General features: G+C 48.5%; 3 protein-coding genes and 1 non-coding gene across 20 annotated transcripts in view; 2 read left to right on the top strand and 2 right to left on the bottom strand.

Moving 5' to 3' along the window:
* The window catches only part of LOC100279589 (uncharacterized), a 3,848-nt gene extending 2,048 nt beyond the window's left edge, over nt 1-1,800 (top strand). For 3 of the 6 annotated variants that reach the window (XM_035963016.1, XM_035963015.1, XM_020545010.1), the window contains 2 exons: nt 1-5; nt 1,205-1,800. The exon at nt 1-5 is cut by the window's left edge and continues 236 nt beyond it. In XM_035963016.1, coding sequence (XP_035818909.1) covers nt 1-5; nt 1,205-1,615 — 416 coding nt within the window. In that variant the 3' untranslated portion in view covers nt 1,616-1,800. Of the gene's footprint in view, nt 6-1,201 lie in introns of all 6 variants that reach the window. The other 3 variants (XM_008663589.3, NM_001360987.1, XM_020545009.1) reach the window with 1 other exon arrangement.
* Nucleotides 1,801-34,020: 32,220 nt separating this feature from the next.
* On the top strand, nt 34,021-34,124 carry MIR171k (microRNA MIR171k). The gene has a single exon (NR_121101.1). It is a non-coding gene; the product is annotated as a microRNA MIR171k (primary transcript).
* Nucleotides 34,125-35,076: 952 nt separating this feature from the next.
* Nucleotides 35,077-65,136, bottom strand: LOC103641966 (uncharacterized). Of its 12 annotated transcripts, none has more exons than XM_020545675.2 (15): nt 64,638-65,048; nt 63,683-64,366; nt 61,968-62,171; nt 61,451-61,765; nt 61,165-61,283; nt 59,927-60,991; nt 59,257-59,398; nt 59,004-59,163; nt 58,739-58,902; nt 58,356-58,435; nt 56,986-57,085; nt 56,772-56,833; nt 36,358-36,517; nt 35,776-35,967; nt 35,077-35,587 (listed from the first exon to the last, which is right to left on the bottom strand). In XM_020545675.2, exons 1-14 carry the CDS (start codon nt 64,803-64,805, stop codon nt 35,797-35,799), a joined length of 3,594 nt encoding a protein of 1,197 aa, XP_020401264.1. In that variant the 5' UTR covers nt 64,806-65,048; the 3' UTR covers nt 35,077-35,587; nt 35,776-35,796. The 12 variants fall into 12 exon arrangements, 4 of the variants coding, with proteins under 4 accessions (XP_020401264.1, XP_020401265.1, XP_020401268.1 ...); XM_020545677.2 differs by having other exon boundaries at nt 35,336-35,587; nt 61,451-61,762; nt 64,638-65,097; XR_002265587.2 differs by having other exon boundaries at nt 35,077-35,967; nt 58,689-58,902; nt 61,451-61,762; nt 64,638-65,097.
* A 2,297-nt stretch (nt 65,137-67,433) lies between these two features.
* On the bottom strand, nt 67,434-70,092 carry LOC103641964 (aluminum-activated malate transporter 10). Its single transcript, XM_008665261.2, has 3 exons — nt 69,409-70,092; nt 69,096-69,236; nt 67,434-68,944 (listed from the first exon to the last, which is right to left on the bottom strand). Exons 1-3 carry the CDS (start codon nt 69,767-69,769, stop codon nt 67,926-67,928), a joined length of 1,521 nt encoding a protein of 506 aa, XP_008663483.1. The 5' UTR covers nt 69,770-70,092; the 3' UTR covers nt 67,434-67,925.
* Between the last annotated feature and the right edge of the window lie 942 nt (nt 70,093-71,034).

The raw sequence follows: 71,034 nt of genomic DNA, 5'->3' as shown, positions 1-71,034 counted from the left end.
TTAAGGTACATTATTAGCTAAAATAGTAAGAGTTTTTAAAAGTTTATGCTAGAAAAGGAGATATTGCCAAAAGGTTTATCAAAAGAAGATGAATCTTTCCATGCTTAGCTGCTTGTTGCTTGGCCTGTTTGGACCAGTTTCGGATTCATAAAAACTACTTTTTGCATCTAGTTTGGTAAAATCTGGATTCTGGGTAAAAATAGGCGTGTTTGGACCCCTAGTTTTTAAGAACCTAACTTCATTTATTATTGCTTATTGGGTCACAATAAACTGCCAAAAAATTACTCTATCCGTTCATAAATATGACACCGATAGTTTTTTTAAAACTTTAATCATTTATCTTATTAAAAAATAATAAGTTATCATTTATTTTGTTGTGATTTGTTTTCACTTAAAGTAGTATGTGATTGACTTAAAATTTTATATTTTTAAACAAATATTTTGAATATGATAAATGATCAAAGTTTTTGAAAAAGTCAACGGGAACATATATTTGTGAACGAAGGTAGTACTAGGTACCATCTTCTTTCCAAGAAGATACAACAATCTCCCAAAAACTTCCCAGGGGATCCAAACAGCCTTTAATGGTATCCGTACACATCTCAGATCCACCAAATGCATGCACACTTGCACATCCCAGATCCTCCTGCACTCCTGCAGGACTGCCGTATCTTTGGCGTATGTTTTGTTGAAGACACACACAACATTGATGTAGGATCGTCGGCACAGGTATCACCACGGGATACTGAGAATCCGGCGTGAGTAACCAAACGGAGCGTGTGTTTTTTTTTCTGGCAAAAATATGTTCTTGAAATCTGTCTGTTATATTGGAATAGAGATCATTCATAGCATTGGCTCGGGCATTTACTTCTCGCCTTACTGCAGCGGCATGTTTGCAGTGGCTTCTGCAGGGCTCAGATCCATGCATATGCCTAGCATTGCACCCAGTAGTTCTCGCGATGATGGTAGTAGCTCAGATGGAATTTAATTCGTTGTAGCTTCCCTGCTAGCTGCCTTGCTCTGACTGAAAATTTCTGAAAAACTGCACGTCCTGCTTCCATCTCGTTGCCCGGCCGGATCCTGGCGATCTTTGTGGGTACATGTCAGCAGGTTTACGGCTACAGCAGGAGTACTTGAGATAGCCTTTACGCAAATGCAATGTGTAGTATATAATCGCAATCTTCCATGGATTTTTTTTTAGCAGATGCGCCGACCAGAAGCACGCCGTCTTGGTTCAGCGCTGAGGAATCAGCAGGACGACTCCAGCGAAGAGGACGGAAACGGATGCCCCCTCCTCTCCAGCAGCAGCTTCAGCAATGCAGCGAACGACGACGAGCCGTCTGATGAGCAGTGCTCCCTCTCGCTGTCCCTTGGCCTGGACACAAAAGGCGCCCGTGCCATGGCAACCTCCTCGCCGAGCGGCGAGAGCAGCTGCATCCTCACGGCGGCCTCGCCTGCGAGGAGGAGCTCTAGCGACTGCTGCTGCTCCGGCCATTCAGGCTGCTTCGTCGGCCCGGGCGTTAGCCTGGAACTCTCCCTGTCCATCTCTGGATCCTACCTAGATCACTCCGATTCTGTACATCGACCCGGTCCGGCCGGCTGCTCGCGTTGGTGATCGCCGCGCTTGTTTTGGATGTTCCTGGCGTCATGGCCGTGTTAGAAAGTTACAAGTAGCCAATTCCAAGTTGGTAGTAGGATAATGACCGTAGAACATGTTACTTCTAGCTAAGCTGCTACGGTACTAGTCAGAAAACGTGTACAATGCGCACTGTTATATCTATCACATTTAATTTAGATAGCATACCGTGTAGAGGATCATATATCATTGCCATTAGACACCAAGCGCAATAATAAGAACATGTCAATATAGTGAAAGTAGTTGATCATCCTCGCATACCAGCAACATCACTACACACGATGACCCGTCCTTCTCAAGTTCGTTGTTGATCAACACCGCTCCATGATATTCACACGTTCCGAGTTAAAATGTCATGATCTGAGCTATCACCATATATACAGTGAGAAACAGTGGCGGCGTTTTGAGCATCTGCAACTCTAAGATGAGAGGCAACGACAACAACTAAGATGATCATCTTAAGCACATCAGACCCTTTGTATATATAGAGCCTTACTAATGAACTTTTACTGTCATGGTACATTAATATCCTCCTGGATTACCTTATGATCATATATTTAATAACATTTCGCTTGGCTTTGGCATGAATTTGTAACTCCAGAAAAGCCTTGGGTGGGGATTCCGGTACCTGTGATGAATCAGACATACTCCTCTTCGGGCATGCACAACAATCAAAATCGGAGAAGGACAAAACAAGCGCTTCTGGACTGCAGCATGGGCACATGGGCAACGACCAAATGAAATTGCACCACTGAAATACATGGGGTCTAAGAAGAAGACTCACTCAGTAGCGGAGGCGCTTCACAACAACAATTGGATCCGTAACATCAAACCGAGACAAGGGTTGAACATACACCATCTACAGGAAATTGTCGCCTTAGGGTGCATGGCACAAAATGTTGAACTACAATCATGCCAGGAGGACAAAGTCACGTGAAATCTAACGGCAAATGGAGAGTACACGACGACATCAACATACAAAGCTCAATTACTGGGAACTTGGAATGAATCAAATCTGACTTCTGTTTGGAGGCGTGGGCTCCACCGAAATGTATGTTTTTCGCGTGGCTCATCCTACAAAACAAAGTGTGGATGGCTGGCGAGAAGAGGGTGGCAGCACAACCCGATATGCCTTTGTGCCAAAGATACCCGGAAACAACGCTTCATCTGATGGCGGAGTGTGCATACACGAGGAGTGTTTGGGCTCAATTCGCAACATGGACAAAGCAGCAAGATCTGCAACCGGCAAGATAGCGGCGGACATCAACACCTAATGATCTCCGCCTAGGCAATTTGGAACGGAAGGAACGACCGAATCTTCAGAAACAAGGAAACACCAGTCATGAGCATAGCAACGAAACTCAGGCATGAGATGAGCTCCTGGATGAGCGCTAGAGCTAAGAGTTTAGAGCGCATATATTCGTACAATTAGTTGTAATTTCATCTTCTGCATTCTGGCTGGTTACACCGGTTCTAACATAACTTCTATTTCAATGAAATAGTCATGGCTGTCACGCTCTTGTGCCTTTTCTTTAAAAAAAACATTTATGCGATCGTTCCACCCAGAGGCGGATCTAGGTCCTAGGCCTTTTCTGAGCCATGGCCTAGAGCGTAGCCCACACAGTGTCATATTAGTAGGTTTGATGGTGATTCTAGCTGGTAGAAGCAAGTTGTGCGAGTAATTAGGACGGAAAGAGAACTGATCTTACGCGTCGTTTGTGGTTCTCGGTATGGTTTAGGTAGAGGCAAAAAAAAGTTGTATGGCTATACCAACAACTAATCCATCATAATACATGCTACAACTAAAACAAAAATCCAATGTACTATGAATATCGCCTATAAAGCAAAAGTACATTTAATCTACTATGTATATCGCCTCTATGCAAACCAACTAGATCAAAAACTGCACATGACCTAGTTCTAAACCTCTTCAGATTCAGAGCAGTACCACCGTCAAGCACGTCAACCTGTTCGTACGTATAAACCTCATATATCATAATTGACTATTGGGCATTACTTCTTGTTAAAACCCGCTGGGGTTTCAGCCTCTCCCGCACTTCACGGGCCGTCCTCCACAGCTCGAACGACGTGTGGCATGAGTACGGCGTCGGACAGGAACGAGCTCCTCGACCCGAGTTTTTTATGCAATCGAGTTGTGAGTGATTCCTCTCCCTTCCTACCTCTCTCCATCTCTGGCACACCTCGCCCTTGCCCTGCCCCGGATCTCGGCCTCCAGTCCTCGCTGCCGTCGTGATTTGCTCGCCCCGTCTCCCTCTCCCTCCGGCCTTGCCTCATCGCAGCCGTGGTGGCCAAGGAACCCAAGCTCATTGGACAGGAGTTTGACTTCGCCTGTCTCCGAACAAGCGGTCGACGAGGCGGAGGTCTCGCGTCCTGCGTGCGTCACCGTTGTCTGGCTCCGTCCTCACCGTTCCTCCGTCACAGCCACCGTCCTTTTGCCAAGAGTCGTCGAATGTAAATCTGTTTCATGTTCAGAGCTCGCCGTCCATAGATCTGTTTACCACCGTCCTGTTTCCTGTTCGGAGTTCGATTTCCCCTAGATCTGTTTGCCACCATGCCTGTCTGTGTGCTTTGCCCTCATCTCGTTGTGTCGGCCTTGGGAACAGCTACCCTGCGAGACGGTTTTTGCCACCAGAATCCGCCGTGGCGTGCGGGGTTTGTGAGATCTAGTGGCCTGCGTAGCCATCTTGCCGCGCGCTGGTTTAACTAATGGTTTTGCTTGTTTGATCGCAGTGATGGCGTGCGGGGCGGTGGCCAACATCGTCAAATCCTCGCTCGGCCCCGTTGGTCTCGACAAGGTATGTGTACCTTTCGCTCTGATCTATTTAGTGCTTAGATATCTTGCCGGCCGCCTTTGGTGATCAGAACTTTTTATTTGTTTATCAACCGCTGCATGGTCTCATGATCTGTATTAGTAGAAGGTAGAACACTATAGTGGTATTTATTGTCCTCTAAGTTTAACTTACATTGTGCTGAAGATGGTGTGGATTAGAAAACATTTAGCTGGGTTTTATCTCGCCACAACTATGTATTACTTTTACATTGCTTTTGAAAAAGAAGGCAATCAATTCTTTCGTTTCTGGACAAATGGCTTAGATCGTTTGCTTCCTGAGTTCAAAGCACATACTATGGCTAAATCTTATATGTACTCCATATTGATTTGATACTAATTGAATGTAATTTAAACAACAATTTGAAGATTTCCCTTGTCAATTAATGCAACCGCTGTTTTTTCTTGAATACTGAGTTCACAGTTATGGATGTTTTAATGAATCGTCCCTTTTTTACGGGGGACAACAAAAGCTCTCTGTGTTTTTTATTAGATGAAGAATGAATCAACCCTTGCAGAAGCTAAAGATAGAAGATAACACTACTCTATTTTTTTAAGATGTTGTAGTCAGGAAGAAGGTTATGTTGTCTTGTTCATTGGAAGCACTCTTCCACATTACTTGGTTCCTTGCTGATAACATTTGTCTGTTATAGATGTCATGTGCATTAATAAGCAGATATCATGCGCATTAACAAGCAGCCAAGAAGACACTAAGCTACGGGGAATTATGGCCTTAGTCCTGGTACTGATCACCTATGTCTTGGTAACAAGCAGATATCTTGGATATAGAAGCAGCCAAAATAGTGTCAGATTCTGGTTCCCACACCCGTGTCCTGGTACCACTATTCGTGCCTATGTTGGGCTCCTATATCCATGTGAGCGAGCATGAAGATTCTCACCAACATGGCAACTAGAGTATGCTTCCCACTGATGTTTCACCCAGTATAACTGCATTTACCTCACCAACATGGCAACTAGAGTATGCTTCCCACTGATGTTTCACCGAGTATAACTGCATTTACTTTATAATAGTAATCTGGCATATTTGATTTGGGTCTCTTGTTGTCATATTTGTTGATGCTATATTTGAGCCTATGTTCAGTGCAGAAAACCTATTCATATTGTGCATACCTACAGTGAGATTTATCCAGTAGCATCAAGTTTGATTTTGGGTGTCTGACACAGTCGTTGCAACTGTAGGGCGCACAATGCACGCTAACTCCGCGCTCATAGACTCGCTGCTGCCCGATAGAGTTTGGCCTGTGTTTCTCCGATTTCCTAAGATCTCCTCTTACCTGAGTAGCCACAGGCGCAGATGCAGCCATGGACGCCACTGGCATCGGAGGGGGAGGGAAGGCAAAAAACGGAGCGACCAGGCGCAAGGTTGGCGAGCCCAGCAAGAAGTCGGCGTGGAGGTCCGTGCATGCCGAACTCCAGTTCTTGCAATTCTGTTTTTTCAGTTCGCTCTATATAAGTGGTGTGTTGTTCTGAATTTGCTTGTCTTATTTCACAATATAGTTTAAGTTATCGCGACATCTTTTATAATAACTTGAATAAGTTTTCACTCTTTAATCCACAGGCCATAAAACAAAAGCAGCAATCGTTGTCCCTTGAAGCACATGATTATTGTGTGAATGCAATTCCTGATTTGAGCAATATGATCAAAGCAGTTCAGGGTCTAGGTAACATTTGAATGTCTGAAGTGTAATTCTGCAGCCTTGCAACTATAAAATAAACAATGTATGGTTTAATTATTGCAGTTGCACAGTGTGAAGATTTAAAATTGAAGTGCTATGAAGAGATGGATAAGAGGAAGAAACTTTATAATATTGTTCAAGAGACAAAAGGTATCTATTATCCTGTGTGCATCTAGTTCTTTGTGCTTGCTCTTAACATTCAATTATGGGCTATCTGCTTCTATTTCACCGTGCTTGCAGGTTTATAAAAGGTACTGTTACTATTGTTAAAATTAGTCATTTTAGCTATCTGCTTCTGAAAGGGAATTAGGCTTACACCTAGTCCCTAATTAATTTTGGTAGTTGAATTTCCCAACACAAATTTATTGGACTAACCAGTTTGCCCAAGTGTATAGATTATACAGGTGTTAAAGGTTCACACTCAGCCAATAAAAAGATCAAATTTTGGATTCAACAAAGGAGCAAAGGGCCAACCGAAGGCACCTTTGGTTTGGTGCACCGGACTGTCCGGTGCACCAGAGGACTCCAACGCAAACTCGCCACTTTCGGGAATTTCCAGAGGCACTCGCGCTATAAATCACCGGACTGTCCGGTGTACACCGGACAGTGTCCGGTGCGCCATGGAGAAGCGGCCTCAGGAACTCGCCAGCTTCGGGAAACTCCAACGGCTAGTCCGCTAAAATTCACCGGACTGTCCGGTGTACACCGGACTGTCCGGTGCGACTCCGGAGCAACGGCTATCTCCGCGCCAACGGCTCTCTGCCGCGCATTTAATGCGCGCTCTGCGCGCGCAGAAGTCAGGCGCGCCCATACTGGCACACCGGACAGCAAACAGTACCTGTCCGGTGTGCACCGGACACCCAGGCGGGCCCACAAGTCAGAAGCTCCAACGGTCAGAATCCAACGGCAGTGATGACGTGGCGGGGGGCACCGGACTGTCCGGTGTGCACCGGACTGTCCGGTGCGCCATCGAACAGACAGCCCAGCCAACGGTCAAGTTTGGTGGTTGGGGCTATAAATACCCCAACCACCCCACCATTCATTGCATCCAAGTTCTCTACTTCCCAACTACTACAAGAGCTCTAGCATTCAATTCTAGACACACCAAAGAGATCAAATCCTCTCCATATTCCACACAACACCCTAGTGACTAGAGAGAGAGATTTGCTTGTGTTCTTTCGAGCTCTTGCGCTTGGATTGCTTTCTTCTTTCTTGATTATTTCTTGTGATCAAACACTCACTTGTAATTGAGGCAAGAGACACCAATTGTGTGGTGGTCCTTGCGGGAAGTTTAATTCCCAAGTGATTTGAGAAGAGAAGCTCACTCGGTCCGAGGGACCGATTGAGAGAGGGAAGGGTTGAAAGAGACCCGGCCTTTGTGGCCTCCTCAACGGGGAGTAGGTTTGCAAGAACCGAACCTCGGTAAAACAAATCCGCGTGTCACACTCTTCATTTGCTTGCGATTTGTTTTGCTCCCTCTCTCGCAGACTCGTTTATATTTCTAACGCTAACCCGGCTTGTAGTTGTGATTATTTTTGAGAATTTCAGTTTCGCCCTATTCACCCCCCCTCTAGGCGACTTTCAATTGGTATCGGAGCTCGGTGCTTCATTAGAGCCTAACCGCTCGAAGTGATGACGGGAGATCACGCCAAGAATGAGATGGAGACCGGCGAAAAGCCCACTACAAGCCACGGGAGCACTTCATCGGAAGAGTCCCGCACCAAGAGGAAGGAGAAGAAGAAGAGCTCCTCCAACAAAGGAAAGGAGAAGAAATCTTCTTCCCACCACAAAGAGAAGAAGGAGAGATCTTCCTCCCACAAGCCACATCGGAGAGGGGACAAGCACAAAAGGATGAGGAAAGTGGTCTACTACGAGACCGACACTTCATCAACATCGACCTCCGACTCCGATGCGCCCTCCGTAACTTCTAAACGCCAAGAGCGTAAGAAGTTTAGTAAGATCCCCCTACATTACCCTCGCATTTCTAAAAATGCACCTTTACTTTCCGTCCCATTAGGCAAACCACCAACCTTCGATGGTGAAGATTATGCTAGGTGGAGTGATTTAATGCGATTTCATCTAACCTCACTCCACAAAAGTATATGGGATGTTGTTGAGTTTGGTGCACAGGTACCATCCGTAGGGGATAAAGACTATGATGAGGATGAGGTGGCCCAAATCGAGCACTTCAACTCTCAAGCGACAACAATACTCCTCGCCTCTTTAAGTAGAGAGGAGTATAACAAAGTTCAAGGGTTGAAGAGCGCCAAGGAGGTTTGGGATGTGCTCAAAACCGCGCACGAAGGAGATGAGCTCACCAAGATCACCAAGCGGGAAACGATCGAGGGGGAGCTCGGTCGGTTCCGGCTTCGCAAAGGGGAGGAGCCACAACACATGTACAACCGGCTCAAGACTTTGGTGAACCAAGTGCGCAACCTCGGGAGCGTCAAGTGGGACGACCACGAAATGGTTAAGGTTATTCTAAGATCTCTCATTTTCCTTAACCCCACTCAAGTTCAATTAATTCGTGGTAATCCTAGATATACTAAAATGACCCCCGAGGAAGTTATCGGGAATTTTGTAAGTTTTGAGTGCATGATCGAAGGCTCGAGGAAGATCAACGAGCTTGATGATTCCACCACATCCGAAGCTCAACCCGTCGCATTCAAGGCGACGGAGGAAAAGAAGGAGGAGGCTACACCAAGTCGACAACCAATCGACGCCTCCAAGCTTGACAATGAGGAGATGGCGCTCGTCATCAAGAGCTTCCGCCAAATCCTCAAACAAAGGAGGGGGAAAGACTACAAGCCCCGCTCCAAGAAGGTTTGCTACAAATGTGGTAAGCCCGGTCATTTTATTGCTAAATGTCCTATATCAAGTGACAGTGACCGAGGCGACGACAAGAAGGGGAGAAGAAAGGAGAAAAAGAAGTACTACAAGAAGAAGGGCGGCAATGCCCATGTTTGTCGGGAGTGGGATTCCGACGAAAGCTCAAGCGACTCCTCCGATGACGAGGACGCCGCCAACATCGCTGTCACCAAGGGACTTCTTTTCCCCAACGTCGGCCACAAGTGCCTCATGGCAAAGGACGGCAAACGGAAGAAGGTTAAATCTAACTCCTCCACTAAATATGAGTCTTCTAGTGATGATAATGGTAGTGATGAGGAGGATAATTTGCGTGTTCTCTTTGCCAATCTTAACATGGAGCAAAAAGAAAAATTAAATGAATTGATTAGTGCTATTCATGAAAAGGATGACCTTTTGGACTCCCAAGAGGATTGTCTAATTAAAGAAAACAAGAAACATGTTAAGGTTAAAAAGGCTTATGCTCTAGAAGTAGAAAAATGTGAAAAATTATCTAGTGAGCTAAGCACTTGTCGTGAGATGATTGACAACCTTAGGAATGAAAATGCTAGTTTAAATGCTAAGGTTGATTCTCATGTTTGCATTGTTTCAACTTCCAATCCTAAAGATAATAATGATGATTTGCTTGCTAGGATTGAAGAATTGAATATTTCTCTTGCTAGCCTTAGAGTAGAAAATAAAAATTTAATTGCTAAGGCTAAAGATTTTGATGTTTGCAATGTTACTATTTCCAACCTTAGAAGTGAGAATGATATATTACATGCTAAGGTTGTTGAATTAAAATCTTGCAAACCCTCTACATCTAATGTTGAGCATGTTTCTATTTGTACTAGATGTAGAGATGTTGATATCAATGCTATTCATGATCACATGGCTTTAATTAAACAACAAAATGATCATATAGCTAAACTAGATGCTAAACTTGCTGAGAACAACTTAGAAAATGAGAAATTTAAATTTGCTCGTAGCATGCTTTATAATGGGAGACGCCCTGGCATTAAGGATGGCATTGGCTTCCAAAGGGGAGACAATGTCAAAATTAGTACCCCTCCTAAAAGATTGTCAAACTTTGTTAAGGGCAAGGCTCCCATGCCTCAGGATAACGAGGGTTACATTTCATACCCTGCCGGTTATCCCGAGGACAAAATTAGGAAAATTCATTCTAGGAAGTCTCACTCTGGTTCTAACCATGCTTTTATGTATAAGAGTGAGACATCTAGCTCTAGGCAACCAACCCGTGCCAAATTGCCTAGAAAGAAAACTCCTAATGCATCAAATGATCATGCTATTTCATTTAAAACTTTTGATGCTTCTTATGTGCTTACTAGCAAATTCGGCAAGGTAGTTGCCAAATTTGTTGGGGGCAAACACAAGGGCTCCAAGACTTGTGTTTGGGTACCCAAAGTTCTTGTGTCTAATGCCAAAGGACCCAAAACCGTTTGGGTACCTAAAGTCAAGAACTAAAATTGTTTTGTAGGTTTATGCATCCGGGGGTTCAAGTTGGATACTCGACAGCGGGTGCACAAACCACATGACTGGGGAGAAAAAGATGTTCTCCTCATATGAGAAAAACCAAGATCCCCAAAGAGCGATCACATTCGGGGATGGAAATCAAGGTTTGGTCAAAGGTTTGGGTAAAATTGCTATTTCACCTGACCATTCCATTTCCAATGTTTTTCTTGTTGATTCATTAGATTACAATTTGCTTTCTGTATCTCAATTATGTCAAATGGGTTACAACTGTCTTTTCACTGATATAGGTGTCACTGTCTTTAGAAGAAGTGATGATTCAATAGCATTTAAGGGAGTGTTAGAGGGTCAGCTATACTTGGTAGACTTTGATAGAGCTGAACTTGACACTTGCTTAATTGCTAAGACTAACATGGGCTGGCTCTGGCATCGCCGACTAGCACATGTTGGGATGAAGAATCTTCACAAGCTTCTAAAGGGAGAACACATTTTAGGACTAACAAATGTTCATTTTGAGAAAGACAGGATTTGTAGCGCATGTCAAGCAGGAAAGCAAGTTGGCACCCATCATCCACATAAGAACATCATGACGACCGACAGGCCACTGGAGCTCCTACACATGGATTTATTCGGCCCGATTGCTTACATAAGCATCGGCGGGAGTAAGTACTGTCTAGTTATTGTGGATGATTATTCTCGCTTCACTTGGGTGTTCTTTTTACAGGAAAAATCTCAAACCCAAGAGACCTTAAAGGGATTCTTGAGACGGGCTCAAAATGAGTTTGGCTTAAGGATCAAGAAAATAAGAAGCGACAACGGGACGGAGTTCAAGAACTCTCAAATTGAAAGCTTCCTTGAGGAGGAGGGCATCAAGCATGAGTTCTCTTCTCCCTACACCCCACAACAAAATGGTGTAGTAGAGAGGAAGAATCGAACTCTATTGGACATGGCAAGAACCATGCTTGATGAGTACAAGACTTCGGATCGGTTTTGGGCCGAGGCGGTCAACACCGCTTGCTACGCCATCAACCGGTTGTATCTACACCGAATCCTCAAGAAGACATCCTATGAACTCCTAACCGGTAAAAAGCCAAATATTTCATATTTTAGAGTTTTTGGTAGCAAATGTTTTATACTTGTTAAAAGAAGTAGAAAATCCAAATTTGCTCCTAAAACTGTAGAAGGCTTTTTACTAGGATATGACTCAAACACAAGGGCATATAGAGTCTTTAACAAGTCCTCAGGACTTGTTGAAGTTTCTTGTGACGTTGTGTTTGATGAGACTAACGGCTCTCAAGTAGAGCAAGTTGATCTTGATGAGATAGGTGAAGAACAGGCTCCATGCATAGCGCTAAGGAGCATGTCCATTGGGGATGTGTGTCCTAAGGAATCCGAAGAGCCTCCACATGCACAAGATCAATCATCCTCCACGCAAGCATCTCCACCAACACAAGTTGAGGATGAGACTCAAGATGTTGAACAAGAAGTTGAGCCACCTCAAAATGACGGCAACGATCAAGGGGGAGATGCAAATGATGAAGATAAGGAGGATGAAGAACCAAGGCCACCACACCCAAGAGTCCACCAAGCAATACAACGAGATCACCCCGTCGACACTATCCTCGGCGACATTCATAAGGGGGTAACTACTAGATCTCGTGTTGCACATTTTTGTGAGCATTACTCGTTTGTTTCCTCTATTGAGCCACACAGGGTAGAGGAAGCACTACAAGATTCGGATTGGGTGGTGGCGATGCAAGAGGAGCTCAACAATTTCACAAGGAACGAGGTATGGCACTTAGTTCCACGTCCTAACCAAAATGTTGTAGGAACCAAATGGGTCTTCCGCAACAAGCAAGATGAGCATGGTGTGGTGACAAGGAACAAAGCTCGACTTGTGGCCAAAGGATACTCCCAAGTCGAAGGTTTGGATTTCGGTGAAACCTATGCACCCGTAGCTAGGCTTGAGTCAATTCGCATATTATTAGCCTATGCTACTTACCATGGCTTTAAGCTTTATCAAATGGACGTGAAAAGTGCCTTCCTCAACGGACCAATCAAGGAAGAGGTCTATGTTGAGCAACCTCCCGGCTTTGAAGACAGTGAGTATCCCAACCATGTTTACAAGCTCTCTAAGGCGCTTTATGGGCTCAAGCAAGCCCCAAGAGCATGGTATGAATGCCTTAGAGATTTCCTTATTGCTAATGGCTTCAAAGTCGGAAAGGCCGATCCTACACTCTTCACTAAAACTCTTGACAATGATTTGTTTGTATGCCAAATTTATGTTGATGATATCATATTTGGGTCTACTAACGAATCTACTTGTGAGGAATTTAGTAGGATCATGACACAGAAATTCGAGATGTCTATGATGGGGGAGTTGAAGTATTTCTTAGGATTCCAAGTAAAGCAACTCCAAGAGGGCACCTTCATTAGCCAAACAAAGTACACTCAAGACATTCTAAACAAGTTTGGGATGAAGGATGCCAAGCCCATCAAGACACCCATGGGAACCAATGGGCATCTCGACCTCGACACGGGAGGTAAGTCCGTGGATCAAAAGGTATACCGGTCGATGATTGGTTCATTGCTTTACTTATGTGCATCTCGACCAGACATTATGCTTTCCGTTTGCATGTGTGCAAGATTCCAAGCCGACCCTAAGGAATCACACCTTACGGCCGTAAAACGAATCTTGAGATATTTGGCTTATACTCCTAAGTTTGGACTTTGGTACCCTCGGGGATCCACATTTGATTTAATTGGTTATTCGGATGCCGATTGGGCGGGGTGTAAGATTAACCGAAAGAGCACATCAGGGACTTGCCAGTTCTTGGGGAGATCCTTGGTGTCTTGGGCTTCAAAGAAGCAAAATTCGGTCGCTCTTTCAACCGCCGAAGCCGAGTACATTGCCGCAGGTCATTGTTGCGCGCAATTACTTTGGATGAGGCAAACCCTGCGGGACTACGGTTACAAATTAACCAAAGTTCCTTTGCTATGTGATAATGAGAGTGCAATCAAAATGGCCGACAATCCCGTCGAGCATAGCCGCACTAAGCATATAGCCATTCGGTATCATTTTCTTAGGGATCACCAACAAAAGGGAGATATCGAGATTTCATACATTAACACTAAAGATCAATTAGCCGATATCTTTACCAAGCCACTTGATGAACAAACTTTTACCAAACTTAGGCATGAGCTCAATATTCTTGATTCTAGAAATTTCTTTTGCTAGTTTGCACACATAGCACACAAGTATACCTTTGATCATATCTCTTTTGTATATGCTATGACTAATGTGTTTTCAAGAGTATTTCAAACCAAGTCATAGGTATATTGAAAGGGAATTGGAGTCTTCGGCGAAGACAAAGGCTTCCACTCCGTAACTCATACTTCGCCATCACTCCAAGCAACTCTCTATTCTTTGGGGAGAAATGAGCATCAAAGAAAAGGACTTCGTCTTTGGGAGAAAGTAGAGCCCAAAGCTAAAGGACCGGACTTCGCCTTTGGTATAATCTTAACTCATCTATTTATGACCAAAGGGGGAGATAGCACTAAGAGGGCTCTAATGATTCCGTTTTTGGTGATTCATGCCAAAAAGGGGGAGAAATGAGCCCAAAGCAAAAGGACCGCACCACCACCAATTTCAAAAACTTAGTGTTGAATATTTATCAATTGATTTTCCTATTGTGTTCAAAAAGGGGGAGAAAGTAGTATTTCAAAATGATATATCAAAACCCTCTTGAACACTAAGAGGTGGATCTCTTCTAGGGGGAGTTTTGTTTAGTCAAAGGAGAAGCATTTGAAACAAGGCAAGAAGAATTTTAAATCTTGAAAATGCTTTGCATAATCTTATTCATTTACCTGTGACTATTTGCAAAAGAACTTTGAAAAGGATTTCCAAAAGAGTTTGCAAAAACAAAACATGTGGTGCAAGCGTGGTTCAAAATGTTATCTAAGAAAGAAACAATCCATGCATATCTTGTAAGTATTAATATTGGCTCAATTCCAAGCAACCTTTACACTTACATTATGCAAACTAGTTCAATTATGCACTTCTATATTTGCTTTGGTTTGTGTTGGCATCAATCACCAAAAAGGGGGAGATTGAAAGGGAATTAGGCTTACACCTAGTCCCTAATTAATTTTGGTGGTTGAATTGCCCAACACAAATTTATTGGACTAACCAGTTTGCCCAAGTGTATAGATTATACAGGTGTTAAAGGTTCACACTCAGCCAATAAAAAGATCAAATTTTGGATTCAACAAAGGAGCAAAGCGCCAACCGAAGGCACCTCTGGTTTGGTGCACCGGACAGTGTCCGGTGCACCACCGGACATGTCCGGTGCACCAGAGGACTCCAACGCAAACTCGCCACTTTCAGGAATTTCCAGAGGCACTCGCGCTATAAATCATCGGACTGTCCGGTGTACACCGGACAGTGTCCGGTGCGCCATGGAGAAGCGGCCTCAGGAACTCGCCAGCTTCGGGAAACTCCAACGGCTAGTCCGCTAAAATTCACCGGACTGTCCGGTGTACACCGGACTGTCCGGTGCGACTCCGGAGCAACGGCTCTCTCCGCGCCAACGGCTCTCTGCCGCGCATTTAATGCGCGCGCAGAAGTCAGGCGCGCCCATACTGGCACACCGGACAGCAAACAGTACCTGTCCGGTGTGCACCGGACACCCAGGCGGGCCCACAAGTCAGAAGCTCCAACGGTCAGAATCCAACGGCAGTGATGACGTGGCGGGGGGCACCGGACTGTCCGGTGTGCACCGGACTGTCCGGTGCGCCATCGAACAGACAGCCCAGCCAACGGTCAAGTTTGGTGGTTGGGGCTATAAATACCCCAACCACCCCACCATTCATTGCATCCAAGTTCTCTACTTCCCAACTACTACAAGAGCTCTAGCATTCAATTCTAGACACACCAAAGAGATCAAATCCTCTCCATATTCCACACAACACCCTAGTGACTAGAGAGAGAGATTTGCTTGTGTTCTTTCGAGCTCTTGCGCTTGGATTGCTTTCTTCTTTCTTGATTCTTTCTTGTGATCAAACACTCACTTGTAATTGAGGCAAGAGACACCAATTGTGTGGTGGTCCTTGCGGGAAGTTTAATTCCCAAGTGATTTGAGAAGAGAAGCTCACTCGGTCCGAGGGACCGATTGAGAGAGGGAAGGGTTGAAAGAGACCCGACCTTTGTGGCCTCCTCAACGGGGAGTAGGTTTGCAAGAACCGAACCTCGGTAAAACAAATCCGCGTGTCACACTCTTCATTTGCTTGCGATTTGTTTTGCTCCCTCTCTCGCGGACTCGTTTATATTTCTAACGCTAACCCGGCTTGTAGTTGTGATTATTTTTGAGAATTTCAGTTTCGCCCTATTCACCCCCCTCTAGGCGACTTTCAGCTTCTATTTCACCGTGCTTGCAGGTTTGCTATGAGGAAAAACAAATTTATGGGCTCAAACAAAGTGTGATAGTGAAAGCCATTTTGCTTCTAGCAGCTTAAGGTCAGTTAATCTTGTTTCAGTACTTTGTCCTGCTGATTTACTTGCCCCACACAATTGTTGAATCACATTGCTTATGCATTTGTGGACTGTGCTACATATATTTATGAGAGAATTCCGTGTGTGTTGTAAAAAATTGCTCTCACATTTATACCACAGAAAAAGTGTGTTACCCTATGGTATCACAATTCGAGTTTTAGTCTACCACTGTTGTCTGTTTTTTCTAACTTGGACATTACCCTATGGTATCATAATCCTATGTGCTACCTGTACCCACCGTAGTAAAATAAAATATTATGGCATGTTAGCCTCCTTGCTTTGTTAATTTGGAGAGTACTCTGTAATTTGCTTGGCTGCCTTGTAATACCAGGTTACTATAGTTGTCTGTATTGAGAATGTTTTGTGTCTTGAACTAAGAAAAAACACTCCATGGTTTGCAGAACCAAGCCAAGAAAAAAGATATCAACTGTGATGCCACACTCAAAAGCTTGTTTGGTGGGAGGGACAAGGTTGGGATGCTGGAGATCTCCAAGCTTTTGAGCCCTGACTTCCAGAAGATCTCCAAGCTTCCCTAGTCCATGGAGCCAGGGATGTCTCTTTGGTAAAAGACTTCGTTGTGGATGGCCTCTTTTATGGTCCATGTTAAGTCCCAAGTCCCACTAGAAAAATCGCGTGATGGCATTAAGACTTTCAGACTTTGTTTTTGGGTCTGATGCATGTAAAAAGGATTTCCAGTGTTTCTGTTGCTCTTGCGATCCTGTGAGGACACATATGAGAGAAATATTTAGTCTGCTGATGGCAAATCTTGTCCTATGTTTATGCCTATGCCTATCTGATCAAGCGTTATGATATGATCCCATGTGTGGTATTGTGTTCTTTAGAGATGTACTTAATTATGTTTCTCTTGCATTTCATGTTGCTTTGTCTAATTGTTACCGCAAATTAAGATTTTATTATAATTTCAATTTGATATGCCCCATCATAGCCATGGTTACTGTAGGGCGCACGAAGTGCGCCTCCTGATCTAGTTCAGTGAATGGTTGGAGAGTGTCTCAACTCGTATGTCTGAGTACAACAGCCAAGGAAGCACAGTGGTGAGCATCGAGATTTAAAAAAAACAGAGGTGAGCATCGAGATTTTTTTTAGAAAAAGACTAAGATCGTGTCCAGTAATTCATACATATGATCATCCAAAACACTGTTTTACACAGTTTTGCTTTATGACTGTACTGTTCGTAGAGTAGAGTTTAAATATGAGTATTGTTGGTCACATGCTTTTGATTTTTGTATAGAACCAAAAACAAGACAACACAATGTTAAAAGTTGGGATCTTCGTCCTTAAAGTGTTATCTTTTCAGGATAATAGTTTTAGGACAAAGATAGGGATGGACACTTCGTAATGCAAAGGCATAAATTAACACATTGCATGTTCTTTCCTTCATTTAATCTTGATCCAAAGGTTATATGGAAGAAGGAGATGACAAACAAAAGACTTGTGCATCTTTTAATCGTAATAGAAAGTGTGTATAATAAAAGATAAATATGACTTATTTGTGTATTCATCTTGAATATTATTCCTTATAATATGAAAAAATATTTATAAGTATATCTTCGGCTTTACACAGATGAGAGCTCGAAGGTAATTCTAGAAACAAAACAAAGGAGAGTTCTTTTCCTTCTTCCTCCGTCAAAAAGGGTGCCCCTATACATGATACTGTTCATCTATTTATAGAGAAAAGGTACACCTTCGTATGAAATTAGAAGTATGTCCACAAAGCTTGTACATATGATTTACAAATGACACGGGGTAATATTTGCTTCTATCTTGATCATCTTGACAACAGAATCTTGTGAACACCTTCCATCTTCGTTCGACTTCTGCCTTTGTCTTCTCGTATTGTTATGACGAAGCTAATGCCTTTATCCTTTTTCTTGATCTATTCTAAAGGTAACTAGCGTCGAAGCACCTGCAACACCTATAGATGTGTCGAGAAACAATAGTTAACAGTGTTTTTGAGGACATTTGAAAGACGAAGGCCCAACAATAGCCCATCGCAGTATTAGTTCATTTCCTTGTACAAACTCAGATTGCGAAACGAACAGAGGCCTTATGCCGAAGGTCCGAAAACACCTTCCCGTCGCTAAATAGCGAAATTTCTGAAATGCGAGGGCTATTTTGCAGTGGTAGTTTGTGTATAAATAGAACGACCATTGTAAAATATTTATCGTGCTATCAACTATTTTGTTGCTTTGAGCTAATGAGAGTTGTGCTTGTTTTTAGCTTCGGTTGTTTTTAGCTTGATCTAAGATGGTCGAGGGGAGGAAGAGTGAGGATCTTGCGCTAGTATATTTAACAGTTACCTTTAGCTCTAGCTAGTATGTGTAAAAAGTGGCAAAGTCACAAGGCAGGCTCCTTTCAGATTCAGAGCAGTACCACCGTGTGGCATTGCCGTACTGTTGCTTTCAGCTGCAGGCTTGAGCACCAAAGAGCAGGAAAAAAAGTGAGATTCTTGCCCCCAAGCCATCTTTTGGCTCCTTTTGTTTGATCGTATCAAAGATGGCTGACTTTCTTGGCGCAGGGATCAAGATTCAAGAACTTGGCAACACCAGGTTTTGGTTCTCTCTTTTCTGTGGATCATGTTTGAGCCAAAAAAGTCCACAGACTGGAAAGAGGGTACCCTTTCCTTTTTTATTCCCATTCCATGGAGTACAAGTCAGAGAAGGCAAGTGTGTAGGAGTGGTAGAGTGCAACTGTTGCTAAATTGTTGTCAGCTACAAAGCTGCATTTGTCCCTTGAGAGCAAGAATGTAACGGTTCTTGTTCTTGTGCTCGCTGCTGCTGGAGAACCTCCAGCCTGCTCGGAAATGCCATGATCGCAAGCATGTTCAAGCAATAAGGAAGGGATGAAATGAAAGCAATATAATAAACGCATGCATTCATCCCCAGACCACATCTATCCCATTCTTTTCGCTCCGTCAGTTTCCTTGCGAGATCAGAGCATGGTTGTGGTCAAACATGTACCTCTCCGGCGCGCGTGTGCAACAGGAGTAGGTGCTCCAAAAAGGGAGCAAAGCCCCTGTCAGATGGACCACTGATCTCCTAGTCAAAACGCAGGGAATGCATGCAATGGAATTGTGTTTAGAAAAGGAGAGTGGTACTCTCCAATCTCCATGCGAACGAATCTCGTATTCTCGTGAAGCTTTTTTGTAAAATGAGCATGGAAGTTCGGAAAGGCAAACAAAAAAGAAAATCTCCAACAAAAGTTTGCGAACATCGTCGATTTCTGTTGCACGACGACAGGTCCAAATCATTACCATGATGAGCTTGGCAGTAGGCTCTCGCAGCGTCTCAGAGGGAGAAGCCATCGAGCACAGCCTGCTGCTGCTGCCGCCCCTCTCGGCGTCAACAGTTCAACATCACGCCATGCTTTGTGAACTGGCAGCTGTGCCGCTGTACCTGTGCGTGGTGGAAACAGTGGCTGGAGAAAGTTGGCCGAGCGAGGGGGATTGAGACGACAGTACGTGGCGACGCCATGACCGAAGCCCACACAGCTTTCTGAGCTTTGACATTGAAGAGCACTGAAAAGGGGACGAGCACTGAGCAGAGCAAGGTGCCAAGAACTGGCATGACCGGCTCCGGGCTTTCAGCACTGACCTTGCCACAGGGATCTGTCTCGCTGTCCAATGGCCATAGTGGAAGAGTAATCATACGTTGCTCCTCCTGTTCCCATTAATCCCGCATCGATTACCAACTCATTCCTTGATTAGACAAGCCCTTGACGGTAACGGTAAGGCCTGCAGTGGAAATGCTCTAGTGCCGAGCGGTGGTGGCACAGCCAGGATTTATAGCTAGAGTGAACAATTAGTCATCTTTTTTGAACGACTATAAATGTAATAACATATAGTGCATAGGAAGCAAGGAAGGTAAGGCGCACAAAAGGTACATAATAGGGCTGATTGTATGGCTGGCCGTGCCAAGCCGGGTGCGCGCGAGCCTAGCCAGCCGCTTACACGCTTTTCTAGGGATGAAAACGGTCGGAAACGGTATTTATTCGGTAATCAGTTTTTTAGTCGTTTTTCTTTGATTGTGATATACAATATACAATACAAATTTGTATTCTTGTTTTTAACATCCAACTTGTTAAGATTCATAAAAGATAAACCTCAAATTCATCCTATATTTTCTCAAATAATAGATATAAACTTCGGTATGGATTCGGAAACAAATTCGGTAATTTTTTCAACTTTTTGTGTTGTAGGGAGCAAATAATACATAAAACAATTTATGTAATATTTTATTCATATTTGTACTAATGTGCTTGATAACATAAAAAAAGATCAACATCAAATTTTATACATATCCATTTTAAAATATTAAATTTGTTCTAACAGTTCGGATTACCACTTTCATCCCGGCTTTTCTATCGTATCAGCGGATGCAGAAAAATAGCTATAAACTAACTTATTTTGTATCAATTCATACAGCCCACGTCTGTTACATACAGTCAACCAAACAGATGCTTGCATAAAGTCAACACATACGATGGTTCGGGATTAGACGATGCAGATAACCAATCAAATGGAATATAAATGTGGAGATACTAACTCCCACGACGATTCTATTATTTTTTACTGAGATATCGGAAACATGCAAGTTTTCTTCTAGTCCTTGTTGGAGCTCCTCGCATGGTTGTCCACACCAAGGCCAAGCTCCCAGTCTAGTAATTCCGTGGATAGTTCTAGGTCTTTTTCATATACAAGTGAGTCTCCATATATAATAGCCTCTTTTCGAACCTCTCCTCAATGCCTTCATTATCGAGTTTTCAGCCTAAACACCACGAGCCTCGTTCCTCCGATACAAGATGGATGTCGCATGATAAACACTGTTGGTATGATCTTGCAAGGCTCCAAGCCCCTCTAAGTACAATTCTATGTGTGAAAGCACCAAGTGATAAGAACTATGCAAACCTCAATTAAACATTATGTATAAACCTAGTTCAAGCACTGTAAACGGTGAGCTAACTTAAGTATTTATAAACCACCTATGTTAATCACCGAGTGATTTTTAGCACCTGGATGTCTAGAGATAATATTAATGAGCCTTAACTCACTACATATGTTTCTCAGCTCTCACACCTCTCAAATGGCCATCTAAAGTGGGGGTGCATATATCCCCTAATCTAAATATAGTATTGGCGTCTGCACAGAATTTCTGCACATGCATCGGACATGTCTGGTTCGTGTGCATCCATGTCAACTAGCCATTAGGATCTAGCGATTGTCGATCACTTGAGGCTGGTATTTGGTGTGCCGCACTGCAACCTCTCTGGGTACCCCATCCGGTACGATATCATAGATGTGTCACTGAACATGCTCGGTGTCTGGTATACAATGCACACATGCCTAACTGGTGCATCTAGATGCAACTAATCTTCTTCACACAATATCGATATTGTCTGGTGCTATATCAAGTGCACCACCAGACACTTCTAGTGTTGTCCAGCAGTATTTGTTTTCTTCATTTCTTTGTGTATCTTTGCCCAAGCTCCTTCCTTCTTATATATTGTACTCTTGCATATATGTATAGGTCTTCAACATGTCCTTTAATATCTTGCTTGAGGCATTGATCATCCAGATCAATCCTTTAACTTAGTCCAATTCCACTTATGAATCCTTTATATATTGGGAGAAATATTTTTAGAAGTTGTTGGAGATGCTCTTAGGGACTCTTGTAGGACTTTGACGTGTTGTGGGTTTAGGGATTGGGCCTCAAAATATAGGGACGCGAAATATCAAACTAGCACCCAATTGGATGTACTGTGAATTTACTTTCTGTAATAAAACTAAACCATATATAATTACTTACATGAAAAGATAAATTATTATAAACTGATATTGGTATACTGACACAGATACAATAGTATATGATTTTTCGTGCATCTAATAGGACGTGATTGGTTGCCGCACTGGTCATATGCACACTGAGTAGATGCGCTAACTTGAAACGTTGTATTTGGTTGGCTATACGGCACGAAACGAGCTCGTACGCTCGCGTGCAACACAGATGGTTTTTCCACATCCCGCCTGCATGCGTGGGGAAGGCGGTGAAAGGGAAATGTGCCCTTGGGCCATTTCTAAGTATTTTGGTGATTGAGTGCCAACACAAGTGCTTTTGTGTTGATCTATGCAATGTGGTGGACTAAGTGCAAATCATGTCAAAAGGTACGTTTCTAAACTTAGTACATTATTTTATGGACTAATGTATTGTGTCTAAGTGCTGGAAACAGGAAAAATCGAATTGGAAATGAGATGGCTTTGTTCAGCCAAGTCTGCTCAGTCTGGGAGCACCGGACTGTCCGGTGGTGCACCGGACAGTGTCCGGTGCGCCAGGCTGGCTCGAGCGAACTGGCCGCTCTCGGGAATTCACCGGCGACGTACGGCTAAAATTCACCGGACTGTCCGGTGTGCACCGGACTGTCCGGTGAGCCAACGGTCGGCCGGGCCAACGGTCGGCCGCGCGATCTGCGCGGGACACGCGGCCGAGCCAACGGCTAGAAGGAGGCACCGGACTGTCCGGTGTGCACCGGACATGTCCGGTGCGCCAACGGCTCTCTGGCTGCCAACGGTCGACTTCGCCGTAGAAGGAAAGAAATCGGGAACCGGACAGTGTCCGGTGTGCACCGGACTGTCCGGTGCGCCAGTCGACAGAAGGCAAGATCAGCCTTCCTAGATTGCTCTCAACGGCTCCTAGCTGCCTTGGGGCTATAAAAGGGACTCCTAGGCGCATGGAGGAGAACACCAAGCATACTTACAACATTCCTAAGCACCAAGTCATCGATTCCGCGCATTTGTTTCTTTGTGATAGCATATAGAGCTCTTGTGGAGTTGTGAACTCATTGGGTTGTGTTGCGAGCTCTTGTTGCGACTTGTGTGCGTGTTGTTGCTCTGATTTGTGAGTCTTGTGTGAGTTGCTCATCCCTCCCTTACTCCGTGATTCTTTGTGAACATCAAAAGTGTAAGGGTGAAAGGGAAATGTGCCCTTGGGCCATTTCTAAGTATTTTGGTGATTGAAGTGCCACCACAAGTGCTTAAATGTGAATCTATGCCCATGGATGAACAAAGTGCAAATCAAGAGCAAAGGTATGTTTCTAAGTCTTAGTACATTGGTTTTGTGTACTAATATACTTGTCTAAGTATCAGAAACAGAAAGAAGAAGAAAAGAGAAGAGTTGGCTGTGTACAGCCAAGAGGCTGTTTCGGTCTGGGGCACCGGACTGTCCGGTGGTGCACCGGACAGTGTCCGGTGCGCCAGGCTGGCTCGAGCGAAGTGACCGCTCTCGGGAATTAGCCGACGACGTACGGCTAAAATTCACCGGACTGTCCGGTGTGCACCGGACTGTCCGGTGAGCCAACGGTCGGCCGGGCCAACGGTCGACCGCGCGATCTGCGCGGGACACGTGGCCGAGCCAACGGTCGGAAGGGGGCACCGGACTGTCCGGTGTGCACCGGACATGTCCGGTGCGCCAACGGCTCCCGCATCTGCAACGGTCGGCTTCACTATTTAAGGAAGGAAATCGGGCACCGGACAGTGTCCGGTGTGCACCGGACTGTCCGGTGCGCCCGACGACAGAAGGCAAGGATGGCCTTCCAGATTTGTTCTCAACGGCTCCTAGCTGCCTTGGGGCTATAAAAGGGACCCCTAGGCGCATGGAGGTGAATACCAAGCAACCTTAGAGCATTCTTGATCATCCACACTCAGTCTTTGCGCATTCGTTTGTCATTCTCAGTGATTCGAGCTCCGTTCTAGTGAGAACTTTAAGATAGTCTTTTGAGCTCGATTCTTGGCCGTGTGTGTGCGCATTTTGCTGTGGATTTGTGTGTGTTGCTTCCCTCCCTTACTCCGTATTTCTTTGTGAATCTCAAGTGTAAGCGCGAGAGACTCCAAGTTGTGGAGATTCCTCGCAAACGGGATATTGAAAGGAAAAGCAAAACACTGTGGTATTCAAGTTGGTCTTTGGACCGCTTGAGAGGGGTTGATTGCAACCCTCGTCCGTTGGGACGCCACAACGTGGAGTAGGCAAGCGTTGGTCTTGGCCGAACCACGGGATAAACCAATGTGTCATCTCTGTGTTTGATTTCTTGTGGTATTGTGTTTTGTTGAGACTCCTCTCTAGCCACTTGGCAATTATTGGGCTAACACTTAACAAGTTTTTGTGGCTATAAGTTTAAGTTTCACAGGATCACCTATTCACCCCCCCCCTCTAGGTGCTCTCAATTGGTATCAGAGCCGTTCTCTTCAAGAAGGGACTAATCGCCCGAAGAGATGGATCCTAAGGGGAAGGGAATCATGATCAACGACAAGGAGAAGGAGTCCTTCGTCAACGAGCCGAAGGATGACAAGCCTACTGACTCGGGCTCGGGCCACAAGCGCAAAGATGGGAAGAAGAAGAAGACAAGGCGCATCAAGGAGATCGTCTACTACGACGACAGCGATGAGTCTACTTCTTCCCAAAAGGACGACGACAACGAGTAACGACTACATGAAGACGGTCAATTCGAACTTTTCATTTGATTATTCTCGTATTCCACATAGTTCGAATTCGCATTTGCTTTCCATTCCTCTTGGCAAACCTCCACACTTCGATGGGGAGGACTACGGATTTTGGAGTCACAAAATGCGTAGTCACTTATTCTCTCTCCATCCAAGCATATGGGAGATTGTAGAGAATGGAATGAAATTTGATAGCTCGGATAGCCCTATGCTTATAAATGAACAAATCTATAGAAATGCACAAGCTACTACTGTTCTATTAGCATCTTTGTGCAGGGAAGAGTACAATAAGGTGAGCGGCTTGGACAATGCCAAACAGATATGGGACACCCTCAAGATCTCTCACGAAGGGAACGACATCACCATGCTCACTAAAATGGAGTTGGTGGAGGGCGAGCTTGAAAGATTTGCGATGATAAGGGGCGAGGAGCCAACCCAAACATACAACCGGCTCAAGACCCTTATCAACAAAATAAGGAGCTATGGAAGCACACGATGGACGGATCATGACATCGTCCGACTACTACTAAGGTCCTTTACCATTCTTGATCCTCATTTGGTGAATAATATTCGTGAGAATCCCAGGTACACCAAAATGTCGCCCGAAGAAATCCTTGGAAAATTCGTAAGCGGGCGAATGATGATCAAGGAGGCAAGATACGTGGACGACGCGTTGAACGGTCCAATTCATGAGCCTCAACCCATTGCTCTCAAGGCAACAAGGAGCAAGGAGGCGTTACCTAGCAAGGTGGCGCAAGTTGAGGCGGCAGGGCTCAATGATGAGGAGATGGCCCTCATCATCAAGCGCTTCAAGACGGCGCTTAAGGGTCGCAAGGGACAGCCAAGCAAGACCAAAGCCAAGGGGAAGCGCTCATGCTTCAAATGCGGTAAGATTGGTCATTTTATTGCTACCTGTCCCGATAATGAAAGTGACCAGGAACACGGGAGCAAGAGGGAAAAGAAGAAAAATTACAAGAAGGCCAAGGGCGAGGCACATCTAGGAAAGGAGTGGGACTCGGATTGCTCCTCCTCCGACTCTGACAATGAAGGACTCGCCGCCACCGCCTTCAACAAGTCATCCCTCTTCCCAAACGAGCGTCACACATGCCTCATGGCAAAGGAGAAGAAGGTATGTACTCGAGACAGTAATACTTATGATTCTTCTAGTGATGATGAGTCTAGTGATGAGGAAATAGATTACTCTAGCTTGTTCAAGGGATTGGATAGAAATAAAATTGATAAAATCAATGAATTGATTGATGCCTTGAATGAGAAGGATAGACTCTTAGAGAAACAAGAGGATTTATTGTATGAAGAACATGATAAATTTGTAGAAGCACAAAGATCTCATGCTCTAGAAGTTAAAAGAAATGAAATGCTTTCTTGTGAATTATCTTCTTGCCATGAGACAATTTTTAAATTAAGGAGCATTAATGATGATTTGAATGCTAAGTTAGAGATTGCTAGTAAATCTATCTCTTGTGTAGAAAATGTTGTAACGTGCACTAGGTGTAAAGATATTAACATTGATGCTTATAGTGAACACCTAGCTTGCATTTCTAAATTAAATGAAGTGGTAGCTAGTCTTAATGCCCAACTTGAGACTAGCAAAAGTGATTTTGATAAGCTAAAGTTTGCAAGGGATGCCTACACAATTGGTAGACACCCCTCAATTAAGGATGGACTTGGCTACAAGAGGGAAGCCAAGGACTTGACAAGCCATAAAGCTCCTATCTCCGCCAAGGAGAAAGGGAAGGCTCCTATGGCTAGTAGTGCTAAAAAGAACCATGCTTTTATGTACCATGATAGGAGACATACTAGAAATGCAAATAGAAGTTATAATGTTTTTGATTCATATGTTTATGATTCTCATGACATGTTTGCTTCTAGTTCCTTCTATGTGCATGATAGGAATGTTGGTAGGAGAAATGTTGTTCATAATATGCCTAGGAGAAATGTTGTTAATGTTCCTAGGAAAGTTAATGAACCTTCTACAATATATCACGCTTTGAATACTTCCTTTGCTATTTGTAGAAAGGATAGGAAAATAGTTGCTAGGAAGTTAGGGGCAAAATGCAAGGGAGACAAAACTTGCATTTGGGTCCCTAAGGAGATTTGCACTAACCTTGTAGGACCCAACATAAGTTGGGTACCTAAGACCCAAGCCTAAATTTGCCTTGCAGGTTTATGCATCCGGGGGTTCAAGCTGGATTATCGACAGCGGATGCACAAACCATATGACGGGGGAGAAGAAGATGTTCACCTCCTATGTCAAGAATAAAGATTCCCAAGATTCAATTATATTCGGTGATGGGAATCAAGGCAAGGTAAAAGGGCTAGGTAAAATTGCAATCTCCAATGTGTTCTTAGTAGAGTCTCTTGGATATAACTTGCTATCTGTTAGTCAGTTATGTAATATGGGATATAACTGCTTATTTACAAATATAGATGTGTCTGTCTTTAGAAGATGTGATGGTTCACTAGCTTTTAAGGGTGTATTAGACGACAAACTTTATTTAGTTGATTTTGCAAAAGAGGAGGCCGGTCTAGATGCATGCTTAATTGCTAAGACTTGCATGGGCTGGCTGTGGCATCGCCGCTTAGCACATGTAGGGATGAAGAACCTTCACAAGCTTCTAAAGGGAGGACACGTGATAGGTTTGACTAACGTGCAATTCGAAAAAGATAGACCTTGTGCAGCTTGTCAAGCAGGGAAACAGGTGGGAGGCTCTCATCACACCAAAAATGTGATGACAACATCAAGACCCCTGGAGCTGCTACATATGGACCTCTTCGGACCCGTCGCCTATCTGAGTATAGGAGGAAGTAAGTATGGTCTAGTTATCGTTGATGATTTTTCCCGCTTCACTTGGGTGTTCTTTTTGCAGGATAAGTCTGAAACCCAAGGGACCCTCAAGCGCTTCCTCAGGAGAGCTCAAAATGAGTTTGAGCTCAAGGTGAAGAAGATAAGGAGCGACAACGGGTCCGAGTTCAAGAACTTTCAAGTGGAAGAGTTCCTTGAGGAGGAAGAGATCAAGCATGAGTTCTCCGCTCCCTACACACCACAACAAAATGGTGTGGTAGAGAGAAAGAACAGGACGCTAATCGACATGGCGAGGACGATGCTTGGAGAATTCAAGACCCCCGAGCGTTTTTGGTCGGAAGTCGTGAACACGGCTTGCCACGCCATCAACAGGGTCTACCTTCATCGCCTCCTCAAGAAGACTTCGTATGAGCTACTAACCGGTAACAAACCCAATGTATCTTACTTTCGTGTTTTTGGGAGCAGGTGCTACATTCTAGTGAAGAAGGGTAAAAATTCTAAATTTGCTCCCAAAGCTGTAGAAGGGTTTTTGTTAGGTTATGACTCAAATACAAAGGCGTATAGAGTCTTCAACAAATCATCGGGTTTGGTTGAAGTCTCTAGCGACATTGTATTTGATGAGACTAATGGCTCTCCAAGAGAGCAAGTTGTTGATTGTGATGATGTAGATGAAGAAGATGTTCCGACGGCCGCTATACGAACCATGGCGATTGGAGAAGTGCGGCCACAGGAACAAGATGAACGAGATCAACCTTCTTCCTCAACAACGGTGCATCCCCCACCTCAAGATGATGAACAGGTTCATCAAAAGGAGGCGTGTGATCAAGGGGGAGAACAAGATGTTCACGTGATGGAGGAAGAAGCGCAACCGGCACCTCCAACCCAAGTTCGAGCGATGATTCAAAGGGATCATCCCGTCGACCAAATTCTGGGTGACATTAACAAGGGAGTAACTACTCGATCTCGATTAGTTAATTTTTGTGAGCATTACTCCTTTGTCTCTTCTATTGAGCCTTTCAGGGTAGAGGAGGCCTTGCTAGATCCGGATTGGGTATTGGCCATGCAGGAGGAACTCAACAACTTCAAGCGCAATGAAGTTTGGACACTGGTGCCTCGTCCCAAGCAAAATGTTGTGGGAACCAAGTGGGTGTTCCGCAACAAACAGGACGAGCACGGGGTGGTGACGAGGAACAAGGCTCGACTTGTGGCAAAAGGTTATGCCCAAGTCGCAGGTTTGGACTTTGAGGAGACGTTTGCTCCTGTGGCTAGGCTAGAATCAATTCGTATCTTGCTAGCATATGCCGCTCACCATTCTTTCAGGTTGTACCAAATGGATGTGAAGAGCGCTTTCCTCAACGGGCCAATCAAGGAGGAGGTGTACGTGGAGCAACCCCCTAGCTTCGAGGATGAACGGTACCCCGACCACGTGTGTAAGCTCTCTAAGGCGCTCTATGGACTTAAGCAAGCCCCAAGAGCATGGTATGAATGCCTTAGAGACTTTCTAATTGTTAATGCTTTCAAGGTTGGGAAAGCCGATCCGACTCTTTTTACTAAGACATGTGATGGTGATTTGTTTGTGTGCCAAATTTATGTCGATGACATAATATTTGGTTCTACTAACCAAAAGTCTTGTGAAGAGTTTAGCAGGGTGATGACGCAGAAATTCGAGATGTCGATGATGGGCGAGTTGAACTACTTCCTTGGGTTCCAAGTGAAGCAACTCAAGGACGGCACCTTCATCTCCCAAACAAAGTACACACAAGACTTGCTGAAGCGGTTTGGGATGAAGGACGCCAAGCCCGCAAAGACTCCGATGGGGACCGACGGACACACCGACCTCAACAAAGGAGGTAAGTCCGTTGATCAAAAAGCATACCGGTCAATGATAGGGTCTTTACTTTATTTATGTGCTAGTAGACCGGATAGTATGCTTAGCGTATGCATGTGTGCTAGATTTCAATCCCATCCTAAGGAGTGTCACTTAGTGGCGGTGAAGCGAATCCTTAGATATTTAGTAGCTACGCCTTGCTTCGGACTCTGGTATCCAAAGGGGTCTACCTTTGATCTAATTGGATATTCAGATTCCGACTATGCTGGATGTAAGGTCGATAGGAAGAGTACATCGGGGACATGCCAATTCTTAGGAAGGTCCCTGGTGTCATGGAACTCTAAGAAACAAACTTCTGTTGCCCTATCCACCGCTGAGGCCGAGTATGTTGCCGCAGGACAGTGTTGCGCGCAACTACTTTGGATGAGGCAAACCCTCAGGGACTTTGGCTACAATCTGAGCAAAGTCCCACTCCTATGTGATAATGAGAGTGCTATCCGCATGGCGGAAAATCCTGTTGAGCACAGCCGCACAAAGCACATAGACATCCGACATCACTTTTTGAGAGACCACCAGCAAAAGGGTGATATCGAAGTGTTTCATGTTAGCTCCGAGAACCAGCTAGCCGATATCTTTACCAAGCCTCTAGATGAGAAGACCTTTTGCAGGTTGCGTAGTGAGCTAAATGTCTTAGATTCGCGGAATCTGGATTGATTTATAGCATACATGTGTTTATGCCTTTGATCATGTTTCTTATGCATTTTGTTGCTTAATAATGGTGCTCAAGTTGTATAAACACTCCCTGGACCTCACAAGTCCGTTGCAAAGTGATGCACATGTTTAGGGGGAGCTGTGCTACAACTTGACCCTTTGAGACTAATCATGTGCTTGAGATTGCTTGTTTTAGTCTCAAAGGAGGTTTGAAAGGGAAAAGGTGGACTTGGACCATGAAAGACTTCCACTGCACTCCGATGAGAGGGTAACTTATTCCAAGTTCATCTCATGTACTCTTATTGCCTTTGTATTCTTCTTGAAGTTTTTGGTGAGGCAATAGGGTTCTTGGGCCAAGATTGATCCCGTTTTGGTGCTTGATGCCAAAGGGGGAGAAAATAAAGGCCAAAGCAATAGATGGATCAGCTACCACTTGAGAAACTTTGAAAATAGTAGAATAGAGCTTTTGGTTTGTCAAAACTCTTGCATTGTCTCTTTTGTCAAAAGTTGGCCTCTTGTGGGGAGAAGTGTTGATTATGGGAAAAAGGGGGAGTTTTTGAAATCTTTGATCAATCTCTTTTGGAATGACTCTCTTTATGCTTCAACATGTGTGTTTGACTTAGAGATAGGAATTTGAGTTTGATTTGCAAAAACAAACCAAGTGGTGGCAAAAGATGATCCATATATGCCAAATCTGATTCAAAACAAATTTGAGTTTATTTAAAGTGATTTTGCACTTGTTCTACTTGCTTTATGTTATGTTGGCATAAATCACCAAAAAGGGGGAGATTGAAAGGGAAATGTGCCCTTGGGCCATTTCTAAGTATTTTGGTGATTGAGTGCCAACACAAGTGCTTTTGTGTTGATCTATGCAATGTGGTGGACTAAGTGCAAATCATGTCAAAAGGTACGTTTCTAAACTTAGTACATTATTTTATGGACTAATGTATTGTGTCTAAGTGCTGGAAACAGGAAAAATCGAATTGGAAATGAGATGGCTTTGTTCAGCCAAGTCTGCTCAGTCTGGGAGCACCGGACTGTCCGGTGGTGCACCGGACAGTGTCCGGTGCGCCAGGCTGGCTCGAGCGAACTGGCCGCTCTCGGGAATTCACCGGCGACGTACGGCTAAAATTCACCGGACTGTCCGGTGTGCACCGGACTGTCCGGTGAGCCAACGGTCGGCCGCGCGATCTGCGCGGGACACGTGGCCGAGCCAACGGCTAGAAGGAGGCACCGGACTGTCCGGTGTGCACCGGACATGTCCGGTGCGCCAACGGCTCTCTGGCTGCCAACGGTCGACTTCGTCGTAGAAGGAAAGAAATCGGGCACCGGACAGTGTCCGGTGTGCACCGGACTGTCCGGTGCGCCAGTCGAAAGAAGGCAAGATCAGCCTTCCTAGATTGCTCTCAACGGCTCCTAGCTGCCTTGGGGCTATAAAAGGGACCCCTAGGCGCATGGAGGAGAACACCAAGCATACTTACAACATTCCTAAGCACCAAGTCATCGATTCCGCGCATTTGTTTCTTTGTGATAGCATATAGAGCTCTTGTGGAGTTGTGAACTCATTGGGTTGTGTTGCGAGCTCTTGTTGCGACTTGTGTGCGTGTTGTTGCTCTGATTTGTGAGTATTGTGTGAGTTGCTCATCCCTCCCTTACTCCGTGATTCTTTGTGAACATCAAAAGTGTAAGGGCGAGAGGCTCCAAGTTGTGGAGATTCCTCGCGAACGGGATAAGAAAAGAAAAGCAAAACACCGTGGTATTCAAGTGGGTCTTTGGACCGCTTGAGAGGGGTTGATTGCAACCCTCGTCCGTTGGGACGCCACAACGTGGAGTAGGCAAGCGTTGGTCTTGGCCGAAGCACGGGATAACCACCGTGCCATCTCTGTGATTGATTTATTGTGGTTATTGTGTTTTGACTCCTCTTTAGCCACTTGGCAATTATTGTGCTAACGATTAACCAAGTTTTGTGGCTTAAGTTTTCAAGTTTCATAGGATCACCTATTCACCCCCTCTAGGTGCTCTCAGGCGGGGGAGGGAGCTTTGCTGCTGACCCACACGCGCTCGGTGCTGTTGGTACTTCCAATCAATCACGTCGATAGTGAACCGCCGAAGCACATAATTTTGTATGTGTAGATAGAGCTTTAGTGGAGTTAGTGAGAAAATTACAATAAAGTAGATAGATGTACGATGTTTGACATACTTAAACCGAAAAGGGCCCTCTCTTCAGAAGACTACCGCCCCACATAAGTTGTACACCGGCCAAGACAGGTCAACAAACAACAAGGGCCTTTTAGTTTGTCCCAGGATATTCCTTAGTATAATAACTAAAGTATATGGGTGTTTGTCCCAGGATTCTTTGCTGATTTCCTGCCCAGGTTGTCGCGTGGCACTCGTCCGTCCCAGTGAGCAAGAATTGCGATTCCTCTTTTTTAATGCCCAACATGCTGTCATGCAGCACGTCCTTCTCAGTCGGCGGTGACCCAGCCAGCCAGCTGCAATTTGATCGAAGCAGGTTTTTAAGTACATGAAGCAGTTTGCCCAAGACCCAGCCTGCTGGCTTGGCTTAATCCGTTCCATGCATTTGCATCCATGTGGACATTTGAACAATGCTGTCTGAATCTGGCCATTGCTGATCTCCGCGTTGCTACCTACCTCCCCGTGAGCTAGAAAGCAGATAGCAAGAGATCTGCCCCTTCACATGATCAAGAACGCCGGCCAGTTGGTAGCTTTAGCTCCAGAAGAAGCGGCAGAACAGCCATGGCGGCAGTTGGTGTCTAATTGCTATGAACGCTGAATGTGCTCAGCGTGTTGTTGTTTGGCAGAGGGTTGGATACTGGATCTCTCGTGAAAGCACCGGCCCACTTACCACGCCGCCCATATGGCCATATGTACATGGGAAAACACGAAAAGGAAATAAGAGATGTTCTCCGAACTACCAGCGGTGTTGTTGGTGGGATGTCAAAAGGCTGATGAGGCTTCCTTTATGGACTGTTTAGTTTCATAGGACTAAACTAAACTTTAGCCCCTCTCTTTTAGAAACTAAACTGTCAAACACATGACCAAATAAAGGACTAATTTTTTTAGTCTTTAGTTTCTTGAGGGACGACTAAATGAACTACAAGACTATTCTGGACAACATTTACCCCCTTTATTACATGCGTCCCTCATTAATTACTTACAGCAATGGATATTTTTGTCTATGTTTATCTGTTTTAATGGTCTTTAGTCCCCTTTAGTTCCTAGAACTAAACAAGGATTAAAGTTCAGTGCTTAGACTAAAATTTAATCCAGAGACTAATGAAATCAAACATAACCTTAGTTTTTATTAGACAACTTCCAAAAGTTGTTTGAGGAACATAAATAAACGAGCACTAGCCTAAAACAATTCCCTAGGATTATGTACGCATCAGTAGAGTCCTTTTGAATTAGCAGCTTTGCTATTTATATAGAGCTGCAAGGTTGTCTCCTATCGTATTTGTTATTTTAAACTTTACTATATAAACAGTGTAATTTACAGTATAAATCCTATATTTTATATATAGGATCTACTGTGAACAGCCTAAAGGCACACACCTAACCATCCATAGCTGGAGTGAAGGGCTACCCGACCTAAATGTACTCCTTCCGATGTCATATTAGTTGTTTTTTTGGACAAGCTTCAAATCAAACTTATAAAATTTTAACTATAAATAAATATTTTTATTTAATTTTAAAACATAATATTTATATACATCAATTGTCGTAAAAGTACTTTTATAAAAACATAACTATACTAAGAACTTATTTATATTTTAAAAAAAAATATTAGTTAAAATTATATTTTGGACACTGTGTCGTTGCCTAAACGACAATCGATAGGAACCGGAGGGAGTAGACATGTACTCTTACTAGCTAGCACAGTAGAGGCATAGAAGCAGATCCACGAGCTACAACTGTACTTTGCCCGTAGTAGAAAGGAGCGCAAATACGTGGCTTCACCCCGGCGCCAACCCATTCCCTATTAAAAAGCCATGCCGCGGCTGCTTGGGTACCAGCAGATAACACGGTTTCAGAGGTCTATGGCGGGTGAGAGGGATGGTGCGGGAGGAAGAAGACGACATGGCGTGGTATTGTTTCGGCTCATGTCCTTCTTGACTGGATGTGATGTGAGCCGAACCAATATCACTCATGTATTCTTCATTCTGAAAAAAAAAGATCCAGAGGCTTTATAGGCTTGGGATTGGTAAGAGTTTCTGATCATGCTCAAGGGTTCTTGATCTGAAGCCAGTACATATATAACAAGGTTAGATCGTCTTTCTGATGTGTTTTGTGGCCTTTCCGAAACCGTAGCAGCATGCAGAGGATCTGCATGGTCGTCTGTGTTTATTCGATCTCTCTAGTAAAAAATCAACTCAACGGCTGATAGCCATAATACTTCATTAAGCTAAACTAGCATTGCTTGTAATCTAGGATTTCTACCTGTACTGCAAAAGTTAGCACTCATATTTATTCATCTCTTCGAAAGGGCCTCCAATTCGAATTTCAGTGAGAGCCCAAGTTGGTTAAAAAATATCACTCGCTGGTTTTTCTAGTTATGTGCACACGAGAAGAACCGATCTATAGTGGACAAATCTTCGCGTAAAGGCTAGAAGAGCTCAAAACACGAGTAAAGATCTGGTCTATGGGAGACGGACCCTCGTGCTACACGGGGACTAACTTTCGTGACATTTTTTGATCAGCCCGTCAGAACTTCGATTAAGCTTCTTAATATAATAATGTGGAGACGGTCTTTTCCTACCGAACGAGTTTTTTTATATATATTTATCCATCAACTCACGAGTCAAGATATTGCCGGATAAATATGCCTGTTGATTATCCGAGCCGACCTTCCTTCAGTCTAAAGGCATCCATATGTCAGTCTCATGTGATTTGGTTCCCCCGGAAGAGTCCACCAGAGGTGTGCGCTAGATTATATCCTGCTCACTCATAGGTACATGATGCTGCACTGCCAGCTACATGGCCAATTCTAAAGATTGGGAAGGAAGTTGAAGTTCAAACTAGTTTTGTGATCCTACCATGCAAGCTAGTGCTGTACATGCGTAGTCCCATGCAGCTTGGTTGCAGTTGCAATAACAAACTATAAAATTAAGAAGGCACATATACGAAACATTCCTGCTTACTTCGATGTGCAGATTCAAAATTACAGGCAGATCGATCCAGAAAGGACATTTGCGCACTTCTGCTAGCTTTGTACAGCTTAGTCAGAACTAAATATACATAATACATCTGACGCCAAACTAACTTTCTCCAGCTGTGCTTGGGAAACATAACTAAACTTCCTTGTGATCCAGCAACACACTGTGAAGCTACTACATGGGATGCCCTTTTGGAGCCTAGCTGGTGTCTGTCAAAGCCCGTGTTGTACAATGGCATATACATTATATAGCGTATGTATAGGGCTGAATGGAGGATAATCAAGTCACGTGATTTCCCATTTTTGTTGTAAATTTGAGATGCACTTGCAACCTTACAATCAACCACCAATGCATCTCCAAGTATATGGCATGTCTGAACCGCAGTTCTCTTTAGTTCGCCAAAACCAATACAAGGGGCAATTTCATCAAATCAGCGTGTATGCCTCATGACTTGCACATGCGCCGCAAGTGGCACTACAACCAGCACAAACAAGCAATAATTTCTGTCATGACTCATGGGTGGCTCAAAAAGCTGTAGTGATTCCAGAAGACCCGGAACTAGATGATGCACCTCTCTGCACTACCATGAAACAAACAAATGCACACAATGATCCCACCAATGGTTTAAAAGGTGAGCTATTCCCCACCAGATAAAGGCAAACCTTCGGTCTTAAGATGTCGTATCAAAAACAGAAGCTGCCCATATCTTTGCTAACTTTCATAGAATGGTACTCATTGTAGTTCTGATACCCCCAGAAACGGGAAAGACCGAGCTCCCCATATTTTGAAGATTTCGAATGCAAAACATACAAATCTTTGATGTTACCCTCGAACTTTGTTCTAATTACGTCCACCTGCATTGAAAAGCATACAGTGACCAAAAGGGTGGAGATTCGGAGGAAATGAATATCCTCTAAACTACCGTGGCAGGTAACAATGAACTATCTACAAAGATTAGCGAATCTTAGCAACTAAGAAAAGTCAAAGTGACAGAACAAAGGGATTCCATTGTCGACTATGACCAAATGTCAGTTCTATATCAGCATTTGAGGGCAGTGGCTTAATAGAGAACAGAGATACAACGGCAAGCCACTTTGAACATATATGACATGCTGGAGTCAAAAGGCTACACGCCTACACCTTTCACCAGATCAGTTGGACACTTTTTAATTGGCATGCTGGAGTTGGAAGCTGAATCAAGGCAAAAATAAAATTACATTGCTTGTATGAAACTGAGAGAATACCTGAGAGAAGTTTATAAGGTATTGCAGATTACTGAGTTGATTTACTGGTAAATCACAAGTGTCACCAATACTTTGAAAGCATGATCGTAACTCCAAAGCCAGTTGCAGCATGCTTTTGATTATCGTGGCAACTTGTTTTGACTCATCAGATAAGAAACATCTGAAGAACATGTCATCATCAGTAATAAACGAACACAAATATGTCATGCTAAGTTAAAAACGAGCACATCAACAAATCAGATAACAATTGGCACATTGTGAATCATACTCCATCCAGTCCAATCCAGTATTATTAAGTTGTACAGCTATTAGTGATTAGTTGGCAATTAGTAGCCAGTCGGTTGGTGGGCATTGACTTGGATCAGCAACTCCACTAGACTACTAGAGTGGCTAGTTGATTGGTCATATTACTAGATGGCCAATCACGACTGGTAGTTCAATTTAAGCATGGATGACTTGACCTCATTAAGTTTGGGCTTGGAATTTCATCGCATTTCAGTTTGACGCCACAGCCCAGTAGAGTTCTAGTGATATAATGTGATGTCGTGTTCTGCAGATGCTGCTATGCTAGATTGCTACTTTGCTAGTGCTACACTGCTACTTATCCTTGAACATTTTTTTCTGGAACACGGGAGAGCTGTGTATCATTATATTAAGAAGAGAAAAAACGAGCGGAAAATAACTCTCAAAGGAACAGTACAAAAGCCAACAAACTGAACTGACCCACTACCTAACCTGGGTCCAAAACCTGGAGAAAGGTAAGTCCCTTAGCTCCTGCTAAACACCATCCTCGTTAGCAGCTAGGAGCGCCACTGCCACATTCGGCGCATCCCAATCAAACACACATCTATTTCTATGTTTCCAAATAACCCAAGCCCCTAGAATAACAAAGGAATTGAAACCCTTTTGATGCAACTCTACAAGTTGAGAACTTCTAGTCCTCCACCGGTCTTCAAAAAGTTCCCAATGCCCAAGGGCAAGGGACTGAAGCCCAATCGGCCGAAGAAGTTGAAACCAAAATTGTCGGGCAAAGATGCAAGAAGCCAATAGGTGTTTGACGGATTCCTCTTCCTAATCACACAAGGGGCATCGCTCGGAGTGAGGCAACCCACGCCTGGCAAGCCTGTCAGCAGTCCATCATCGGTCATGTTCAACCAACCATTGTGCTATTCTATGTCTTGGCCATCAACTAGTCGTTCTAGTAAGTAGTGACCGAGTAGTTGACCTAGCTGTCCAGTCGGCGCCAAGGTGTCTAGGCTCGACTTACTTCAAAACACCCCTATCACAATTAAGGTATGAATGCATTCTTAGAAACATGAGTAAATGGGTGTGTTTTGTAAGGGTTCTTGGCCCTTTTTCTTCTTATTACAAAGATAAATATGGTTTCCAGGTGTCGGGGACCATAATTAGGGGTACCCTCAAGACTCCTAATTCTCAGCTGGTAACCCCCATCAGCATAAAGTTGCAAAGGCCTGATGGGTGCGATTAAGTCAGGGATCAGTCTATTCGAGCGACTCGATCACGCCTCGCCCGAGCCTAGCCTCGGACAAGGGCAGCCGACCCCGGAGGATTTCCGTCTCGCCCGAGGCCCCCCTCCAACGGCGGACACATCTTTGGCTCGCCCGAGGCCCTGCCTTCGCTGAGAAGCAACCCTGACTAAATCGCCGCACCGACCGACCAAATCGCAGGAGCATTTAACGCAAAGGTGGCCTGGCACCTTTATCCTGACGCGCGCCCTCCGGCAGAGCCGAAGTGACCGCCGTCACTTCGCCGCTCCACCGACCGGTCTGACAGAAGGACAGCGCCACCTGCGCCACTCCGACTGCAGCGCCACTTGACAGAGTGATGCTGACAGGAAGCCAGGCCCTGCCAAAGGCACCATAGGAAGCTCCGCCCGACCCAGGGCTCGGACTCGGGCTCAGCCCCGGAAGACGGCGAACTCCGCTCCGCCCGACCCAGGGCTCGGACTCGGGCTCAGCCCCGGAAGACGGCGAACTCCGCTCCGCCCGACCCAGGGCTCGGACTCGGGCTCAGCCCCGGAAGACGGCGAACTCCGCTCCGCCCGACCCAGGGCTCGGACTCGGGCTAAGACCCTGAAGACGGCGAACTCCGCTCCGCCCGACCCAGGGCTCGGACTCGGGGTAAGACCCGTAAGACGACGAACTCCGCTTCGCCCGACCCCAGGGCTCGGACACCGCCCCGGCCTCTGCCGACGACCTCCGCCTCGCCCTGTAAGTAGAGGGACTCTAACTCTCATCAGAGGATGACACTATGAGTTGGGGCAATTTTCTGTTTATTTCTTCAAACACTACACAATGCCATACCCTTAGAGGGGTTGGGGACACATATTTATAGCCCTAGGGGCTGCACTACACTACACTACACACTACACACCGCAACACACAGATGCTGTCCTCTAGATACTAAAGTGCTAAAGTGTGCAGTCAAAAACTGCAACTGCCAGCTACTGCTAACGTGCAGTCAAGAACTGCAACTGCCAGCTACTGCTACTGTCCTGCTGCTGCAGCAGTCAAAAGGTGCTGCTGTGCTGCAGCAGTCAAAAGGTGACTGACTGTCTCCAACTGCACTCAACTGCACTGCTGCTGTGCTGCAGCAGTCAAAAGATGTTGTTGTGCTGCAGTCCTGTACTGCTGTGCTGCTGTCCTGTTCACCACAAAACAGAGACCACATGACTTATTCTATCATTCTCCCCCTAAGTCTTGTGCGTCGTCTTGTGGGAAAGTTGAGCCATCCCGGACCTGGAACAAAGCTCAAGGAACTTGATCCTCCCAAGGGGCTTGGTGAGCAGGTCTGCAAGCTGATCCTTGGTGTTGATGTAGCGCGCATGAATGCTCCCTTCTGCCAAACAGTCACGGATGAAGTGGTATCTCACCCGGATGTGCTTGCTCCGTTCATGGAACACGGGGTTCTTGGCCAATGCCAGAGCGGACTGGCTGTCCACCCTGAGTTCCACCGCTCCAGTGTCTCTCCCGAGGAGATCACCGAGCAGTCGAGCCAGCCAGAGCGCCTGAGTCGAAGCAGTGGACGCCGCTATGTACTCGGCCTCGCAGCTGGACATGGCCACCACCTGCTGCTTGATCGACTGCCAACTAATGAGGCACTTGCCGAGGAAGAAGAGGATCCCGCTTGTGCTCTTGCTAGTGTCGATGTCGCCGGCGTGGTCGCTGTCGCTGTACCCGACAAGGTGTGCCCCCCCAGGGCACCTCGGGTAGTAGAAACCGTGGTCGAGAGTCCCCGCAACATAGCGAATGATCCTCTTCACAGCCTGCTCATGCTCCGTCGTCGGTCGCTGCAGAAACCGACTAACGTAGCCGACGGAGTATGCCAAGTCAGGCCGTGTGTGGACGAGGTAGCGAAGGCTCCCCACAAGACGCCGGTACTGTGTAGCGTCCACCTCCTCCGTCGTGCTGTCGCGACTCAGCTTCAGCCTCTCCTCCATCGGAGTGAGAGCTGGGTTGCAGTCAGTGAGCCCAGCCAGCTCAACAATGCGCTTGGCGTAGGCGGTCTGGCGAAGTGTGATCCCGGAGTCCCCCTGGTGCACCTCAATCCCCAGGTAGAAAGAGAGATGCCCCAGGTCACTCATTTGGAAGGTGGCCTTCATCTCTTCCTTAAACGCTGCCACCTCTGCATCCTTGGCGCCGGTGATCACCAAGTCGTCGACGTAGACACCCACCAGCAGGGCATTTTCTCCATTGCCCCGCCGATAGATGGCCGCCTCGTGCGGGCTTGGCATGAAGCCCATCCTCTTGAGCGTGGAATCCAGCTTGGCATTCCACGCCCTTGGTGCCTGTCGCAAGCCGTAGAGAGCCTTGCGCAGGCGCAACACCTTGCCCTCCTTGCCAGGGATCGCAAAACCTGGCGGCTGGTGTACATAGACCTCCTCCTTTAAGTCGCCGTTAAGAAACGCCGACTTGACATCCATGTGATGAACATGCCAGCCCTCCAGGGCTGCCAGCGCAAGGAGGAGTCGCACGGATTCCATCCGTGCTACAGGGGCGAAGGCATCGTCGAAGTCGATCCCCTCTTGCTGCAAGAAACCGCGTGCCACCAAGCGAGCCTTATGCTTGACGATGGCGCCGGCTTCATCCCTCTTCAGTTTGAACACCCACTTAAGGGTGATCGCGCGATGACCATGAGGGAGATCAGCGAGCTCCCAAGTGCGGTTCGTCTCAACCGCGTCCATCTCCGACTGCATCGCGGCACGCCAAGCCGCATGTTGCTCGGCCTCCGCGAAAGACCGAGGCTCACCATCGTCGCATGCAAGATGCAACTCTCCTGCCAGAATGCGAGATGCAGGGCCTGGCACCGACGGGTCGATGAGAAGGCCCTCCACCCTTCGATACCGCAACGGCTCGCCGTCGTAGCACGCGTCGACGCGCTCCTCGTCGCGGGACAGAGGGGTCACGAGCTCCACTGGGTCGTGCTCGACACGAGCTGGTGTCGGAGAGGACGTTCCCGGAGAGGGTACCGTCGGTGCTGGAGTACGTGGTGGCGAAGAGCTCGTTGTAGCAGGAGCTGGAGAGTGTGGCGCTGGAGTCGGTGGAGACTTGGGGGTTGGGGTAGACCTGCTCGGAGAAGAGTTGCCTACTCCCCCAGCTCCCTCAAAGTGGACGTACTCGATGGTGAAGTCGTACGTCGGAGTCGTGCCGTCGTCCACCGCCTTGTCCCACGCCCATCCTCGCCCTTCGTCGAACACTACGTCGCGCGCCGTGCGCACACGCTGTGTTCTTGGGTCAAGGATGCGGTAGGCCTTCGAGCCCTCCGCGTAGCCAATGAACACCCCCGGGGTGCTCCTATCGTCGAGCTTGCTGATGTGGCCAAGCTCCTTGGTGAACGCGAGGCAGCCGAAGACCCGTAGGTGAGAGACCGCCGGCTTGCGCCCATGCCAAGCCTCGTACGGTGTCATCCCGTTGAGAGCCTTGGTGGGCGAGCGGTTGAGGATGTAAACCGCTGTCACCACCGCCTCTCCCCAGAAGACAGCTGGCATTCCTCTCTGCTTGAGGAGAGCCCGAGCCATCCCCACAACCGTCTGGTTGCGCCGCTCGACGACGCCGTTCTGCTGCGGGCTGTACGGCGCGGAGTAGTGACGCTGAACGCCCTCATCCGCGCAGTACGATGCGAACTCAGCCGCCGTGAATTCGCCGCCGTTGTCGGTGCGCAGCACGCGCAGCTTGCGGCCGCACTCCGCCTCCGCAGCGACCTGCACACGCCTGATGGCGTTTGCAGCCTCTCCCTTGCTGCCAAGGATCATCACCCACATGTAGCGGGAGAGATCGTCGACGAGCAGCAAGAAGTAGCGTCGTCCTCCTGGTGTGGCTGGTGTCACCGGGCCACACAAGTCCCCATGCACGAGCTCGAGCCTCTCCTTGGCTCGGAAGCTCGACTGCTGGGGAAAGGGGAGTCGTCTCTGCTTTGTCAACACGCAGACATCGCAGAATTGCTCCACATGGTCAAGGCACGGCAGGCCTCGTACCATCTCCTTGGCGCTGAGCCGCTTCAGGGCTTCGAAGTTAAGGTGCCCGAAGCGCTCGTGCCACTGCCATGCCCCGTCGTCTCGACGAGCAGCAAGGCAGCAAGGTTGTGCCACCTTCACATTGAGGATGTAAAGCCGATTTGCACTCCTGCGTACCTTGGCAAGAAGGCGACGAGAGGGATCCCAGATCCTCATGACTCCGTGCTCGACCTCCACGCGCGAACCGTTCTCATCCAGCTGTCCCAAGCTGATGATAGAGTTCCTCAACGCGGGGATGTAGTAGACTCCGGTGAGCAGCCTGTGCTCACCAGACGCGGCGGTGAAGACGACTGAGCCGGCGCCCTTGATCTCTACGTCGGAGGCGTCCCCAAACTTGACGGAGCCTCGGACGCTAGAGTCAAGCTCGGTGAAGAACTCCCGTCGGCCGGTCATGTGATGAGTGGCGCCGGTGTCGAGGCACCATCCTTCGATCATGTCCTTGTTGGAGCCGTCGCCGAGGAAAGCGCGTGCTTTCGACTCATCAAGGTGGAGGAGTGCCGCTGCGGCCGGTGCCGCTGGAGATGGCTAGATGCTTGCATGTGCCAGGAGCAGGGCCTCCTCCTCCGCCTCCGCCTGTGCGACGTTGGCCTGGCCACGTCGTGGCTGCCGACAATCCCTGGCCCAGTGGCCAAGCTTGCCGCAGTTGTGGCAGCCGTCGTCTCGTGCCGGCTTCTTGTTGCCGACGGCGCCGCCTTGGGCACCTCCACGTGCACCACCCTCAGCATGTCCTCGCGCCCCGGCCTGGGCGCCTCCACGCGCCTTGCGTGGCTTGCCGCGTTTGCGGCCTCGTGTCGAGGAGGACTCCCCCTGCTTCTTGTCACCCTGGCAGGCCTCCCACTGCTCCCGAGTGAGATGTAGCTTCCCGCCGATAGTGATAGGCCCAGAGAGAGCCTGTGGTTCGTCGCCGTCGACCACCTTGAGGCGACCAATCGCCTCTTCGATCGTCATCGTGGAGAGGTCTAGCAGAGACTCGATCGAGCGAGCAATCTGCCTGTACTTCTCGGGGATGCAACGGAAGAGCTTCTCAACAGCTCTCTCCTCATCGTAGGTGTCGTCGCCGAACTGCACCATCTTCTGCAACAGAGTGTTGAGGCGGAGAGCAAAGTCATCAACATCCTCACCTGGCTTGAAGGCCAGGTTCTCCCACTCCTTGCGAAGTGCCTGCAGTGTGGTCTTGCGGGCACGATCGCTGCCGATGCGGGTCGCAGCGATGGCGTCCCAGGCCTCCTTGGCAGTCCGCTTCTGGGAAAGCGAAAACTGCATCTCGGGCGGGACTGCAGCAATGAGAGCATCCAGCGCCCGCCGATCCTCGTGGTAGTCGACGTCGTCGTAACGAACTGCTTCCCACATGTGGCGAACCTGGAGCCGTACCCTCATCACCGCGGCCCACTCGACGTAGTTGGTCTTGGTGAGGGTAGGCCACCCACCGCCGGGACCGATGTCCCTGACAATGGCTTGGGCCATGCGACGACCATGGTACCGATCCGGGGAGGGAGAACCGCGCCGCCTGTAGAGGCCGCGATCTCCGTCGACTCGGTCGCCGCCGCCGGGAGCACCGCCGGCGCGTCTACGCCCGTCTGGGCTGCCGCCGCGTGCGCCCCCGCCTGGAGCGCCGTCAGCGTGTCGGCGCCTATCCGGGCTGCCGCCACGCGCACCCCCATGGGGATGCGCGGCTGCCCACTGTGCCGCCTGCTCTCGCGCTGCTTCCCTCGCCAGCCTGAGCTCGTCGTCGGTGTTGTCGTCGACAGAAGCAGAGCTGCCAGCTCTACTGCCGCGCAGAACCTCGAGCTCTGTTGCCGCCGCACGTGCAGCATCCGCCGCCTCCGCTGCTTCTACTTCCGCTCTCGCCGCTGCCAGTTCCGCCGCCGCCAACCGTGCTGCCCTCGCCGCTGTCGCTGCAGCCGCTGCTGCTGCTCGCTCGCGTTCTTGTGCCGCGGCGACCTCGGCCTCCTGCTGGCGCCGCGCACTCGAAGTGGCCGAGCGTAGGGACATGGTGGGCTAGTGAGGGGTCGCTGCGTGTGGAAGAGGCTGTCTCAGACGAAAGGCTGCTCGTCTGAGCAGGGGAGGAAGGAACAGTTGGAGCTCTTGCTACCGACTGAGTGTGGGGAGAGGCACGGGAAGGAGATGAGCACGAGATGTTTAGGCTGCAGGATAGTTTGGCTTTGATACCAATTGTAAGTAGAGGGACTCTAACTCTCATCAGAGGATGACACTATGAGTTGGGGCAATTTTCTGTTTATTTCTTCAAACACTACACAATGCCATACCCTTAGAGGGGTTGGGGACACATATTTATAGCCCTAGGGGCTGCACTACACTACACACTACACACCGCAACACACAGATGCTGTCCTCTAGATACTAAAGTGCTAAAGTGTGCAGTCAAAAACTGCAACTCCCAGCTACTGCTAACGTGCAGTCAAGAACTGCAACTGCCAGCTACTGCTACTGTCCTGCTGCTGCAGCAGTCAAAAGGTGACTGACTGTCTCCAACTGCACTCAACTGCACTGCTGCTGTGCTGCAGCAGTCAAAAGATGTTGTTGTGCTGCAGTCCTGTACTGCTGTGCTGCTGTCCTGTTCACCACAAAACAGAGACCACATGACTTATTCTATCACGCCCGACCCAGGGGCTCGGACTCGGCCTCGGCCATGGAAGACAGACTCGACCTCGGCTTCGGAGGAGCCTCCACGTCGCCCAACCTAGGGCGCAGGCCAGCCACGTCAACAGGAAGCGCCATCATCACCCTACCCCGGGCTGACTCGGGCCGCAGAGAACAAGACCGGTGTCCCATCTGGCTATCTCCACCAGATAGGCAATAATGGCGCCCCGCATGCCCTGTGACGACGGCGGCTCTCAGCTCTCTTACGGAAGCAGGAGGGCGTCAGCAAGGACACAACCGCTCCGACAGCTGTCCCTCCGCCAGGCTCCGCTGCTCCTCCGACGGCCACGACATCACACTAGTTGGGTTCCAAGATCTCTCCGGCTGCCACATTGGCATGTACTCAGGGCACTAGCTCTCCCTCGCTAGACACGTAGCACTCTGCTACACCCCCATTGTACACCTGGATCCTCTCCTTGCGTCTATAAAAGGAAGGACCAGGGCCCTCTTAGAGAGGGTTGGTCGCGCGGGACGAGGACGGGACAGGCGCTCTCTTGGGGCCGCTCGCTTCCCTCACCCGCGTGGACGCTTGTAACCCCCTACTGCAAGCGCACCCGACCTGGCCGCGGGATTCCCACCTCTCTCGCGCCGGTCTCCGGCCGCCTCACTCCTTTCCCCCCTTCGCGCTCGCCCACGCGCTCGACCCATCTGGGCTGGGGCACTCACTCGTCGGCCTGAGGGACCCCCCGGTCTCGAAACGCCGACAGTTGGCACGCCAGGTAGGGGCCTGCTGCGTGTTGACGAACAGCTTCCCGTCAAGCTCCAGATGGGCAGTCTCCAACAACCTCTCCAACCCGGGACGGTGCTCCGTTTCGGGAGTCTTGAGTTCATGTCCCTCGACAGCAGCTACGACATGATACTCCTTCCACCGCCGCGCGACAACGACAATGGCGGCCGACAGCCCGCCCGCCGGCGGTGGAATCGACGACGTCTTCCCCGCGTGGCGGAAGAACAACATTCGAGCTCGCCTCGTCCTCTCCCCCGCCAACGGAGGAGGAGGCGAGGCAAACCAAGGCCAAGCAGGAGGCCGCGCCTCGTCGGCTGTCGAGCGAGTCGACGTCCCTAGCACCCCAACGGGGGGCGCGTTGGGCGTCGACCTCACGTTTGAGACGAAGGCGAGCGCCGTCTCCCCGCGACACGCCAATCCCGAGCAAGTGGACGACGCCAGCGCGCTTGCGAAAAGCTTGCAGGACGTCGCCCTCGTACCGGAGGCGACGATGCAGTCAGTCCTCGACGTGACTTCATCGCCGCTCGACGACCAAAAGGTACCGACCGATTCCCATCCTACGTCATTTGTACTCAGCCTCAACCCGCCTAGCAATCTCGCTTTGGCGGGCGCCCTTGTAGAGGCGAGTACAAACCCTCTGGGGTTTCGCTTGCGATCGCCTTGGGACCGGCTGACGGACGTCTCGACCTACGGGCCCTCTGGGTCCAAGGAAGATGACGACCCCAACATCTGTTGGGATTTCTCTGGATTTGGCAACCCCAGTGTCATGCGGAACTTCATGACCGCATGTGACTACTGCCTCTCCGACTGTTCCGACGGTAGCCGCAGCCTCGACGACGAGGACTGCGGCCCAAGCCGCGAATGTTTCCACGTCGATCTAGGGGGTCCCTCCGAAGGCAACCATCTCGGCATGCTGGAGGACGGTGCTCCCTCTGGGCCGGTGCCTCGCACTGACATCCCGCGGGAGCTAGCTGTGGTCCCCGTTCCGGCGGGGGGTTACGACCCACAGCTTGAGCAAGTCCGCGGGGCGCAGGCCAGGATCGACGAGGGAGCAGGAGCGCTTGAGCCGATCCGCCGGGACGTCGGGCAGGCATGGGCGGGCCAACCCCCGGCCGGAGAAATACGTCACCTGCCCCAGGGTCTCCAGCACCGCGTCGCCGATGTCGTCAGGGTCAGGCCACCACCTGCATCCAGTGGGGTCGGTCAGAACCTGGCCACAGCAGCGATGCTTCTCCGCGCGATGCCAGAGCCATCCACCACCGAGGGTCGGCGAATCTAGGGAGAACTCAAAAATCTCCTGGAAGGCGCCGCGGTCCGACGGGCCGAGAGCACTGCCTCCCGAAGGCAAGGATACCCCTCGGAACCTCATGCCGCGACCTCCCGATTCATGCGGGAAGCCTCGGTCTACACTGGGCGCACGCGCAACACCGCGCCTGCGGCCCCGGGCCACCTCGACAACGAGCGCCATCACCGCGACCGTCGAGCCCACCTCAACGAGAGGGTGCGCCGAGGCTATCACCCCAGGCGTGGGGGACGCTACGACAGCGGGGAGGATCGGAGTCCCTCGCCCGAACCACCCGGTCCGCAGGCCTTCAGCCGGGCCATCCGGCGGGCACCGTTCCCGACCCGGTTCCGACCCCCGACTACTATCACAAAGTACTCGGGGGAAACGAGGCCGGAATTGTGGCTCGCGGACTACCGCCTGGCCTGCCAACTGGGTGGAACAGACGACGACAACCTCATCATCCGCAACCTCCCCCTGTTCCTCTCCGACACCGCTCGCGCCTGGTTGGAGCACCTGCCTCCGGGGCAGATCTCCAACTGGGATGACCTGGTCCAAGTCTTCGCCGGAAATTTCCAGGGCACGTATGTGCGCCCTGGGAATTCCTGGGACCTCCGAAGCTGCCGACAGCAGCCGGGAGAGTCTCTTCGGGACTATATCCGGCGATTCTCGAAGCAGCGCACCGAGCTGCCCAACATCACCGACTCAGATGTCATCGGCGCGTTCCTTGCCGGCACCACCTGCCGCGACCTGGTGAGCAAGTTGGGTCGCAAGACCCCCACCAGGGCGAGCGAGCTGATGGACATCGCCACCAAGTTCGCCTCTGGCCAGGAGGCGGTCGAGGCTATCTTCCGAAAGGACAAGCAGCCCCAGGGCCGCCCGTCGGAAGATGCTCCCGAGGCGTCTACTCCGTGCGGCGCCAAGAAAAAAGGCAAGAAGAAGTCGCAAGCGAAACGCGACGCCGCCGACGCGGACCTTGTCGCCACCGCCGAGTACAAGAATCCTCGGAAGCCCCCCGAAGGTGCCAACCTCTTTGACAAGATGCTCAAGGAGCCGTGCCCCTATCATCAGGGGCCCGTCAAGCACACCCTTGAGGAGTGCGTCATGCTTCGGCGCCACTTCCACAGGGCCGGGCCACCCGCGGAGGGTGGCAGGGCCCGCGACGACGACAAGAAGGAAGATCACCAAGCAGGAGAGTTCCCCGAGGTCCGCGACTGCTTCATGATCTACGACTCCGATCTTGGCGGTGGAAATCATGGGCGAGACCATCTCGTTCGCGCCTCGGAAGGCCATCAAGTCCCAGGTCTTGGCGGACTTCGTAGCCGAATGGGTCGACACCCAGCTACCGACGGCTCCGATCCAACCGGAGCTCTGGACCATGTTTTTCGACGGGTCGTTGATGAAGACGGGAGCCGGCGCGGGCCTACTCTTCGTCTCACCCCTCGGGAAACACCTACGCTATGTGCTACGCCTCCATTTCCCGGCATCCAACAATGTGGCTGAGTACGAAGCTCTGATCAACGGATTGCGAATCGCCATCGAGCTAGGGGTCCGACGCCTCGACGCTCGCGGCGACTCGCAGCTCGTCATCGACCAAGTCATGAAGAACTCCCACTGCCGCGACTCGAAGATGGAGGCCTACTGCGATGAGGTTCGGCGCCTGGAAGACAAGTTCTACGGGCTCGAGTTTAACCACATCGCTCGGCGCTACGAGACTGCGGACGAGCTGGCAAAAATAGCCTCGGGGCGAACAACGGTTCCCCCGGACGTCTTCTCCCAGGATCTGCATCAGCCCTCCGTCAAGATCGACGACCCTCCCGAGCCCGAGGCGCCCTCGGTCCAGCCCGAGGTACCCTCGGCACGGCCCGAGGCACCCTCAGCTCAACCCGAGGTACCCTCGGTCCCCGAGGGCGAGGCATTGCGCATCGAGGAGGAGCGAAGCGGGGCCACGCCTGATCGAAATTGGCAGACCCCGTACCTGCAATATCTCCGCCAAGGAGAGCTACCCCTCGACCGAGCCGAGGCTCGGCGGATAGCGCGACGCACCAAGTCGTTCGTCCTGCTGGGCGATGAGAAGGAGCTCTACCACCGCAGTCCCTCGGGCATCCTCCAGCGATGCATCTCCATCGCCGAAGGTCAGGAACTCCTGCAAGAGATACACTCGGGGGCTTGCGGCCATCACGCAGCGCCTCGAGCCCTCGTCGGGAATGCTTTCCGGCAAGGCTTCTACTGGCCAACGGCGGTGGCTGACGCCACTAGAGTTGTCCGCACCTGCGAAGGGTGTCAATTCTATGCGAAGCAGACCTGAAAGGGAAATAGGCTTTAAACCTTTTCCTAAATGATTTTGGTGGTTGAATGTCCAACACAAACAATTGGACTAATTAGTTTGCTCTAGATTACATGTTCTACAGGTGCCAAAGATTCAACTCAAAACCAATAAAAAGAACAAGACAAGGTTCAAAAGAAAGGAGCAAAGAGAAACCGAAGTGCTCCCTGGTATGGCGCACCGGACTGTCCGGTGTGCCACCGGACAGTGTCCGGTGCACCACCGGACCGTGTCCGGTGCACCAGGGAGGATTGCCTTCAAACTCTTCACCTTCGGGTTTCTCAGGCGCAGCCCACTATAATTCACCGGACTGTCCGGTGCACCACCGGACAGTGTCCGGTGCTCCAGAGTGAAGCGGCTCTGAACTGGCCAGCTTCGGGAAAGTGGGAGGTCGCTCCGCTAAAATTCACCGGACTGTCCGGTGTACACCGGACTGTCCGGTGTGCCAGCGGAGCAACGGTCATCTGCGCGCAACGGTCGACTCTGCAAAGTGTACAGTTGAATTCAGAGTGTCAGAGCAGAAGTCAGAGGGGCACCGGACTGTCCGGTGCTGCACCGGACTGTCCGGTGCCACATGAGGACAAAGCCTCCAACGGTCGACCAGCTCCAATCTCAACGGATAGGATGACGTGGCTGGCGCACCGGACATGTCCGGTGTGCACCGGACTGTCCGGTGCGCCCATCGCCAGCAGCTTCTCCAACGGCTACAAAATTGGATGGTGGCTATAAATACCACCCCAACCGGCCACTTCAAAAAGTGGGAGCCCAAGCAACATTCCAAGTCATCTAGTTGACATACTCAAGCCCTCCCAACCACATATATTCATTGATCCATCCTATACACAAGATTTAGACCACTACAACCAACACAAGTGCCACAAAAGAGAGAGCAAGCAAAAGAGAGCTACTCATTTGAGTTTAGCACTAGTGCCTTGTGAGATTCATCGAGAGATAGTGTGTGCTTCATCTTTGTGATCATTTGCGCGTGGAGTTTTGACTCCCATTGAACTTCCTCTAAAGTTTTGGAGGCTTGTAAAAGCTAGCAAGAGACACCAAAGATTGTGGTGGTCCTTGTGGGATCGAGAGTGATCCTTGAGAAGAAGAAGAGCTCACCGATCCTTGTGTGATCGGGGGAGAGAGGGAAAGGGTTGAAAAAGACCCGTCCTTGAGTGGACTCCTCAACGGGGACTAGGCCTTCGAGGGCCGAACCTCGGTAAAACAAATCACCCGTGTTCATTGTGTTTCTTGCTTGTGATTTGTTTGCTTTCCCTTCTCTAAGTTTTCTTGCGCCATTCTCCGCTAACATCTTTTGGTGTTGCTTCAAGTTTAATTCTCATTTGGTGGAGCAACCCTTCGCAAGAAAGAACTTTACTTATTTGCTCTTCTCATCTAAGCCTTCTTGCCTTACTATCCATATATCTAGTAGTTGTATTGTTTGTCAATTCCGCATTATTTCATAGCAACTTTGGTTACAAGCAAAGGACTTAGTTCTTATACTCCGATAATCATATTTCTTGTTCTAACCACTAATCAAAGGATCTAGTTGGGGATAAAGTTTTAATCTACAGGCTTCGCCTATTCACCCCCCCTCTAGGCGACTTTCAAGACCCACCTGCCCGCTCAGGCTCTGCAGACGATACCCATCACCTGGCCCTTCGCTGTGTGGGGTCTGGACCTCGTCGGCCCTTTGCAGAAGGCGCCCGGGGGCTACACGCACCTGCTGGTCGCCATCGACAAATTCTCCAAGTGGGTCGAGGTCCGACCTCTGAACAGCATCAGGTCCGAGCAGGCGGTGACGTTCTTCACCAACATCATCCATCGCTTCGGGGTCCCGAACTCCATCATCACCGACAACGGCACCCAGTTCACCGGCAGAAAATTCTTGGACTTCTGCGAGGATCACCACATCCGGGTGGACTGGGCCGCCGTAGCTCATCCCATGTCGAATGGGCAAGTAGAGTGTGCCAACGGCATGATTCTACAAGGGCTCAAGCCTCGGATTTACAACGACCTCAACAAGTTCGGCAAGCGATGGATGAAGGAACTCCCCTCGGTGGTCTGGAGCCTGAGGACGACGCCAAGCCGGGCCACGGGTTTCACGCCGTTCTTCCTGGTCTACGGGGCCGAGGCCGTCTTGCCCACTGACCTGGAATACGGCTCCCCGAGAACGAGGGCCTACGACGATCAAAGCAACCAAGCTAGCCGAGAAGACTCGCTGGACCAGCTGGAAGAGGCTCGGGACAAGGCCTTACTACACTCGGCACGGTATCAGCAGTCCCTGCGGCGCTACCACGCCCGAGGGGTCCGACCCCGAGACCTCCAGGTGGGCGACCTGGTGCTTCGGCTGCGGCAAGACGCCCGAGGGAGGCACAAGCTCACGCCCCCCTGGGAGGGGCCATTCGTCATCGCCAAAGTTCTGAAGCCCGGAACGTACAAGCTGGCCAACAGTCAAGGCGAGGTCTACGGCAACGCTTGGAACATCCAACAGCTACGTCGCTTCTACCCTTAAGATGTTTTCAAGTCGTTCATATACCTCTCACCCACGCAAAGTTTAGTTATCAAGGAAGGGTCGGCCTCGCCTCGGCAAAGCCCGACCCTCCCTCGAGGGCTAAAAGGGGGGGAACCCCCTCTGCGTCGAAATTTTCCTCGAAAAAGGGTCTCTTCTGCCAGAATATCTTTCGTGCTTTTTGACTACTTCGAAAAGTGGATCCTGAAAACGACGGAGTACACGTAAGCAGCCAAGGCTGACCGAGCCGAGGGACTCCTACGCCTCCGGGATACGGATACCTCACTCATCACCTTCTGCGATAAGTAACTCGCGTTCGGATAAAGTGATTCCGCGGACCGAACAAGTCTTCATGTTCGGAAGTTCTTCTGCCGAAGCAATCCTTCGAGCCTTCTCGACTGAGTCGGTGGCAGGGCCTCATGGACGGGTGAAAGTACGCGTAAGCGGCAAGGCCGACTGAGCCGAGGGACTCCCACGCCTCCGGGATACGGATACCTCACTCATCACCTTCCGCGAGAAGCAACTCCCACTCACACAAACATCCCTGTTACCGACAAAAAAGTCCAGATACTCGAAACAAGAGGAAAGGAGACGCAGCTTTACAACACAGCGAGGGCGTGTATTCTGGCCTCGGCGGCTGCAGAAGGCACACGCTACAAGACACTCTGACCCTGCAGGCTCGGGTCTTGACGCTGGAAGGGGGCAGCAACACCCTCGGCATCGACGACACCTTCGGCGAGGCCCGACCTAGCCTCGGACGGCGACGCGGTCCGAGGATCTCCGCTCCGAAGGACGACGTCATCACCACGCCCGGGCAATCGCTGCCAGGGACTTCTCCGGGAATCCGGCCCGAGCAGGCGGCTCGGCCGGTTGCCCCTGGGGCCTCGGCCGACCATCTCCCAAGGGCGCCAGCCCGACCTGAGGCCTCGGCTGATCAACTCCGACGTCGGTCCCGTCAACGGACAACCCGGCTAGGCTCCGGCCAACCAGGTTTCATTCTCGAGCCGACTCTGCCTCTGTTCATACTGATATCGCTACCCCTGGCCTCGGCTCGTCGAAGAGCGGCCGAGGGGTCCCTTTAACTAAGCTAGAGGAGCCTCGGACAGCAAGGCCGACCGAGCCGAGGGACTCCTACGCCTCCGGGATACGGATACCTCACTCGTCACCTTGACACGGGGCGACTCATGCTTGGTGAAGCGGTTCAGATAATCAACAGACGAGTCTTAGCGCTCAAAAATGAGGAAAAAACACGGCTCCGTGCCGAAATTACATACATGTTCAGGCCCCGAAAGCCGAAATGAACAAAAAACACCGGCATTCGAAGTGCCGTCACAAACGGAACTCCGGTTCCCCCCTCCGCAGGTACGAACAGCCCCACTCGATAGGGGTGGGCCTGCGGAGCTACGGAAGACCGGCGAACGGCGCGCCGTCACCCGCCGGGTCACCCGGCGGGTGTAGACCGGCTCCGAGCAGAAGTCAAACCGCCGCGCGTGGTGCACGCAACCGCCCAGCGGTTACAAGTGACCCTCCACTTTTGCCCAGACCAACGGGCAAAAGAGGCGGGCAGCCATGCAGGCGGCATGCAACCGCGCCAAGTGGACGCGCTTCTCCGACTCGCGACACGCCAGCATGGAGGCCCAGGCCCACGCGGCGCGCAACCGGCGCGCTGGATGCTGCATGCAAGCAACTGCACCGCCACTTGCGCCATCACCGCGCCTCCTCGATTGCGGAACCAATACCGCGACTCGAGGCGACCCAGCGCGCGACCCAGCGGCGCCAGCCTGACGCGGCGGTCAACGCGGCCAAAAGTGGGCCGGCAGTAATGACGGTGGCAGGCGCGCGGGAGCAGCGGTCACGTCGTCAGCCAAGCTCACGTCCCATCCGGTGGCAGCAAGAGAACCCCCTCTCACGGCGTGAAGACAACGCGCCCGTGATCCGTTCCTCGAACGGCTCGCGCACGCGCAACGGCCGCCCCGCCAACTACTCGCCCCGTCGCATTAACTCCGCGGCTGGACAGGCGGCGCTTCTGGCAGGAGCAGCGGGCGACGCTTCGCCTTCACCGAAACTACCGCGCCAAAAAAGGTACGCCGCGTCGTTCGGTTTCGTATCCTTTTCCCTTTTTCCTCTTTCTCTATCTCTTGCGACAGGGACCGGGGAAAGGGGATACTCCGAAAGGGATCCTTCCCCGTGAAGGAACCAGGCTCCGAGCCTCCTTACTGATCAGGGGTTCGAAGGCTGGCCCCCCGAAGGGTTCAACAGCCGCCTCAGATCGCGTGGGCCCTACACCCACTACTGGTCAGAGGTTCGAAGGCCGGCCCCCCGAAGGGTTCCACGGCCGCCTCAGGCTACTCAGGCTCCGCGCCCATTACTGATCAGGGGTTCGAAGGCTGGCCCCCGAAGGGTTCACAGCCGCCTCAGACGCCGAGCGAGGGATGACCAGGGGTACGTTCGATACATAACCAAGGCTCGGGCTGCGCTCCCGAGGTACCCTAGGACATTTCCGAGACCAGCGGGAGCGATCTTGCAACGGAATCCCATCGGAGGGAGGCATCGAGCCCTCGGACCCCGTCGCCAGGGGACCGGGTCCGGCAGATCACCCGCAGGTACTTTTGGGCGTGCCTCTGGGCCCCTAGCCGACCCCTAACGAACGGGGCACGGACGTCCACTCCGATTACCCGCTTGCAGCTCACCGGAGACACCATGTTCGGCGCCCAACGAGGGTAACATGGCGCTCTCCCCCCCCTCCTCCTTGCGGAAAGGCGACGTAGGGGCGTATGTAAAAAAGCCGAGTCTGTCCCTGATCGCCCTCTTGCCCTGTGCAGAGGCTCGGGGGCTGCTCTCGCAAACCCGGCTCCGGCCAAACCGTTGACAGCGTCAACATACCAGCCCGAGAACTTGGGCCCCGACCGTACACCCGGGCTACGGCCAGCTCGCATGAGGGAACAACCAGACCAGCCGAAGCATTACGCAAGGCATTAAGACCTCGAAGGAGTGAAACCACTCCTCCGAGGCCTCGGGGGCTACACCCGGCGGGTGCGCTCGCGCGCACCCATCGGAACAAAATGCAACCGAGAAAGGTTGGTCCCCTTGCAAAAAAGTGCGACGAAAGCCTCCAAGCGAGTGCAAACACTCCCTTCGAGGCTCGGGGGCTACTGTCGGGGACCATAATTAGGGGTACCCTCAAGACTCCTAATTCTCAGCTGGTAACCCCCATCAGCATAAAGCTGCAAAGGCCTGATGGGTGCGATTAAGTCAGGGATCAGTCTATTCGAGCGACTCGATCACGCCTCGCCCGAGCCTAGCCTCGGACAAGGGCAGCCGACCCCGGAGGATTTCCGTCTCGCCCGAGGCCCCCCTCCAACGGCGGACACATCTTTGGCTCGCCCGAGGCCCTGCCTTCGCTAAGAAGCAACCCTGACTAAATCGCCGCACCGACCGACCAAATCGCAGGAGCATTTAACGCAAAGGTGGCCTGGCACCTTTATCCTGACGCGCGCCCTCCGGCAGAGCCGAAGTGACCGCCGTCACTTCGCCGCTCCACTGACCGGTCTGACAGAAGGACAGCGCCACCTGCGCCACTCCGACTGCAGCGCCACTTGACAGAGTGATGCTGACAGGAAGCCAGGCCCTGCCAAAGGCACCATAGGAAGCTCCGCCCGACCCAGGGCTCGGACTCGGGCTCAGCCCCGGAAGACGGCGAACTCCGCTCCGCCCGACCCAGGGCTCGGACTCGGGCTCAGCCCCGGAAGATGGCGAACTCCGCTCCGCCCGACCCAGGGCTCGGACTCGGGCTCAGCCCCGGAAGACGGCGAACTCCGCTCCGCCCGACCCAGGGCTCGGACTCGGGCTAAGACCCGGAAGACGACGAACTCCGCTCCGCCCGACCCAGGGCTCGGACTCGGGCTAAGACCCGGAAGACGACGAACTCCGCTTCGCCCGACCCCAGGGCTCGGGCTCGGGCTCAGCCCCAGAAGACGACGAACTCCGCTTCGCCCGACCCCAGGGCTCGGACACCGCCCCGGCCTCTGCCGACGACCTCCGCCTCGCCCGGCCCAGGGGCTCGGACTCGGCCTCGGCCATGGAAGACAGACTCGACCTCGGCTTCGGAGGAGCCTCCACGTCGCCCAACCTAGGGCGCAGGCCAGCCACGTCAACAGGAAGCGTCATCATCACCCTACCCCGGGCTGACTCGAGCCGCAGAGAACAAGACCGGTGTCCCATCTGGCTGTCTCCACCAGATAGGCAATAATGGCGCCCCGCATGCCCTGTGACGACGGCGGCTCTCAGCTCTCTTACGGAAGCAGGAGGGCGTCAGCAAGGACACAACCGCTCCGACAGTTGTCCCTCCGCCAGGCTCCGTCGCTCCTCCGACGGCCACGACATCACACTAGTTGGGTTCCAAGATCTCTCCGGCTGCCACATTGGCATGTACTCAGGGCACTAGCTCTCCCTCGCTAGACACGTAGCACTCTGCTACACCCCCATTGTACACCTGGATCCTCTCCTTGCGTCTATAAAAGGAAGGACCAGGGCCCTCTTAGAGAGGGTTGGCCGCGCGGAACGAGGACGGGACAGGCGCTCTCTTGGGGCCGCTCGCTTCCCTCACCCGCGTGGACGCTTGTAACCCCCTACTGCAAGCGCACCCGACCTGGGCGCGGGACGAACACGAAGGCCGCGGGATTCCCACCTCTCTCGCGCCGGTCTCCGGCCGCCTCACTCCTTTCCCCCCTTCGCGCTCGCCCACGCGCTCGACCCATCTGGGCTGGGGCACGCGGCACTCACTCGTCGGCCTGAGGGACCCCCCGGTCTCGAAACGCCGACACCAGGACAGAACTCTGGTCACAAATTATAGTTGCATATTTATAAGACCAAGTAGAGGTGCAGTCTTGTGAAAATCTTCTTAGACAAATCTACTTTGTTTCTACATACTCAAATCTAATTACTAATGGAGATAACCACATCAAATCTAAATAGAACGATACGCATAGATTAAAAAAACAAGAAAATGAGATAGAGAAAATAAGCTTGTTTTGACAAGTTAAACACAATCTTTGAGTTTGGACTCTGGATACTCAACTAAGTACTAATGTTTCCCATGTCATCTATAAATCTATTTATTACTCTATAAGTATGTTCATACTCCATATCCTCACGTAACCAACTGCAAAAATGTCAAGTCAAAACTTTAACAGTCAGGTAATTTTATTATTATTATTTATATTATGCTGACAGCAATGAATTACACCACCGAAGAGATGAAGCATAAATAAATGCCAATTTTGAACATTGCTTTGTTCCCCTTCATTTGAACAAATGGTATACTTAAGCGCATGCCAGTATTAAAAATTACAAAATAGTTTTTTTGAAGGTCTCACTCACATGTCAAGTGCATCAGTAATATAACACATATGCACATACTCCAAATCCAGTATATCCCTGACCTAAACAATATAAATAAAATTAATAGCCATAGTTCAATTAGTAAGTGATAAGTTTATTTAATGAACAATAAAATTAATAAAAGAAGCCTAACAAAACATACTAATTCCTCTCAGAGTGAAGTTTTACAGGAATGGTGATTTAAATACTATACCTGATTTTTAAGGGAATGTTGAAAACGGCGCCACGAAATATCAGATAAATGGCAGTGGAGATACTGCTGTAGTGTTGATAGAAAGTGATGAAGTTTATGCCTAAATAAAGCCATAGAATAAAAAGAAATACAGTTAATGCCAGAAACCAAAGTAAAGCCACATGACTGTTCATTATAGGTAAAAAATGTTATTCATGGGCACCGTACAGAAATTAGAAATGAGCCAACAGGGTGGGCAAGATTCATTATGCTTTGTTGACTTGCTGAAATTAGTTTAAACAATTGCAAATCAAATATTTATAACTACTACATATGCAACTAGATGGATAATTGCCTAATTGGATATGAAATTTATATCTACTTTACTATAATCTGAGCATGCCTATGTATATGTGTATTGCGTTGCATATTCAAAAGAATTCCAGAAGCGATCAGATTCAACAATATATCAAAGAATTAAGGAAAAATGATTTCATTCTTAACAGAGTGTTTACAAGTCGTCCGACTAATCGCGATTAATCGCGATTAGTCGGGCTGATCGCCTGGAAGAGGGCGATTAGGAGGACGACGCGATTAGGGTTTCTAGTCGTCCTAGTCGTCCGACTAGTCGTCGACCTGGGCGATTAGTCGTCTGGTCGAACACTTCCTGGTCGTTTTTGGTCGTTGCAGTTTTGGTACTGGGCTTCACTCTGGTTTTTGGCCCATCTATAGTAGCCCGCCCCTCCAAAAACCCTCCCAGCCACCAGGACCCCTCCCAGCCGCCAGAAACCCGCCAGAACCCTTCCCAGCCGCCAGAAACCCTACTCCTCTCCTCTGTCCTCTCTGGTTTCTGCCGACGTCTCTGCTCCAGCCTCCAAGTGCTCCAGCCAGCAGGTAATGCAGTTTGGATGCTCTAGCGCGATTTGTTTGGATGCTGATCTGCTCTAGGTAGCAGCCAGCAGGTTCCTGCTGTACTTTTTACTGAATTACTGCAAGTAATTATGCCAATATTACTTTCAGTTTGGACTTTGGACTTTGGATGGATTCTGTTTTACACTTTTACTGAATTACTGCTAGTCTGCTACTAATTATGCCTATATTATTGCAGAAATACAGTGTTTATATAGTTAATATATAGTTATATACATATACATATGTCCTTAAATCTAACAGACGACTAACGGACGACCAGAGGTCGACCAGGACCGATTAGGTCGACTAATTGTCGTCCTAATCGCGATTAGTCGCCTGGTCGCCCCTCTCACTCGACCAGCTGGTCGCCCGACTTGTAAACATTGCTTAACACTTCAGTGATAGCATAAAGCTGATAAGAGGAATATAAGGTTGGTGATCGGATGCCATAGTTTTAGAAAGATTTACGATGTGAGTACCTCACTTTCATTACAACATTCAATTTCTTCAACACGTCAGATCCTCTATGGCTGGAGCGACTGATGAACTGTGTCAACTCCTGTAATAATGTAGCAAGAGGGTCATATATTCACATATATAGCAAAGAACTACGCATTACCAAGATCTATTATGAGAACTAGAGCAAATTTAGCTCAGGATAAGAAAAACTGCTTGCTGTAGCTACTTGATAAAAAAATACCTCAGGATCAGTCAACAGCAGTACTTTACATGAACAATGGGTACTAACAAAATTGGTTCAGTACAGACGAAATAATAACAGAAGTTAAAGTTCCCATAGCATGTATATGTACCTCTAAATGAACGAAATGTTGTGGCTGCAACATCAATGGAGAAAAGATACCTTTAGAAATCTCCATACTTCAGTCAGTGAAAACACTGCAAACCTGACTTGAAGAAGATAACAGAATATTTCAGCATATATTTTAAGTGTGTCTTCTGTAATAACAATATTCACTGGCCATTCAGCTTTATAACCCAACAAGATATCATCCAGCAAATCAAGATCTGGCAATAAAGAATCAGGCAGTTAACAATCTGAGAAATAGAACTTTAGCAGAGAAGCTGCAGATATAGTAGGCAGAGACAATCCCAGATGAAATTATTACCACATGCAGATGCATCAAAAGAATCAACAGGTGGCTCCCTGATGTATATAAATAACCTTTCCTTATAAGGATCAGAATCACATGAAGATCTCTGCAAAGCAAAGTCCATAAGCCCTTGAATCTCCGATCTTTTCTGCTCAGATTTAACAAATGACCATTTCTGCATGGGGGAAGTTCAAATTTGAGAGGACTTGTACAGATTAACAAAAACACATGATCTATGGCTAAAATACTGCAATTAGATAAGCATTACCTTATTATAAATTAGAGCAATAAAGGAATCTGCCCAGTCAGCTATTTCCATGAAATGGTACCGCCGCAGGGCTAGCAGATGTGCACAAAGATCAAAACCTTCCTCAAGCAACTTCATTGTGAAGCTGCTAACATATTTATACCTTTTAAAGTTAAGGAACAAAGCATAAAATTTGAAGAAAACTTCGATGAATTTTGAGTGGTTAATGTTTAGAATAAAAAACTATAGTATCATTTATCAAGAACTTGATATATAAAGTTCTCACTAACAGAAGCAATCGGTCAATGGTAAAACAAAAGGAATATAGACTAGTTACCTAATAAATGAGGACTGGGCCAAATTGAAACAAAGAGCAATTAATGATAATAAATCAAAATTTTGTGTTCAAGAAAATTGAGAACCTAATGTTCTGCATTGCTCTTTAAAGTGCACACACTAACCAAACTTGAAACTATCCACGCTACAAATGCCTGAAGAAAAGAACTGAAGAAAAAAAAATCAGGACTTCTGAAATACTACTGTATAACAAATACAAATACTGATGCCAAAACTCCAAGCCAGTAGGACTTTTCAGATATAGTAGAATGACTGAGAGGATGAACATAACAATTGGTAATGAAAACACCTAAAGCTATAAATGATTTATTGATTAGGAAAGCTAAAAGGATACTGAAGCAAAACTTCTTCCATGATGCACTTGTTGATAACTATATCAAGGGGCATATCAAACTGTGAACTAAAGTCCACAGCTGGTTTTTCTTTTGATTTATCATTATATAGTAACGATCTCTCCCAGAATGCCCCACCATAAACATTTTTCTGAAGACTGTCTCTTGTTGACATCTCTCCTGAGGAAGTAAGGGATGCCTGACTTCTTGTCTGAGCTTGAAGAAGCTTGGGAGAACAATCAAGCCGTTCACAAGGATGAGTACTGGGCTGTATAATTGTTGCTCCATTTACAAACTCAACAAGGCAGGATGTGCTCCTTGCACAATATACTTCACATGGATCCATGACTGACTCAAAATCAAAGCTGGCAAGTGATTGGTTCTTGCTTTTCTGTTGCACATCACTCTCCGTGCAGTAACAAGCTGCATTCTTCAGTATGGGGTTCAGACTGAGATTGTAAGGAATACTGGTATACCATGGCTGATTTATATTACCAAACTTCTCATAGTTTTTGCCGTTTGATAGTTTAGTAGGCCCTGATTCAGAATGTAATGCATTAACTGCATTACCATGTGATACTTTCTCTACTGACCTTTTATGATCAGTATATAAGAACTCAACTGAATTCATGTCTTCAGATGAACAACTGGTTCTCTTCATAAACCTGTCAAATGGCGAAAACTGACTATACTGATAATCCAGTTCTAAACCATCAAGCACCGCAGTATGTTCAGCATTCTGTGAGTGCACAGGAACATGTTTGCAACTTAGGCTGTCATCTTTCTCGCACTCATCAATAGGGACTGCCCAATTTATTCCATGGTAAACTGAACTGGATTGGGAAGAAAGAAGCTTCATGGTTACCAAGGGACATTTTGCTTCACCTGTGCTTGTACAGTATAATGAGAACATAGAACTGGAAATTTTTTCACAAGCTGTAGAACTCTTAACTTCTGTGTCATCCATAGAGGTATAAGAAGAGCATTCTGAAGATTCCAAGGGATCCTCTTTATCTGAAGAATCTTCGGAACTAAAAGAGATGTCATTATCTTTTTCATCTGCAGACCTAACATAAGGAAAAACTCAGACTACATGTTTGAGAAAAGGAAAAATCCCTACCTCTCTCTCTCTCTCTCTGTGTGTGGTGGTGGGAGGGGGGGGGGGGGGGGGGGGTCATGCGAGATATGTGCGCTACAAATAAATCCACAAACAGATTAAAAAAGTGAAATGAGGATATACATATTGCAAGGTAGTGCAGCGTCGCTGTCCCCATTGAACAGTTCAGCATCTGAAACTGATGTGTCCAGAAGATTGGTCCTTTTATGTAGGATGTTTGATGCAGTATCAAAAGGAATCACCTGAAACGTAACCATTTGTCAGCATATTTGGAAACAGAAGGTTACGATGAATAGGTGACTTTGGGGAAAGCAAGTTTTCTTGCATAACAGATTGAGCAAGACTTCTGAGAAATAAAGTATTCTTGCTACTGTTAGAGCAAAAAACATAGTAGTAGATGTGACAAGACCTCCACATTAGAGAAAAAACGTTGGAGTTTCTCCATCATCAACTTGTACATAGCATCCCTTTTGCATGTTACTGCCTCCACGCTACTTTTTGAGAACGTAAATGAATTCATTGAAGACTCAATTGGTGTATTAAACCATGGGAGAACCCCCTCCATATTAATGATATTACAAGAGGGATAACCATCTCCTCCAGTAGCAGACAATTTGCACGACTTTAGAAGATTCATGAGCACTCGAAGCTGCTGCCCAGTACGCAAAACAGGATGGCATATCTCCTTTAGAAAACATGGAGCAGAAACATGATTTCTTCCCTGCTGACAACAGAGCATGGTAAAATGATCTCAGACATAATTCAAAACAGGTATAATAAATTAAAAACAATAATTATGGACTGGTTTACACAGAACAATTGGTAATATACTTCGGTTTCTGATGTAAAAATATTCTATTAACATAGGAAAAATAACATATAGCTTTTTAATATTTGAAGCTTCACCTAACAAAGTAACATTTTACCTTTAACGGGAAAAGGGTGAACTCATCTGTTATGTCAGAAGAGACTCCTTGAACACCCTTATTTTCAGTTTGTGTAATGAGAAATTCCTCATAAGGGTCATCAACAGAAGCTCGGTAAATCCATGACTTAATGAAGTTAAAGTATGGCTCACAGGAACGAATAAAAAGATACTTCAGAAGACCATAGTGAACTGGATCGGCATCCTAAAATTCAGGTGAAACAAAATGAGGAAAAAATCATTCAGAATCTTACATAGTATGTTATATGTACAAGATGAACAAGACATCACAATACGATCTTTGCGGCAAAGAAGGGGAAATTTGTGGCCATCAAGTACACACAAAAACACTCAATTTGGTGGAAACCAAGGTTATTAAAACGATAAAACGGTGAAACGCTCATGGGTGAAATTTTGACTTTTAAATTTTGTTTAAACGTAGTTTCAAACAACATAGGAAAAATACCAATATATCATAATTTTAGACAATAATATGAAGTTAAATGCCAAAACAGAGAGGTTAGTGGCTTACCAAAACTTCACCCATGAGCCGGATTGGACCCCAAAAGTAGCTAATGGTCTAAAACGCATGAAACCCTGAACCCTAAACAGTTTAGGACGCCAAAACACTAAAACGTGGTTTCAACCTCTAATTAGAGTTTTGACGTTTAAAAACGTAGTTTTAATAACACTGGTGGAAACCAACTACACAATTGCATATTCATAGGAAGGCATAATAACATTAGACACGCAACTATACAGAAGCCAACAAAAAGTATGATCTTAGGAAGGAGTGTCATACCCAAGGAAGGAGACGTATTATGCTAGCACTATCATATCTAGTTTATTATAATGACATAACAGATTGAGGAGCTATCTAGCAAGCATCCAATATCTTGCCTTGCTTATTATAAATGATTAGGGATGAAAGTGGTAATCCGAACTGCTAGAACAAATTTAATATTTTAAAATAGATATGTATGAAATTTGATGTTGATCTTTTCTTATGTTATCTAGCACATTAGTACAAATATGAATAAAATATTACATAAATTTTTTTATGTATTATTTGCTCCCTACAACACAAAAAGTTGAAAAAATTACCGAATTTATTTCCGAATCCATACCGAAGTTTATATCTATTATTTGAGAAAATATAGGATGAATTTGATGTTTACCTTTTATGAATCTTTACAAGCTGGATGTTAAAAACAAGAATACAAATTTGTATTATATATTCTATATCCTATTTATTCGCAATCAAAGAAAAACGACTAAAAAACTGATTACCGAATAAATATCGTTTCCGACCGTTTTCATCCCTATAAATGATGATGAAATAGATGGCTAGTTAGCTACTAATATATTTGCCAACCATCACAAGTTTGGGAGCACTTCAGTGTGATAAAAGTAGGCACAGATTCCCTTTGAAACTCCCTGCTCCACTTTGGGCATATATAATAAGAGCTTGAGCGCACTACAGAGTAATAAAAACTCAGGCCAATCAGATCTACCTGAGAAATATGTTACATTTTTAGAAAGTACACTCCATGGAAAGAGATATCGATTGACATGTGTAGATCTAAGAATATTATTACAAACATATGTGAATACAAGATATTAGCAAGTATATAACTGATACAGTAGCACAGAACTAGAAATTTCCTTGAGAAGTTAAATGGTTAGATAAATAAAGTGTTCAAGATGATGTCTTACACGAATATAGACATACAAATACGAAAGCAAATCAGTGCCCCGTGGGAAATTCTCAAACTCCACACTTGCTTCAGTATCCAAACCATCATGGCACAATGTAGCACCTGCAAACTTAGGGAAACAAATATTTCCAAGGGATTTAACATGCCTTCTTAACTCTTCAGTGTGTAGATAAACTTCCAGAAGAGTGACTTCTGCAGTGGAATTACAACTCATTCCATCTGAAGTCTTGGAAGGTATACCAGATTGGCCAACTGAACGCCTAAGCCTAATTGATGCTGGTAAAGTATTCAAGGAACAGAAATAGCCTTCGAGGACCTTACTAACTGCAGCTGCAAATGCTTGGTTTACTAGACTGTAAGGCCGATGCTGTTCAGTGTCTTTATCACCAGGATGTTCATGTTCATGAACTTCTCTACTTGCACAATTCATTTCTCGACTTTGGACAAGATAAAAGTGCACAAACTTGCAAAGGAAGAAGACCACAAGACCTGTAGAGCGTAAAGATTTGAGAATACTCCCCACAGATATGGTGCTCGAGGAACGTAACCACACATTTGTAACACGGTTAGAGGTTCTGTCAGCTGGATTTGAGGAGAACAGCACTGAAAGCTCCTCAATCTCATCTAACGATGATTTGACACCATACAGCGCATGCAAGGCCAGATGAATCAAAGCATCATCCTGCACAAAAATGATCGTCACACTTAATAGTGGCCTAATACGAAACATATTGATACTCTTATATGAAACTGTAATATAACTAATTTCCCCTCCTCAAATGGCACAAATACTGAGTTTCAGATAAGAAGTTAAGGATCCAAAAAGCTAAAATGTTCAATGCAGCATAGAATTTCCTGGAATAAAGTTCCCTAAGCTATCTGTTTACCCAAACTCTCGATGAACTGTCAAAATTACAACCAGTCAAAGTAGGTGAGAGGTAGATTTCACTCACAGTAACCGATGCGAGCTCGTAGATCGGCTGCAGGCGTCCTCCGAGGTCTGTAACGCGAGCGGCGCCACTCTCAGGGATGGCCGACTCCCAGGTTCCCGGAGGCGTCCAGGGCCCGTCCACGCGCAAGGTGGAGAGCAGCGTCGAGAGGCTGGAGGCGGCCGCCTCCATCCCGGGATGGCCGAGCTAGGGCTTATTGCCCTCCCGCGTGATCTGGAGCAGCACACATCCAACGTTCCGAGCGGCAGAATGAAGGATGGGAGGGCAGAAGGAGACGAAGATAGAAGTGCCGTGCACTGGTGGTGGTGTGCCAGGACACGACGCCGGCGAGGTGCGCCGGCGAGGGAGTGAACGGTTGGTGAAATGGTGAGAACTGGGAAATGGAATTTCGCGGGTTCGTTGTCCTTGGGGTCTGCAGTCTGCTTCGGCTCAGTTGATTGCGGCCCATATCGTTCCGAGGCCCGCGTCAATTTGGCCTACCAGATCTGTTTAGAACACACACAAAACCAGAAAAATACAGGAAATAGATCTATATATCTAAGATCAGAGCCAAAACTTAATCTAACTACTGATAATGGAGATTTTTTTCGGTTCTGCTCTTTTGCATTTATCAAACTGAATTATATACAACCTATATTTGTGTAACATATACTCATAACAATTTCACCTAATGATGAACGATACATTTACAATACATATTATGATGTGTGTTTTGTAAATTATACAATCCAGACTCATGAATCATGCTTTTACAAATTTGAACAACTCATATATATAGACATGGTATGTATAATATATTCAATGATGGTAATAAAGAGCTAAATTTCTGATGTCCGAAAATTGGATCTTTTTTAGATTCCAAATCGTATGCTTCACACTTTTGACGTTCGAATATCGAGTTTGCAAAAAAAAAAGAACATAGAACATGACATATTTGATTTTTAATGCTATTTTAGACATGCGTCTTTTTCTTTTCATTCACTTTGAGCTATTTTGGGAACCCCAATTTTTCATGGGATTTTTATTTTTTCAAGGGCTAGTTTGGGAACCTCAATTTCTCAATGAATTTCTATTTTTATATGGGAAAATGAACTAATTTCCCTTAGAGCTAGTTTGACTATTTTCCCTTGGGAAAATAGAAATACCTTGGAAAAATATAGTTCCCAAATAGCCATTAATTACAATTCATACTTTACTTTATCTTTGTTCTTCACGTCAACATTCTCCGGTTTTGATTAAGCAAATAAAAAATGCATCATCATGTATAATAACAAAGCGTCTTCATTAAATGTATCTTTGATAATGTATACATATGTACTTGTAGATGTTGTTATAGTTGTCTAAAAGATTAGTTAAAAGTAGAGAAATTTAGTTCAGGTCAGAACTAAAACGAAATATAATATGGAAAGTACATGTATTTAGACGCTATTAGGGCATGTATAACCTTAGTTAGTATGAAGCCTTTTGAGAGGTTTTTAGGGTTTAACTTAAAAGAAGTACAACGGATGGGCTCTTCACGAATAGATTGTCTCTATACGACTCTTTATATATATTATTTTTTAACTACATTTATGACGATATAGAGACTCCAAATTATATCATGTAGTTTTTAAACTATCTTTTATACTTAGAAAACCGATTCAAAGGGTACATGCCCTTGTAGCGAAGCCATACACTTACGTCTTGTGCGGGAAATATGGGCTGTGCTGGCCCGAAAACAGGAGCCCAAAGCACGGCCCGGCACGAAATAATATGGGCCGAGCTAGCACGGCCCGAAGCTGGGCGTAGTCTGGGCCTCAAATTCCGACCTGACGGGCCTCCAGCACGGCCCGCACAGATGGGCCGGGCTTAGGCCGGCACGGCCCAATTAGGCCCAATTTGTTTAATTTATTTAATTCAGTAAGATATCATATTTATATTGTTGTGATATTTGAAGTTTATGTGGTCAAATGATGTTAGGATTGTTTAATATCTTTAATTTAGTAAGTTATGTACTTCATATGGTTGTAATATTTTGATATTATGCGGTTAAATATTCGGGCCGGGCTTAGGCCGGCACAGCCCAATGAAGGCACGACGTGGTTTAGGGCCGAGCTGAGCCACTATTTTTACACTTCGGGCTGGCACGACACGGCCCAAAAGTTTGTTGGGCTTTCCTGGCCCGAACCTGTTTGGCACGAAGCACGATGAGCTTGGGTGAGACTGACCTAGCCCGACCCAATTCCCAGCACTACTTCCGTCAATGTCATCGCCAACGGAATGACGACAACAAAGATATGTACTTTCCTATAGAAAACTTTTTTTTCTACATAGCAAAAGCAAGATCACCTAACTAGTTGATTGAATGTAAATAATATCCAAGCAACCGTTGGTGTTCCACAGAAGCAAAGTTCACAATGAATATCACAGTATCTTGCGACGACATATAGCCAGACATTCCATATAATGGGTACTCACATTAAATGTGCGTATCACTTTGTTGCCTCCCATTTAACCATTTTGTTGACGTTACTTTTCTCCTGATACTAACGCAAGCTGAATATATAACTGCGTATATGGCGGTTCCACTTTCATTCGCCTGGCTGTCTGTCGTCCTCGTCCGACCAAACTTAGTTTGGTCACTCTCCTCTCCTCTCCTGTCCCCGTCGAACTCGAGGCCCTCTAGTTTTTAGGTGTGTCCTGTCACCCCCTCTGACCACATAAGAATAACGTCATCTACCATTGAAGTCACTAGCTTACCTAGGCTTACCTGCTGACTTCATGATTAGGATTTTTATATTAAGAGAGCGTTTCAGCAAATGATGATCAAGCATTTTCCATTGGCCCAAAGCTGCCCTTTTACACCGTTACGTGTTAGGTTTTCAGGATTAGCTAGGTCGCTGCTGACAAACCAATCTTAGTTAAATTTGAACCTAACCACAACTTGTTATGGTTGCCGGAAATGAAATATGTGTGCATCTACCATCGTTTGCTCTTCATCCTTTACGAGCAATTAAGCTTAAGGAATGAGGAATAATGGTCTCACATCCCTTACAATCGGTGGCGATGGATGACACCGTACTATTCTGAATCAGACTCCGTACGTGATTATTCCCTTCATGTTAGGTCTGGTTTGAACTTTGAATGCATTGGAAACATGAGGGTTATTTCCAAGGGCACGCATCAGATCGATCGAGCGAGTATGAAAATCTGGCCAGCTGCCAGAGTGGGCTCGACTCATCGTCATCTTCGGTATGTACCGGCCGCTGTGGACTGAATTCTGGTCGCGATAATCCAATTAGCAAGGCCTGCTCAAGCTGGCATCTTCATCGTCGTCGACCCGTTATTATTCCCTTCCGACTGTTCGGTCACGTTTTTCGCGGGCTCTGCAGGCTTCTCGTTTTCGTCGCCTGCTGACTCGAGGTCGAAGCCCGCGAGGTTCGCCAGCGTGTCGACGGCGTCCACGACGCCCTCGATCCTCACGGACACCTCTACCAGCAGCGAGGCGATGGTGAACAGCTGTGCCGCGCCTACCATTACCATCGTCGTCGGAGCCGCGGGCTCCGCCGCCGCCGTTGCCTCGGCAGCAAGCAGCAGGCTGGACGGGAGCGTCCTCAGGTCGGCCTGCAGCTCCTCCACGGCGGCGCCCATCTCCAGCACGGCCAAGTCCAGGCCCCGCGACGGCGCCGCCATCGTGTTCACGGAGGTCGACGCCGCGCGGAGCACCGCCGCGCACTGCCCCGCCACCCGCGTGCACGCGCCGGCCAGGTGCCGCCTGCTGGCGTGGCAGGGCGCCGCCGCCGATGAGCGGACGCAGCCGCGCAGGGCCTCCACGCAGTAGGCGCAGTGGCGCATGGCGGCGCCGACGCTCCTGTACTGGTCGTACGGGTGGCGGAAGGCGAACCGGCCGTGCGCGGGCTCCCACCGCGCCAGGTTGGCCTGCGCGTCCTCGGACGCCTTGGAGTTGAGCACGCACTTGTACCCCTCGTCCGCCTTCGTGTTGGGCTTGGAGCTCGCCTCCGCGCCGGCGCCGGCGGCGAAGTAGTCATCGACGCAGGCCTCCACGGCGTCGGCGAGCCTGTCCATGTTGCGCACGGTGGCGCGGTGCAGCTCCTGGCCGGCCCACACGGGGCAGATGAGCGCGCAGATGGCGATGCACATGGAGACGCCGATGGCGATGGTGCACATCCGCTGCTGCGCCATCGCCAGGAGCGCGTCGACGCGGTAGCCCGACACGGCTACCAGGCTGTAGGTGAGGATGAATATGGTGACGCCGTAGTCGAACCGCGCCTTCACCGTCGGGATGAAGCGCGAGAACGTCGCCATGGCAGCTGGTGTGAGTACGTGTACGTACGTACGTAGAGCAGGTTAGTTTGATTTCTCTGTAGTGTTAGTCATAACTTGTACGTACGTGCACGTACGCTTTCGTTCTTCTTCCTCGAACATTTTACAACATTAACACATGCATGGTTTGGTACGTACCAAGCAGAAAAACTGATCCACTTGTGATGAACGGCTGGAGCTTGTCACCGGACTTGCTGGCGATCCAATGCACGCCAAGCGCGACCGCACCGGCACTGGCCGTCGCGAAGGCTCGGTTGAAGCCCTTGTACACGCAGCCACCTGCATGAACACATGTACGTACGTCAGGACTCCGGACCAGTACATGCACTACTGACCAATGAACGCAGCATGCGTGCACCAGCAGACGATGACATTCCATGCATGCATGACATCGGATGCGGTCGACTGTCGTCGACGTACGCGTACGTGCAGGTAGAACTACATAACTTACCGACAGTGTACTCGAAGACGACGACGACCGTGAGGACGGCCCACATGGCAGCGCCGCCGACGCCGTCGTAGAGAGTCCTGCTGTAGTAGAACACGGAGACCAGCGTGAGGGCGAGGCCGACCTTGAGGCCGTGCACCGCCCTCCTGGGGTCGTCGGCGCCGATCCTCCAGACACGCCTGCCGAATCCAAGCCCCCTGTCCCAGAACGCGAGCACGCACGAGACCAGCCACGCCCACGCCCGCGCGGCCCGGCAGGCCGCCGCCTCGTGCTCCACCGCCACCGAGGCGCCCTCGGGCACCGTCACCCGCCACTCTGGCGGGGCACTAATAGGTCGTCCCTTCGCCGCCGCGGCCATCTCCATGTATGCCCCGGCCTCTGTCGTCTTTGCTTCAGTTCCGTTGCAGCGTACCTGTCTGTCGTGTGTAAGAAGGGGGGCCTCGCCGGCCGGCACCACCGCGGAGGAGTAGTAGGACAGGAGGGAGGCTGCAGATAGAGGCAGCAGGAGCTCGTCAGTAGAACCCTACTAGCTCTAGTTCATCAGCTGGCTCTGGCTATAGGCTGAACACAATGTAATGGCTGATGCTCCTCTTGGTGTTCTTTGCTTTGGATTGGAGTGTGAATCTGGACTAGTCACGCGTATATATATAGTGGGTATAGTGGAGACACTGATGGTATTAGGCCATGCACACGGTGGTCGTGGTCGTGTAAGGCGTGGAGGCGCTGACCGACCCCGCGCACAAATCTGAAAGCGGCCATGCGCCTTCAATGTGCGCAAATATGCAACGTACACATGCATGGTTTCATATAAAACCAACCAGGGAGGCAGAGTACAGAGTTACGTACGGCGGCGGGTGCGGGTCAATAACGGTTGGCGTGGCGAACCAAACACTACCGCACCCGTACATGTACAGTTGCCGGCCGTGTGGGGTACTGGGGTGACCCTCTATTTCCCTGGTTTTTACTCGGATCCTCCCCGCGTTGCCTGCTATAGTTGCCACGGTCGCCGTGTGTTGGCGTTGGTGTTGGGGTGCACAGATAACCAGTGTTATGTTTCAACCTGTTCGTGCATGTAAAGGTGGACTCGAGGCTTCATCGCAGGTCTATGTTGCAAAAAGGCTTCCAGTTCCTTCCCGAAGGTTACCTAGGCCTCGAATGGTGTTCCCTCCCTTCACAAATCTATTACTACTCTATAAGGAGGCAAGGAGGGCGTCCACATGCTACGCCATGCCTCCGCCTCCGCAGATCACGCCTAGTCGCCTACCCTGCCCTGCCCGTGACAGCCTGCAAGCGCGTCGTCCTCCTCGCACGCGATTTGCGCTCCCTGCCCTAGCGCAGATCTCACCTACCCTCTAGCCGACCTTTCCTCCTTCGTTGACCCATCATCGGCGTCGACGCCGTATCCTCCCGGTGCTCTGTCTCCTCGCCCTCCTCCGCGTCCGGCGCTGTCTCCTCCCCATCCTCTGTCTCCTCTTACTGCCCCTCTCCCATCTCGCGCCCCGCCCCTGCGAGGCCACGACGTAGATCCCGCCCATGTCCCCACCCCCACCGCCGCCCCCACACCTCCCTCTCCTCGCGTCCACCTCATCATCCTCGCGACGCTCTCACTCCTCGCGCAAACCCCTCGCC

This window comes from Zea mays, chromosome 10, assembly GCF_902167145.1.
Source record: "Zea mays cultivar B73 chromosome 10, Zm-B73-REFERENCE-NAM-5.0, whole genome shotgun sequence".
Classification (NCBI taxonomy): Eukaryota; Viridiplantae; Streptophyta; class Magnoliopsida; order Poales; family Poaceae; genus Zea; species Zea mays.
Note: the sequence above shows the minus strand (reverse complement) of the source record. Positions and strands in the feature narration are given on the sequence as shown.

Excerpts from the sequence above, each read along its gene's own strand:
- LOC103641966 (XM_020545675.2), bottom strand. The coding sequence starts at position 64,805 with ATGGAGGCGGCCGCCTCCAGCCTCTCGACGCTGCTCTCCACCTTGCGC. Across the intron at positions 62,172-63,682 it reads ATTTGTATGTCTATATTCGT|GATGCCGATCCAGTTCACTA; the intron begins GTAAGACATCAT and ends CCTGAATTTTAG. Across the intron at positions 59,399-59,926 it reads ATGGAAGAAGTTTTGCTTCA|GTATAAATATGTTAGCAGCT; the intron begins GTATCCTTTTAG and ends TAACTTTAAAAG.
- LOC103641964 (XM_008665261.2), bottom strand. The coding sequence starts at position 69,769 with ATGGAGATGGCCGCGGCGGCGAAGGGACGACCTATTAGTGCCCCGCCA. Across the intron at positions 69,237-69,408 it reads CGTCTTCGAGTACACTGTCG|GTGGCTGCGTGTACAAGGGC; the intron begins GTAAGTTATGTA and ends GTGTTCATGCAG. Across the intron at positions 68,945-69,095 it reads TGGATCAGTTTTTCTGCTTG|CTGCCATGGCGACGTTCTCG; the intron begins GTACGTACCAAA and ends TACTCACACCAG.